Genomic DNA, 72,089 nt, shown 5'->3' with positions numbered 1-72,089 from the left:
CTGGTCAAATTCCTAGCTCACTTGGTAGTTGTTCGAGCCTAGAATACCTTTCTTTGGAGGGAAATTTCTTTCAAGGAACCATCCCTTCATCTTTTAGTTCCTTGAAAGGTTTGCAATATTTAGATCTTTCGCGTAATAACATATCAGGGGAAATTCCTAAAGTTCTACAAGACCTTTTATTTTTAGAATATTTAAATATTTCTTTCAATGAACTTGAGGGTGAGGTACCAGTAAAGGGAGTCTTCAAGAATACAACTGGATTTACATTTGTTGGGAATAGTAAACTCTGTGGAGGCATCCCAGAACTTCAGTTAGCTGCATGCCCCATCAAAAAATATAAGCAAAGAGGAAAATCTCTTGCTTTCAAGGTGTCGATTGGTGTGATTCTATTTTTAATTGTGGTAGCATCTTTTCTGGTGTTTTATTTGAGGAGAAAGCCAAGAATGAAATCTTCTTCGACAATTTTCTTGGGTGATTGGTACAAAAGGGTTTCTTACAATGGACTCCATAGAGCAACAAATGGATTTGCTTCAGCCAACTTGATTGGTGTGGGGGGCTTTGGATCTGTTTATAAAGGAATTCTTCATCAAGATGAGATACCTATCGCGGTGAAGGTACTAAACCTTAATGTACGAGGTGCTTCCAAGAGTTTTATGACAGAGTGTAAAGCTTTAAGAAAAATCCGACATCGGAATCTACTCAAGATCATAACCGCGTGCTCAAGTGTGGACTTTAGAGGTAATGATTTCAAAGCTCTGGTTTTTGAGTACATGCCTAATGGGAGTCTAGAAAATTGGTTGCATCCAAGTTCAGATGAGATAAATCAATCTTGTAATTTGAACCTTCGCCAGAGACTAAGCATAGCAATCGACATTGCTTCCGCCTTGGATTATCTTCATAATCATTGTCCAACACCCATTATTCATTGTGATCTGAAGCCGAGCAATGTTCTTCTTGATGATGACATGACAGCCCATGTGGGTGACTTTGGTCTGGCCAAGATTCTTGCTAGCAACACAAACAATTCTAGCGAAATTGATACCAATTCAATTTTTATAAAAGGATCTATTGGATATATTCCTCCAGGTATGAATTTGATATAAGTTCATGTTGTTTCTTTTTTTCAAATTTTCTAAATAAATATCATTGATAATTCCAATTTGTCCAATAGTTTCTAATAATTGACTAACAATGAACGGATTGCAGAGTACAGTATGGGTGTTGAGGTCTCTACACAAGGGGATGTCTATAGCTACGGAATACTTTTGTTGGAGTTGCTAACGGGAAAGAGGCCGACTGATGAAATTTTTAAGGATGGCTTAAGCCTTCATCAATTTTCCCAAAGGGCCTTGACTGATCAAGTGATGGAAATTGTGGATCCATGTCTGCGCTTAGAAGATCATAGTGAAGCTATCGATGATTTCCAAAACCAAAGATATAATGCAATGGATGAAATTAGAGAATACTTGATTTCCATGTTTAGAATTGGAGTTGTGTGTTCTACAGAGTCATTAGGTGACCGAATGGAAATCAAGGATGTTCTCTTGGAGTTGCATTCGATTGAGAAAATGTTTCTTAAAGACGGAATCCACTAATAGAGATGAAATACTCTCTATTGAGTTTTAGATTTATGTTTCACTTTTGGCTAATTAGTTGTAGCCGTTTTTATGTTTTGGTTTTTTTTTTTTTTTTTTTTTTTAATTTTTCATTTATGGTGTTTGGTTGTGTATGTAGCTTTGTCTAAGCCTATCTTGGTAATCTTGTCTATTGTATTTCTTTACTTGATGAAATAGGAAATTATTTAGTTCAAGACATAATAAATTATTGAATAAGTTTTATTTCATATCTTATCACCCCTATGCTCCAATGAAAAAATTATGCTCTGCAAGTACAATGTTCTTGTTTTCTATTCTTACTTTCAACTATGGATAGTAGTACAATAACTTATGAAAACTATCCTAGAGTTCACCCGTGCCTATGGCACATGCATCCTCTTTAAGGTTGAAGGAGGTAAAAACATAAAAATTATAAAGTTGGAGAGGTATTATTAAAAAAGGGGAGATGAGGAAAAACAATAAAATGGATTGAAGGGGTAAAGAAAGAAAGATAGTAAAGTGAGAGGAGCATTTCTAAAAATAGGGTAAAAGAGGAAATATAGTAAAATTGAAGGGGGTATTATTGAAGGGGGGAAAGGGGGAAGGAGGAGAGGAAAGAAAATAAAGTTAGAGGGGTGAAAGGAAAAAGAATTAAAGTGAATATCGTGGACCCCACCCAGTATAACTGGAGGGGACATTTATCCCCACAAAATTGTAGCAAAGTGGGCTTACAGATGTGTATTATTATTAATATATATATATATATATATATAATTTTAATGTAAGAGATAGTTACAGGAAAATTTCAAGAAGGAGAATGTCATCCCCAAAGTTCAATTATTCATCATATAAAAGTTCTATATTTCATAAAATACATGCTTTTGTTGGTTGAAAACATAAAAAAATACTATTGCCAATTTTGTTTATCAAAACTAAGTAACATGTCACTAAATGTAGAAAATTCTTATCCATCTCATTTCCTATTGAATTTGAATGATTCTGGACTCTATAGAAAGAAGAAGAAGTATATAAGTTGTCAAAAATATCAAATGGATCTAAAGCTACGACTGCATATATAAATTATTTCTTTCTAAACATGAGGTATAAAAATAATTTTGTATAGTGTTGTTAGGTAGTTCCTAAGGTAAAATATGGAATAAATAGTTTCAATATTAAAATGTTATGGGTTGAAATTGTGATAGAAGAAGATTCAAAACCTTTAATTGTGTCAAAATATCCTAATCTGATTCAAAATATAAGTAGGCCAAACCCCTACCAACAGTAATAAAAATACTCTTCTAAAAAAAATTAAAAGAAACACATAATAATCGATTAGATTATAGTTAAGATCTTAAAAACACTACAATAACATCCAAATTCTCCAAACAATATGAAATCTATAAAATAAAAATAAAAGGATTTCGCTTAAGACCCCATACACCCATGTCCAAATGTGCGATAAATGTTAAAGTAATTTACTAAACTTCCATAATGCTCAGTTATGACAATGATGACTAGGAATTCTCCATTACTTCTCTATAATGGTCTCTTTGATTAATGGCTCATGGCACATAATCTTCCATAACCCCCTAAATAAATTGATACTTTATTCTCTTTTTCAAAACCAACAATTCTCATAAATTAGCTCATCAACTTTTTTGTAGCTCCCCAAATCAAAGTCACAAGCCCAAACACATGTCTCTAGAATTTATAATCACTTAGATCTTTGCCTCATGGCTTTCCTAGAAAATCACAAATTATTGACTTCTTCTCTCAACCATATGAGGATGGGTATAAGAATAATCTTTTCAACTTACCTTTTGAGTATTAAATGAAAAGAGAGAGTACTTTCTTTTGTTGTTGCCACCATTCATGGCAAGACTTGAATGGTACCAATTTCTATTTATTCTATCTTAAAACAATCTCATAAATACCTTTATGTCCCTAATTGATAGTCTATTAAAGTCAAAATAACTATAACTTTTACTCTCTTATAAAATTATCCTTTTTTTTTTTTTAAACTCTTTTAAGTTACTCTTAACAAGGCCCACAATCTAATGGATTTGGTCCTTGGCTTGTCTCTGACAAAGAAAAAATATATTTTGTTTGGGGTTCTACAATCTATCCCCCTAAAAGGGAATTTTGACCTTGAAATTGGAAGAATGATTTGGGGTTGTACAACCTATTACCTAAAAGGAAATTTCGACCCTGAAATTCTAAAGATGTACCTTCTTCATTGAATAACTCAAGATATTTGTTGCTAATCTCAAACTTCAGTTCCCATGTAGCTTCTTTTGTACCATGATATTACCACTAAACTTTGATCCTTGGTGTCAATGACTTGCACTAATGTTGTCTCGTAAGTCTCATCCTCATGAATTTGTATGCCTTGACACTAGATGATGGGCAAAGGATTTGGAATATACTTGCGTAGTATCGATACGTGAAATACATTGTGAACTTCATATAATTGTGTTGAAGAATCTTGAAAGGTCTGATGAATCTTGGGGCTAGTTTTCCCTTCTTCCCAAAATGAAGTATACCTTTACGCAGTGTCACTCATAAAAATACATGATCTCCCTCTTGGAATTCTAATGGTCTCCTTCGACAATCTGCGTAGTTTTTAGTGATCAAAAAGTCTCAAATCAAACGAATCTTCTTGATCATCTCTTGAATCAACTTTATCTCGAGAAGGGTGCGCTTTCCAACCTCTGCCCAACAAATAGGTGATCTACAAGAGCTCTCATATAATGCTTCATATGGTGCCATTTTGATACTTGACTAGAAGCTATTGTATGTAAACACTGCTAAGGGACAGTATTCACCCTAATTACCCTTGAAATCTAAGGCATAACAACATGTCCACAAGAAACTAAATCATCCTCTCTGACTGTCCATCGGTCTGTGGAGGTAATATTGTTGTGCTAAGACTGAGATTTTTCCCCAAGGCACTCTATAAATTTTGTCAAACCCATAAAGTGAAATGTGAGTCTTGATCTGATACAATAAATAAGGGTACTCCACATGGTTTTTAAACTCGTCCGAGATAGAGACGTATCGCCCAAGTTAACTCGGTATCAGAGCTGAACAAGACTAACTCACGAAGTATTTTGAGATGACTGCATATCGTGAGATAAGCGAGTCATCTCGTACGATATTTTCTTAGATCTTGGGTGATACAAACAAGACAACACAAAAAATGATTAACTTACGAGTTAAACGGGACGTATTAGACGAGATTTTCAAAATCTCGTCCATGTTAATTGAGACAAACGAGTTAAAGCCTCAACCCTCTATTTTTTCAACCCCAAAATTGATTTTTTTTAATTTAATTTTTTTTTTGTTCATTTTCTAATAGGAATCGTTTCTGATTTTTTCAGAATTTTTTAGATTTTCTAAATGGTCAAATATATTGTCTCAATGTCAAATGAGACGAAATGTATCGTCCGAGTCAACTTGGTATCAGAGCTGAATGAGACGAGACAAGATACCGAGTTTAAAAACCATGGTACTCCATGCTACCTCAAGATCTATCATATGTAGACCATGCTCAACACTTTCTCTAAATTTGAAATCCTCATCGCAAAAAAATGGGTAGACTTGATCAATTGATCCACAATCACCCAACTACTATTTTGTCCCGTCTTTGTCTTTGGTAATCCTAACACAAAGCCCACAGTGATATGCTCCCACTTCCACTCTAATATTGGCAATGGCTGCAATAACCCTACAAGTCTCTGATATTCAACTTTCACCTCTTGATATTAAGCATCTGGACACAAATTCTGCATTATCTTTTCTCATTCTCTTCCACCAAAACTGTCACTTAAAGTCTCAAAACATATTGTTCCCTCTTGGATAGATACTGTACCTTGATCTACGAGCTTTATTAAGTACATCCTTTCTCAATTGTTGGTGTCCTCCACCCCACAAAGTCTATCCAAGAAATGCAAACCACCTTTGGTGCACATAGACCAACCCTCAAGTCCACTTCCATCTGCCATCCTTGATCGGATGCCTTCTAATTCTTTAGTATTAATGACCTCTTAAAAATAGTCGGTTGAGCTACCTAGTGAAATACATATGCCGATCACCTTGCCTTCCCACACAAAGTTCAAAATCCTCAATTATCTCATACATGTGATGACGTCTCAATGACAAACTAGTGATAAAACCCTAAGACTTCATATTCAATGCATCTGCCACCATGTTTGCCATCCCTAGATGATAGTACAAGGTGAAGTCGTACTGTTCAAGAAATTCCATCAATCGTCTCTACCGCAAATTCAATTCTTTTTTAGTGAAGATGTACTTCAAACTCTTATGATAAGAGAAGACTTCGAACTTCTTGCCATATAGGTAGTATATCTATATATATATATATATATATATATATATATATATATATATATATATATATATATATATAAAATATTTTCATATAGGTTGTGTTTTGAGTTGTAGGATTTGTTGGAAAAAATAAAAAATAAACGAGTTTTTAAAATTTTAGAACAAGAGTACATATATAATATTTTCATAAAGTTTTTAAAAATATTTATTTTTCAAAAGAAATTTTGAAAATGTTATTTTTAAGTGTTTTCATTTAAAAATTTTTGTCTACCCTTTGTTGTAGGATTGCAAGTGATGAGACGTGGCCAATCCCTTTAAACTTGAAGAAGACACACATATGTTGACATTATCAAGGAAGCATAATGGTTAGCCGAGCTTCCATTAACGCATCCTTGAGAGGGCATTTGTAGGCTTCAAAATTTAAATGGATCTCCATCGTTTTCTAAACTAACGAAAAGCCGCTAAATCTTAATTGGGCCCATACATCTAAATTGGGGCCCATTGATTGAAACGGGCCTCATATGGTGTGGAATTGGGTTTTCGTAGATAAAGTCAATGATACAACAAATCCAAGTGATCCACATAAAGTATTGGGCCCATAAACTCAACAAATGGATTAGCCCATGGTTAATTCCAAAACCCATTGAGATGGATCGAATCAATGACCAAATACCATTTAAACCAATTATGTAAAATCTGGTTAAGTTGGGGTTACTATTGGAACTATCGTCCTTTCCTGAGTCTATAAATATTAAAGCATAGGCCATTTGGGAGATCCTTGGGTCACTTTCTCTCATAAGACATCAACTCTCTCTCTAGAGAAGAAGAGACTCTCAAACCTTCCTCCAGAGAAAAAATAAGGTTCTTCAAGAGTTACTCAACTTCAAGTGAAAAGAAGATTAAGCCTAAAAGTCATTCTTTGGAAATCAAGAAATCATTCTCAATCAATTAAGCGTAAAGTCTGGAGATAAGAAATCTACAAAAACACTTTACAAACGATCAAACAGCATCAAAGGCAAGAAATCCATCTCAATCAATCAAACGTGAAACTTGGAGATAAGAAAAGCTACATAATTAATATTTTTGTTGTATTTGACTATTAATCAGACAACAATGCGTTAATCGAATGTACTGAGATATGTACCACTTTTCTTCAAAAATTAATAAAAATAACATTTATGATTTTGTTTCACGTATCTCAAGGTAGATCATAAATTTGTTGACGACAAGATGATTAAATTTAGTGTTTACCATAGTAATAATGTTTTAACATAGAATTAATTTTTACAAATACAAACTTGTTGGAATTTAGAGAGTTGAATTAGAAAACCCTTTAATATTCATGTAATTGCAACCATATGGTAAATCAATCTATTAACCATAGGGTATTTAAATCCCATGTTTACTTTTTTACTTTTTACTTTATGCTTTATGCTTTTTACTTTATTGCTTTATGTTTAGTTGAATGTTTTGATTTTGCCTTGAGAAATTTTAGTCCCACATCAACTAGGAGAAGAACTGATTTGCAATTCTTAAGTAGTTGTGCTTCTAATAGCTTTAAATGGATAGAAGTAGTGGGCGGGCTCACGGGGGTCCAAGAGGGTCCAAGAGGAAACCCATGGTTCTAATTGGAATTTGGATCCACCAGTCCGAAAATCTTAATGCGTGTGCGCACGTATGACGTGCACACAGGGAAGGTGCAAATTCTCAGATTTATACCTCACGTGGGTGCCCGCAAAGGCCCGTTTTTACTTTAATTTTCAAGGTCCGTTTTTATATAAAAATTCTAGACGTTTTTTAAATTTAAATTTTGTTTTGAACTAGTGTGTTTATTCTGAACCAGTACAATGTGTCTATTCGGAACCAGTTTGTGACTATTCTAAACAGTCACTTTCTCTTTTATTTATATCAATTGTTTAGTCGATTTAAACCACTTGATATTCTCTGCTATTTTATATTTTCGAATTATCAGTAATTTATTATTCATTGTGATAGCACACAACATCGTCGAGTTCGAAGTTATGTTCCAATTTAGAGTAACCTTTTGGATACGTGGGTTGTTGAATCCTGCAGAACGAACGCCTACAGACTGTGGTACCGTAGCAGGGGCGAATTTCGTTTTAGGACAGTGCTTTGTGCACGCCTCAATCATTTCTTTTTAAGTAATATTTTCTTTTACATTCAATTTCAAAATTAAGAGTTGTTCTAACTTCTTCTCTCTTTGCCATAAGAAATCAGTATTCAGAAATAACAATCTAAAACGAAATTCGTTTTTTTATTAATTTCTATGGAGACAGTCTCTAATTCCGTGCGCAGTGAAAAATCCGATAAATTCGATGGAAAGAATTTTAAATTCTGGCAACAGAAAATATTGTTTTATTTAACAACATTACATTTGACTTATATCATCACTTAAGAACCAGTTTCTTTAGATGATGATGAGGAGGACCAAATCAAAAGAACCGAATATCGAAAATAGGAACATTCCAATTTCATGTGTCGGAATTATATCCTAAATGGGTTAAGTATTGTTCTTTATAAGGTGTATTCCTCTATTGAGTCTGTCACAACATTGTGGGAAATTCTTAAAAAGAAATATACTTTAGAAGATGCCGGCACAAAGAAATTTGTTGTTAGGCGTTTTCTAGATTTTAAGATGGTAGACTCTAAATCAGTTGTATCACAATCCGAAGAGCTCCAAATCCTTATTCATGAGATTCAAGCTGAAGGCATGAGTATAAGTGAAGGATTACAAGTTGGATCGATAATTGAAAAATTACCACTATCTTGGAAAGATTTTAAAAATAATTTGAAGCATAAGAGAAAGGAAATAGGACTCGAGGATCTAGTGATAAGACTTAGAATTGAAAAGGATAACCAAAAGAATGAGAAGAAGAGTGAAACAAACTCTATGATTTCTAAAGAGAATGTAGTGGAAGAAGAACCTTCCAAATTCACTAGAAAATTCAAACCCGGATTCCAGAAAAAATATGTAAAGAAAATTTTGCATGGTCCAAAAGGCAATATCCAGAAGATCAAGGGAAATTACTATTTTTACAATAAACCTGGACATCAGGCTAAGGACTATCGCAAAAGGAAAAATCAGCAACACCATCAGAAACATGAACAAGTCAATGTAACTGAAACTCAGAACCTATCAACGGTTGTTTCATAAGTGAATTTGGTAGAAAATACCAATGATTGGTGGTTGGATACGGGAGCCACCAAATACTCTGAAAGAGGCATGTTTTCCTCTTACAACAATGTTGGAGATGAAAAGTTATTCATGGGAAATGCTTCCACATCCGCTGTGATCAGAAAAAGGAAAAGTGAATGTGAATTTCGGGAGCCACCAAATACTCTGAAAGAGGCATGTTTTTCTCTTACAACAATGTTGGAGATGAAAAGTTATTCATGGGAAATGCTTCCACATCCGCTGTGATCAGAAAAGGAAAAGTGAATGTGAATTTCACATCTAGCAAAGTTCTGACTCTGAATAACGTACTTCATGTTCCAGACATTCGAAGAAATCTGATTTCAGATTTTCTTTTAAGTAAGAGAGTCTTCAAAATAGTGTTTGAGTTTGATAAATGTATAATTACAAAGAATGGAATGTTTGTGGGCAAGGGCTCTCTATGTGATGGGTTATTTAAACTCAATGTAATTTCTGATTCTATTAATAATATTAATTATTTTGCTTATGCTTCTGAGTATTCTAATATTTGGCATGCTAGATTAGGCCATATTAATAATAAATCAGTTATCAAATTAATGAATAGTGGTATGATTCCTAAAATACTTATTGATGTATTTAAAAAATGTGAAATTTGTGTTGAATCAAAATTTACTCAAAAACCTTTTAAAAATATTGAAAGATGTACAAAACCTTTAGAATTAATACATTCTGATTTATGTGATCTCAAATACATTCAATCTAGAGGCGGTAAAAAATATTTCATAATTTTTATTGACGATTGCACTAGATTTTGTATGATATATCTTTTAAGTAGTAAAGATGAAGCATTAGAAATGTTTAAAATTTATAAATTACAAGTTGAAAATCAACTTAAAAATAAAATTAAAATTTTAAGATTTGACCGAGGAGGAGAATATGAATCTAATCCTCTAACTATATTTTGTCAAGAAAATGGAATAATACATCAAACTACTACTCCTTATTCTCCCCAATAAAATGGTATAGCAGAGAGGAAAAATAGAACTTTAAAAGACATGGTAAACTCTTTACTTGTTAGTTCAGGTGTACCTTTAAAGTTATGGACAGAAGCTCTTTTAACATCTTGTTATATTTTAAATAAAATTCTATTAAAGAATTCTGAAAAATCACCTTATGAACTTTGGAAAGGTAGAACACCTACTTTTAAATACATGAAAGTGTGGGGATGTTTAGTCAAAGTGGCTGTCCCTTTACCTAAAAGAACAACATTAAGTCCTAAAACTATAAATTGTATTTTTATTGGATATGCTATTAATAGTAGTGTATACATATTTCTTGTATATAAATGATATTAATCCGAACACTATAATTGAATCCAGGGATGCTGAATTTTTTGAGGATGTGTATCCTTGTAAGGATAAAATTGAAAAATCATTAAGAAGATCTCACATTGAATTATCTAATAATGAATTTAGAGAACAAGAATCTGATATAGAACCTAGGAGAAGTAAAAGAGCTAGAATAGCAACATCATTTGGACCTGATTTTATTAGTTTTTTCTTAGAAGGAGATCCTCAGACTTTTAAAGATGTAATTTCAACACCTGAGGCTCCATTTTGGAAAGAAACTCTAAATAGTGAAATGGATTCAATTATGAGTAATAACACTTAGGATTTAGTTATTCTACCTCCTGGTAATAAAACAATTGGTTGTAAATGGATTTTTAAAAGAAAATTAAAATCTAATGAAACTATAGATAAATATAAAGTCATATTAGTGGCTAAAGGGTACAAGCAAAAAGAAGGCATTGACTTTTTTGACACTTATTCTCTTGTTATTAGGATCACTTCTATTAGAATTCTTATTGTTATAGCTTCCATTTATAAATAAGAAATTTATCAAATGGATGTAAAAACTACATTTTTAAATTGAGAACTTGATGAAGAAATATATATGGATCAACCGGAAGGATTTGTAATTAAAGGACATGAAAATAAAGTTTGTAGATTAATTAAATCCTTATATGGTTTAAAACAAGCTCCAAAACAGTTGCATGAAAAATTTGATATTATAATGATATCAAATGGATTTAGAATTAATGTGTAGACACCCCATTTTTGCATCCGCCTGATTAATCAACTCGTCAACCCGATCACAATGATTCCCAATGATGGATGTGTATTCCATTGCTTTATTTTGTTACCAGATGTGTTTCAGAAATCCAGATGAGGTATCTCAAACTAACAAAACCTTAGAAACCACGCTACGCTAGGAAAATACGACTCCAGAAACATAGAAATCATCATTTTTCAGACAAAAAGAAGCTTCACGATAAAAATCACTAAAAAACTATCAAATTACCAAAATACCCCTAACATCAAAACAACCCTAGAGCCTACCTTACGCTTAGAAAAATCCATTCAAACACATAAAATAATAAATCGAAACCAAATAAATCGTTTAGCCAATTTTCACAGAATTCGATAAAATTACGAAAATGCCCCTCATAAAGTTCACAACCATTTCACATAAAAAATTTCATAAATGACACAAACTAATATTTCCATTGAATTTCTTACGAAAAATCGATTCTAAAACATCCTAGAACATTAAAAACCGACTTAAAATGTGAAAAGTCCTCTCTGGGGAATAGTAATTTCATAATTTTCATAATTAAAAAATTCGAAATTAATAAATAAAATATTAAATGATTAAAGTGAAACATTAATAAAATTAATTTTAAAATGTGAACAAAAAAATCGATCAATCAGGCTTTCAGGCAAAATTGTTGAGGGTTCGTAAGATATTTCTTTAAGGACCTCTCCATTTGGGGGTCCAAAGAATTAAAGATATAATAGATAGGGGTTCTCCAAAATTTTAAAGTCAATCAAGCAAGACTAAAGTCAAGATATTAAAGTCAATCAAATAAGACTAAAGTCAAAATTAAAGTTAATTAAGTAAGACTAAAAGTCAAGTATTAAAGTCAATCTCATAAGACTAAAGTCAAAACCCTAAATCAAAACCTTAATCTCAACTAATCAAGTCAATCTCATAAGACTAAAGTCAAATCTTAAATCAAAACCATAATCTAATCAAGTCAATCTCATAAGACTAAAGTTAAAACCCTAAAAGAAAACCCTAATGACTAAGTCCATCTCATGAGACCAAAGTCTAAACCCTAATTGAAACCCTAAAAAGAAACCCTAATCAAACCCTAATGCTTCTAAAAACTTTATAAATAGGAGCCTCCACACCCTATTTTCGTATCAAATCATAATCCTAGGAGAAGTAGATCTAGAAGCTCCCTTAGCCTCCCATAAACCCTAGTTTTGGAGCCCCAACTCCTTACCTAACATCCCCACTTCAATTTTAGTCTAGAAAACACCTAAAATCCCTCCAAAAACACCCATAAATCTACAATAAACTTGAAGAGTTCAGATTCAGAAACAAGGAGATACCTTGATCTAGGAGATCCGAAGTCAAATCCGGAGACAAAACAAAGCAAGGGAGTACAATACAAGGAGCTCTTTTTGTCAGATCTGAGGAAGCAAAATCCTTGCTATCGGAAAGGTATGAAATTTTTATTTTTGTTTTTATCTAGATTTTTAGCAATGTGATATACTTGGGAAGTTAGTAGAGACCGACTTTGGCCGGGCGGGGTTGGTGCCTAACACCTTCCAACCCCGTAACTTGATCCCCGAATTCAGATTTTTTTATGGTAGATTAGTTCTTCTTATCCATGTTAGAGTCAGTTTGGTTCCTAGACCACAATAACTAGGTGGCGACTCCCAAACCTCAAGGGTCAAAAGTGGATCCGCGCACCCCGTGGATAGAGGGCGCTTTCAGTGGCGACTCCACTGGGGACTAATGAGGATCAAACTTGAAAAACCTCAAGTATGGGAGCATTACCAAGATAACCTAGTTTTTTTATTATTTAGTTGGATTTATTTTATTTATTTTTTCTGTTTATTTATTTTTTTATCTTGATTGTAGATGATTTTGGGTATTACATTTTTTTTTTCCAATTAAGGATCACTTTTTGATGACCCCTAAATAATGAAAGATTCAAATTGACCTATGATAATGATGGAATGATGAAGGTTGGACAGAAATATTAAAACATTTTTAGAGAATATTCTAGTGAGAATTAAGTCTGAGAGCCTATTAATAAAACATAGATCTTGTCGAGTAGATTAATTTAGAATCTGAGTTCACTCAATTTCGTTATCGGAAGCCTTAGATATCATCGATGCAAGTTCAATCTGTAAATCTGGAATTATTTCTGAATGAAAGTTGGGATAGCAATGTTAAAACTTTTTTAGAGAATATTCTAGTGAGAATTAAATCTGGGAGCCTCTTAATAAAACATAGATCTCGTCGAGTAGATTAATTTAGAATCTGAGTTCACTCACTTTCATTATCGGAAGCCTTAGATATCATCGATGCAAGTTTAATCTGTAAATCTGGAATTATTTCTGAATGAAAGTTGGGATAGCAATGTTAAAACTTTTTTACAGAATATTCTAGTGATAATTAAGTCTGGGAACCTTTTAACAAAATGTAGATCTCATCGAATATATTAATTTAGAACTTGAGTTCACTCAATTTCGTTATCGGAAGCCTTAGATATCATCGATGCAAGTTCAATCTATAAATCTGGAATTATTTCTAAATGAAAGTTGGGACAGCAACGTTAAAACGTTTTTACAGAACATTCTGGTGAGAACTAAGTCTGGACACCTATTAATAAAATGTAGATCTCATCGAGTAGATTAATTTAGAACTTAAGTTCACTCGATTTCGTTATCGGGAGCCTTAGATATCATCGATGCAAGTTCAGATTGTATTTTCTTAATTCACAGAAAATCTGAATTTATCTAATGTTGGCACAATTAATGTTCTTGAGAGTGAGCTCATCTCAACCATTGTCATTCTATCATCAATGTAACACCTATTGGAATCTCGATTTATTTTGAATCATCCAAAAGTGTTCATGGATTGGACCTTAAAAATTATGAAAATTATGCCTATTGCAATGTTTGTTTGATCATTATCATATGCCATATTTATTGATTAATTTACCATGATCTTGCTTGAAATACATGATTAATGTTGATCGTAATGTTAATGTGCTTATGTGATGGGAATAATGTGATCTTAATTAAATATTCATATGATTTGAATGATTTTGGTTTTGATTAAATGTATGATTGGTTTGATTGGATCCATGGGCCCATTTGTTTGAAAAAGGTCCCGGGCACACCCCACCCTGTTTTGCACACACCACATGCACGTTTGCTGTTTTACTCACTTACACGTCCCATTTAGCCAACGTGGTACTAGTGCGTGGCCCGGTCTCTTCGGAGATGCGACGTCATTCATGAAACCCACAACTTCAGTCACGTACCTTAGGGTATATCAAACTGGGGGCATCAATACCATCTAATTAGGTGATTCTGAGAAGTATATTGATGCACCCAGGCTGGAGCGACCTGAGCCTTTAACCTATTATAAGCCACACAGTCACATGTCCCGATTGCCAATGTAGTACTAGTACGTGGTCGATCCCCTCATGGGATGCCAAACCATTTATGAAAGCTACAACTCTTGACTCGTACCCATAGGTATATAAAAGATAATCCAAGTATATCAATTGCACTTCTTGGTCAAAACCGGTGCCTAAGCAAGATCTTGCCATGATGTACCCTACTGTACGAGGGGGATAGACTACGTCTATTCTAGACGAGAGGTATTTAAGTGGGCCTTTCCTCAGCATTGTGCGCCACCTCTCAACTGGAGATCAAACTGGCTGTTTTTGGCTTCAAAGAAGTGAGTTGGGGTTTTAGATTATCACTTATACGGTATATCAAACCAAGTCACCACATATCGAGAGGTATATAGGTGTGCTTGGGCAAGGGTGGCTAGATAAAAATGCATTGCACGTAGTAAACCTAGAGTCTAAAAGCCTTCCTATAGGTCACGACCCGAACTGTCTATGGGTGTTCCCGGGTTGCTTTATTCAATCCAACCAACAGGTAGGTAGGCAGACCGATCCAGAATAATCAAACAAAACCCGTAATATCGGTCCTACCCAATCGGTGAAATGTACTGATTAATTTGAACCACTTAAACCAGTTGACCTAATGGACAAATGGATCAAACTGATCAATACCAAATTAGTTGGACTAATTGGTTTCACTTTTAAAGATCCAGACCACTTTATCTAGAAAGATTCAATCTTAAGATCAAATTAATTTATCTGATCAAAGGTTCAATCCCAATCAGGGGTAGACCCGCATCTAACATTTCTCACTTTCTTGGTCACTATAGACTTATGGTGCATTTGGATTCGATTTTCCGTCAGACTTGGACTATTTCATGTCAAAACTTTAATCATGTGGTTAAGAGTCAAACCTTTAGAGTCAATGGTTAACCTTGGTTCACTTCCAATCAGGTGATAATTGGTCCTAAACGTTCTGAACCTCCATCTGTACCACCTTGGGTCCGTGAAAAGAGTCATCTTTCTAGAGTACCATTGTCAAGTAGTCAGTCATTGCCACAAGAAGAAACGAGTACCATAGATGAAGCTGCGCTCCGTCAGATTTTAGAATCTTTTCAAGCCCAGATTATTACCTCTGTCCAAACACAAATTGAATCCCTGAAAATTGAAAAGGGAAAAGATAAAGCTATAGAACCTCAGGATGTGTTTGACCTCGTTGAAAATCAAGAAGATGATCAGTTACACGTCGACCCTGTCCTAGCTCATCGAATAACTCAAGTTGAAACTGCTTTGAAGAACATCAAAGACCCTGATGATCTTACTCTTGGATTAGGGTCAATGACCTTGTTTCCCACGGTCCGTCTACCAGAAAAGTTCACAATGCCTGATATGGAGAAGTTTGACGGTATTGGATGCCCTAGGACTCACTTAAAAGTATATGTCGGCATAATGCAATCTCAGGGTCTAAGTGAAGAACAAATGGCTCAACTTTTTCAAAGAACCCTGACAGGTCCTGCACTACGCTGGTTAATGCCATTGGACTCATCTCGGGTAAGAACATGGGATGAATTGATGAAAGAGTTTATTGGTCGGTACTCATTTAACACAGATATTGAACTTACAAGAAGAGACCTAGAAACTACTAAACAAAAACCCGGAAAAATTTTCACTGAGTTCATTACTCGATGGAGAGCTAAAGTCGCTCAACTGTGGGACCGACCTCAAGAGAAGGAACAAGTCAAGATTATCCTCAGGAATCTTACTCCAAATTATGCCAAGTACTTGATGCCTCAATACTTGCCTACTTTTCAATCCCTCCTTGAGGCTGAAAATCAAGTTGAAGATGCTTACTCTTCGGGACTTTTTGGTAACTCGTCTGAGTCAAAACCCAAACATTTCAAACCTAATGTCAATTCCTTACAAGTAGCCAACACCTCCTTCGCACTATCTCCACAAGCTACTCAGCCTTCACAAGCTAAGCCTAGGAGACAGTTTGCCAATCTTGAAATGTCCCTTAGTGTTGCTTATAAAAAATTGATGAAAAGGGGATTGCTGGTACCTTTACAACCTAAGCCTTTACCTAATCCTCTTCCCCCAAACATGGATAATGGGCAATTCTGTGAATTCCATCAGATGCCTGGTCATATTCTTGACAGGTGTATTACTCTCCGACATGCTATCCAAGACATTATTGAGTAAGGAAAAGTCACCATACCCACTCCTACTACTCCCAATGTTAAGACTAACCCTTTGCCTACCTTTCAAAATCAACCCCCTCCTACTCTAAACCTAATATCAATATCCAAACCCGAATCAGTTGACCCAGTTTCCTTCATTCACCCAATCGGTCTAAACAGTGCATTCGCTCCATGCCAGAATGAACTCAACTACCCTAAGGCAGTGACAGGACTGAAGAATAGAGAAATTATTGAAGCAATGGGTTGTCCCGCATATGACAAGAATATGAAGAGATAGTAAAAATAGGCAAATTCAAGTCATCCATCGAAGATAACTGAAGTGGCATAGACTCTAGAATTGTGTCTCTCCATTCATAATGATGTCATCTTAGTTTTTTTTAGTTTTAGTTGCGTCAGTCTTTGAATTCGGTTAGTCATCTTTATTTTTAGGTTTTAATAAGGTTTATTAGTCTATGTTCTTTTCAATTCCAATAAATAAAGAAGCTTTTGATTATCTTGTGTGCAATAATGATGTGAACATAAAATCTAAAATGAGAAATGACTTAAAGCTCACTAACTGAATTTAATAAATATTGGAATTAAAGAGTACACTCAAGAAGTGCAAATTGGTGATACATTATCCTCAAAAGAACATGAGAGAATTGTAAACTTACTTGAGAAATTCAACAATATTTCTTGCATGATCTCATAAGGATATATGGATGAATTACACAAAAACATAGATCAAGTCAAGAGTGATTTCAAAGTCAAAGATTATCGATCAAAGATGATATAGCTGAAAGCATCAACAAAGATGCTAAGACTTACAAGTGGATCTACCATGTTTTTCACTCAAGTGAAGAAAGTTCTCATTCACAAAAGAATATGATATTTTTTTTGAAGTTTGAAAATAGTTGAACGAGTCAATGTCAAATACAAAGAACTCAGTCTCACTCAACTCCGTAAAATAAGACTGAAGATTACTCTTTCTCAGAAGAAGATTGAAGAATATTCATTCTCCAAAAGAAAATCTTAGTTGACAGAGTAATCCAGATATCGAATTCCTAAAACTTTGATCGAGTTAAGCAGCATTCACAAAAGGAAGCCTCATTTGATCGAATCATTTTCCTATCTTACCAAAAAAAAATATATATAACCTTCTTTAGCCCCTCGCAGTTTTTTTTTTTTAAAAAAAAAAATCAATAATCTTTTCTTTCTAAACCACGCCGACCAACCTTGGGAAGGAATCTTAGTATGAACTACGTTTTGACCTAATCCCAAAAGGAAAAAAAGAAATATTTGGAGTACGTAGGCAACCTGAGAAGTTACTTCAGGCCCGGTCATTAAAAGAAAAATGTATTCTCTTAAGGAAAGTGTCATCCAAAAGAAAAATCTACTTTTGAAATGTTCAAAAGAAAAGAATGCCAAACTAAAGGCATTAGAAAAAAGAATCAAAAGAATTGATAAAAAGAAAAGAATGCCAAACTAGGGGCATTTAGAAAAAAAAATCAAAATAATTGATAGAAAAGAGAGAATATCAAACTAGGGGCATTTTGGAAAGTTGAGTCTTATATCTTTTTTTTCTAAACCATATCCTAAGCCCACCTATTAAGTCCTCCTAAAGGCTAATTGACTCGGTTAAGGTGCAGGGAACTGAGAAGTTGTCGAATTGGTTATACAAGATCATCAAGAAAAAAAAGAGAAGCCCGCTAAGTTGAAAACCTGAAAAGATGGCTTAGGCAAAATTTAGGGCATAACCATAAAAAAGAAAGTCTGCTAGGTTGAAAACCTGAAAAGGCGACCTAGGCAAAAATCAAGGCATCATCAGAAAAAGAAAAACAAAGTCCGCTAGATTGAAAACCTAAAGAGACGATCTAGGCAAAAATTAGGGCATCATCAAATGGGAGGAAAGGTCCTGTCAAGAAGAAAAATTCAGAAGGAAGCTTGTGCAGAAACTGCAAAACCATTCAAGCCACGATATTTGTCTTTTAGCCAAGAGCTCACATCCGACAAAGACAATATTGAAGTCGAAAAAATCAGAAGTCATCTTGAACATTGTAGGATCTTCAAAAGTATGTTTACTTGTTTAAGTGTTCGCTAATGGAAGATGTAGAATCATCAACCACTTTGAAGAGGAAGATCTTTTATTCTAATATTTATCAAGATTTTTTAAGTCCAGCTCAAGCATTTTTCAAAAGAAATTCGAAAGAAAATGATCAATTCTTTATTGCACATATGATAATCTTAAGAGTCTTAAATTTAAGAGAATGGCAGTTCTTCTATCTATCATACATCAGAGTCCATATTTTTCAAGCGTAATCCATTCCATCAGTCTCGTAGTCAAGTCCCAGTTAAAGCCAATCTTGAAACTAGGGGCATTTTTGAAGGTCATTTAATTCCAAAGTTTTTGTTCTTAATCACATGATAAAAAGAAAATCATACAAAAGTTTAAAAGTCCGGCGAAGTCCAATGATAATTACGAATCCAGATACATGATAAGCTAATAAAGGCCTGATCTTTCAAACTTTGAGCTCGATTTTGAATCATAGAATGAATTAATAGGATTGTTTAAGTTCCTATAAATCTAAGCTCAAGAAACGTGGCTTAGTAAGTTCGAGTCTGAGAAGCGAGATTCCAACTTTTTGAATCATAGAATGAATAGGCTTTTTGAAGTGCCTACAAACCTAAGTGCTAGTCTGAGAAACGAGACTCCAACTTTTTGAATCATAGAATGAATAGACTTTTTGAAGTGCCTACAAACCTAAGTGCGAGTCCGAGAAACGAGACTCCAACTTTTTGAATCATATAATGAAATAGGCTTTTTGAAGTGCCTACAAACCTAAGTTCGAGTCCGAGAAACGAGACTCCAACTTTTTGAATCATAGGATGAATAGGATTTTTGAAGTGCCTATAAACCTAAGTGCGAGTCCGAGAAACGAGACTCCAACTTTTTGAATCATAGAATTAATAGGCTTTTTGAAGCGCCTACAAATTTAAGTTCGAGTTCGAGAAACGAGACTCCAACTTTTTGAATCATAGGCTTTTTGAAGTGCCTATAAACTTGAGTTCGAGTCCGAGAAACGAGACTCCAACTTTTTGAATCATAGAATTAATAGGCTTTTTGAAGCGCCTACAAATTTAAGTTCGAGTTCGAGAAACGAGACTCCAACTTTTTGAATCATAGGCTTTTTGAAGTGCCTATAAACTTGAGTTCGAGTCCAAGAAACGAGACTCCAACTTTTTGAATCATAGAATGAACAGGCTTTTTGAAGTGCCTACAAACTTAAGTTCGAGTCCGAGAAATGAGACTCCAACTTTTTGAATCATATAATATATAGGCTTTTTGAAGTGCCTATAAACCTAAGTTCGAGTTCGAGAAACGAGACTCCAACGTTTTGAATCATAGGCTTTTTGAAGTGCTTGCAAACCTTAGCTCGAGTCAGAGAAACGAGACTCCATATTTAATAGGATTGTTTAAAGTTCCTATATACCTTAGATAGAGTCCGAGAAACGAGACTCCAGCTTTGTCTGAATCATAAAATGAATTTAACAGGATTGTTAGCGTGGCTACAATAGGTTCGAGTCTGATAAACGAGACTCAAATTTTTTTCGAACTCTAAAAAAGAATTTCAAATAGGATTTAATGAAGTTCCTACAATGTTATGACTCAAATTACTTTATTGTTCAACCTTACCAATGATTGCTTTCGTTGCATAAGCACATTTCAATTTTGAATCATTATTGTCAGTGAGAGAAAATCTCTGGGACCTGACACATTTTTACTCAATTTCACACAGTACACACACTCACACTTGCACCTTTTAGTCAAGGAGAATTCTTCAAAATTCAAGGATCTGACACTGTCAGTGAAAGCTCACGCTTGAGGACCTGACAACATTTTTGTTCGGGGAGAGTTTTACGCTCAAGGATCCGAACGCCCTGACGAATTGCTAAATCAGGCTGCAAAATGAACTGTCACTAGCTTTGGCATTCAGATATCGCACTATCTACCAAAATAGATTTGCTATCTAGTTTGCTTCAACCCTCTACCAAAGAGGGGCATCTGTAAACACCCCATTTTTGCATCCGCCTAATTAATCAACTCGTCAACCCGATCGCAATGATTCCCAATGATGGATGTGTATTCCATTGCTTTATTTTGTTACCAGATGTGTTTCAGAAATCCGGATGAGGTATCTCAAACTAACAAAACCTTAGAAACCACGCTACGCTAGGAAAATACGACTCCAGAAACATAGAAATCATCATTTTTCAGACAAAAAGAAGCTTCACGATAAAAATCACTAAAAAACTATCAAATTACCAAAATACCCCTAACATCAAAACAACCCTAGAGCCTACCTTACGCTTAGGAAAACTCATTCAAACACATAAAATAATAAATCGAAACCAAATAAATCATTTAGCCAATTTTCACAAAATTCGACAAAATTACGAAAATACCCCTCATAAAGTTCACAACCATTTCACACAAAAAATTTCATAAATGACACAAACTAATATTTCCATAGAATTTCTTACGAAAAATCGATTCTAAAACATCCTAGAACATTAAAAACAGACTTAAAACGTGAAAAGTCCTCTCCGGGGGTAAAATAGTAATTTCATAATTTTCATAATTAAAATTTTTGAAATTAATAAATAAAATATTAAATGATTAAAGTGAAACATTAATAAAATTAATTTTAAAATGTGAACAAAAAAATCGATCAATCAGGCTTTCAGGCAAAATTGTTGAGGGTTCGTAAGATATTTCTTTAAGGACCTCTCCATTTGGGGGTCCAAAGAATTAAATATATAATAGAGAGGGGTTCTACAAAAATTTAAAGTCAATCAAGAAAGACTAAAGTCAAGATATTAAAGTCAATCAAATAAGACTAAAGTCAAAATTAAAGTTAATTAAGTAAGACTAAAAGTCAAGTATTAAAGTCAATCTCATAAGACTAAAGTCAAAACCCTAAATCAAAACCTTAATCTCAACTAATCAAGTCAATCTCATAAGACTAAAGTCAAATCCTAAATCAAAACCCTAATCTAATCAAGTCAATCTCATAAGACTAAAGTCAAAACCCTAATGACTAAGTCCATCTCATGAGACCAAAGTCTAAACCCTAATTGAAACCTTAAAAAGAAACCCTAATCAAACCCTAATGCTTCTAAAAACTTTATAAATTGGAGCCTCCACACCCTATTTTCGTATTAAATCATAAACCCTAGGAGAAGTAGGTCTAGAAGCTCCCTTAGCCTCCCATAAATCCTAGTTTTGGAGCCCCAACTCCTTACCTAACATCCCCACTTCAATTTTAGTCTTGAAAACACCTAAAATCCCTCCAAAAACACTTATAAATCTACAATAAACTTGAAGAGTTCAGGTTCAGAAACAAGGAGATACCTTGATCTAGGAGATTCGAAGTCAAATCCGGAGACAAAACAAAGCAAGGGAGTACAATACAAGGAGCTCTTTTTGTCAGATCTGAGGGAGCAAAATCCTTGCTATCGGAAAGGTATGAAATTTTTATTTTTATTTTTATCTAGGTTTTTAGCAATGTGATATACTTGGGAAGTTAGTAGAGACCGACTTTGGCCGAGCGGGGTTGGTGCCTAACACCTTCCAATCCCGTAACTTGATCCCCGAATTCAGATTTTTTTATGGTAGATTAGTTCTTCTTATCCATGTTAGAGTCAGTTTGGTTCCTAAACCACAATAACTAGGTGGCGACTCCCAAACCTCAAGGGTCAAAAGCGGATTCGCGTACCCTGCGGATCGAGGGCGCTTTCATAATGAAGCTGATAAGTGTGTTTATTATAAAACTATCTTTGATTCTTATGTGATTATTTGCCTATATGTAGATGACATGCTAATTTTTGGATCTAATATAAATGTTATAAATCAAACTAAGAAATTATTGTCTAGAAATTTTGACATGAAAGACTTAGGTCCTGCTGATGTAATTCTTGAAGTAAAAATTTTTAAAAATAATAATGGATTTGGTTTATCACAATCTCACTATATTGAAAATGTTCTAAAACGTTTTAATCAGTTTGATTGTATTCCTACAAAAACACATTTTGATTCAAATTGTAAGTTAATGAAAAATATTGGTAAAGGTGTTTCTCAATTAGAATATTCTCAAGTTATTGATTGTTTAATGTATATTATGAACTGTACTAGGCCTGATATTGCATATTCAATAAATAGATTAAGCAGATAGACTAACAACCCAGGACATGATCACTAGGAAGCTTTGGTGAGGATTATGAGATACTTAAAGTATACCATGAGTTACAGGCTGCATTATAATAAGTATCCTACTATATTAAAATGATACAGTGATGCCAATTGGATATCAGACTCGGAAGAGTCGAAATCCACTAGTGGTTATATTTTTACACTTGGAGGTACAACAATCTCATGGAAATCCACCAAGCAAACGTGTGTAGCTCATTCTACCATGAAATCTGAGTTTGTTGCCATGGACAAGACTGGTGAAGAAGCTGAGTGGCTAAGGAATTTTCTTGTTAACATTCATATTTGGCCTAAACCAGTATTTGCAATATCTATTCACTGTGACAACCAAGCTGTCATTGCAAGAGTAAAAAATAATGTATATAATGGCAAGTCAAGGCATATTAAACGGAGACACAACTCTATAAAACAACTACTCTCTAATGGAATTATTTCCATTGACTTGGTAAAGTCTAAAGAAAATTTAGCGGATCCTCTAACAAAAGGATTATCTAGAGAGTTAGTTGCAACGACTTCGAGGGGAATGGGCCTAAAGCCTACTGAATAAAAATTATTTCAATGGAAACCCAACCTAATTGATTGGAGATCCCAAAAAATAGGTTCAATGGGAAAACCAGTTGAATGTAATTTAAAAAGAAAATACTAATGGAACAGAGTGTTTCAAGTCCATTCCTATGAAGTGTTTAGTATTGCCTGTAAAACAGAGAGGTTGAATTATAATTCTTAATGTTGCCTATACTTGTAAAAGTGGAGTATATCAGGGTACTTCTCATAAGCACACCTAAATGAGTGTAGAATTGGGCCGATTCTATGAGAGTTAAGGTTAAGCTCTCTAAAGCACTCATGATACCAGGATATGTTCAGGGCCAAAATGAACACCATCGATAGAACTTGATAAATCAATGCAATTATATGGTAAATCAATCTATTAACCATAGGGTATTTAAATCCCATGTTTGCTTTTTTACTTTTTACTTTATGCTTTATGCTTTTTACTTTATTGCTTTATGTTTAATTGAATGTTTTAATTTTGCCTTAAGAAATTTTAGTCCCACATCGACTAAGAGAAGAATTGATTTGCAATTCTTAAGTAGTTGTGCTTCTAATAGCTTTAAAGTGGATAGACGTAGTAGGCGGGCTGGTCCAAGAGGGAAATCCATGGTTCTAATTGGAATTTGGATCCACCGGTCCGAAAATCTTAATGCGTGTGCGCACATACGACGTGCGCGCAGGGGGGTGCAAATTCTCGGATTTACACCTCACGTGGGTGCCCGCAAAGGCCCGTTTTTGCTTTAATTTTTAAGGTCTATTTTTATTTAAAAATTCTAGACGTTTTTTAAATTTAAATTTTGTTTTGAACTAGTGTGTTTATTCTGAACCAGCACAATGTGTCTGTTCGGAACCAGTTTGTGACTGCTTTAAACAGTCACTTTCTCTTTTATTTATATCAATTGTTTAGTCGATCTAAACCACTTGATATTCTCTGTTATTTTATATTTTCGAATTATCAGTAATTTATTATTCGTTGTGATAGCACACAACATCGTCGAGTTCGAAGTTATGTTCCAATTTAGAGTACCCTTTTGGATACGTGGGTTGTTGAATCCTGCAGAACGAACGCCTACAGACTGTGGTACCGTAGCTGAGGCGAATTTCGTTTTAGGACAGTGCTTTGTGCACGCCTCAACCATTTCTTTTTAGGTAATATTTTCTTTTACATTCAATTTCGAAATTAAGATTTGTTCTAACTTCTTCTCTCTTTGCCATAAGAAATCAGTATTCAGAAATAACACTGTCAATTAAACATCCCTATGGAGTAAATATTATAGGTATAGAATGCAAAAAAAAAAAAAAAGAATTCATTTGGATAAATGCTCATTTATATCAATTTTGGTTGAACCCAACTTACTTTTGTTACTTAAAAACCTGACTCAACTCCAATGTGTATCTAGTGGAGTCAAGTAGAAAACATGTTTAGTTGAGTCAAATAAAAATATTCTAAATTTTTAAATATCTTAAAATAAAAAGAAGTATTTAATTTTTCCTACACCAAAACATTATATATAACCAAAAAACTTGATCAAGTTATCAATCAAAAATTAAAACTTAGTCCAATTTTTTATCCCACTTGGTCCATTTTCAAGTTGGATTCTTGGTCATGTTATTCTGCAAAAGCATAACTATGGAACAAAACACAATGAACCTAGAGGGGTTGGTCTAGTGGCAAGTCGAGCCTTAATAAGCTTCTCGGAAAGGGTAGGTCAAGTGTTGATCTGATACAATAGATAGGGGTACTCCATGTTACCTCAAGATCTATCGTATGTAGAGTATGCTACATACTTTCAAAAAATTTGAAATCATCATCGCAAAACATATGGCAGACTTTATCAATCGATTAGTATTTTGTCCCATCTTTGTCTTTGGTAATCCTATAACAAAGCCCAAAGTGATATGCTCCCACTTCCACTCTGATATTGGCAATGGCTCCAATTACCTTACAAGTCTCTGATATTCGACTTTCACCTCTTGATGTTAAGCATCTAGATACAAATTCTGCAATATCTTTTTTCATTCTCCTTTGCCAAAACTATCACTTTAAGTCTCAATTCATTTGCTCCCTCCTGGATAGATAGTATACCTTGATCTACGAACTTTATTAAGCACATCCTCTCTCAATTGTTGGTCCTTGAGCACAAAAAGTCTATCCAAGAAATGCAAACTACCTTCAGTGTGCATAGACCATCCCCCAAGTCCACGTCCATCTGCTATCCTTGATCAGATGCCTTCTAACTCTTGAGCATCGATGACCCTCTGAAAAAGAGTCGGTTGAGCTACTAAGTGAAATACATTGGCATGATCACTTTTCCTTCCCACGCGAAGTTCAAAATCCTTAATTATCTCATACATGTGATGACGCCTCATTGAAAAACTAGTTATAAAACAATGAAACTTCATATTCCACGCATCTGCCACAATGTTCGCCTTCCCCGAATGATAGTACAAGGTGAAGTCGTATTGTTCAAGAAATTTCATCCATCGTCTCACTATGTGAAAATCCCAAATTTGTATTAAAAAAAATTTGTTGGGCTTGGCCCGTCGAATTTTAAAATCCAAAACTCCGCGGCCTGTGGACCACGTTTTCATCTATCGGTCGATCAGATGATCGCTCTCACTGTCTCTCTACATCTCTCTCTCTCACTATTTCTCTTTTTCTCTGCCTCTCTCTCACTATTTCTTTCTCTGTCTCTCTCTCAGTCGACCTCGCCCTTTATCTCTTTCTCTCTCTCTCGATCGACCTCTCCATCGATCGATTGACTTCCATTTCTCTCTCACAATCTCTTTCTTTATTGATCTCTCTTTCGATCTGTCTCCCTCGATAGATCTCATCTCCCACTCCATTTGATTGATCGATCTCGATCTAGATCTAATCCTCGTTCTCTCTGTATCTCATCTATATCTATATCTCAATTCTACTTGTCTCTGATAGCTATAGATCACGCTACCTGTCCGAAGTGATCAGATTGATCACAAAGGCATTCTCACCTACTGCATCACCTCATGCGACAAGCCAGGAATCATTGCGACTTTAGGCTAGGTACTCTCTCTAATCCCTCTTTTCTTTATATAGAATGTATTAATATTTTTTATCCGATATATTTAGATTTGGATTGAAGATTTAGGTTTTTTATCTGATATATTTCGTATCAATCTCGATACCAATAGATTCTTATATTTTAAAGCATGTAATTTGATGCTTCTAGATAATGTCTGAATGTGGAGAAGAGTAAATTACAAAAAGACTTCTAGATAATGTCTGAATGTGGACAATTAATTGAGACTAATTATGAAAAGGCTTCTAGATAATGTCTGAATGTGGAGAAAATTAAATTTTTTTTACTTCTAGATAAAGAACTTATGCAATTGTAAAGGAAATTACAATGTCATTGTCTTTTGTATTTATAGTCTGTTTCCAAGAGGGTTTCAAACGAATGGGTACCTTGAACAGCTCTTTGTATGAGCAATTAGTTGTTTTATTGTTGATGGATGACTATATAACATCTGATGGGCCTTTGTTAGAGCTTCTTTATCTTTTGACGACTCTGGTTGGTATTTTGAGCATCTCTGTTAGTGTTTTTGGCTCTTTATATATGTGTATATCTAGCCGTGTTACCATTGATTGTCGTTGTAGTGGGTTTATGTTTATTTAATTGGTTTAAAATATTGGTAACTAGTCCAATTGTTGTCCCCAAGCAGTTCGGATGTGCAGTTTATCTCTTTTTGGTTTTAACTTTACTTGAGCAAGGTAGATGGAAAGACTTGAAAAAGATTATTCATTGAAAATACCTGCGAAGGTTTTGAGCCTTCCATGACCTTTGTAATGCATATCTGTTAGAGGTTTTCAGATGATATATTCCTACTTCTTCTACTTTGTCTACAAGTAACGCACTGCCCTCATTATCCTTGTCATTGTCATCGTTATAATTGTCTCATATCATCATCTATATTATCTTATCTAAGAGATTGAAAATGACTAATTTTCGAAAGAAAATTCAAATTTTTTAAAAAGAAAATCTAAGATTTCATTTAGTGATTTTTAATTAATCTATGATAAAAGACAAAGACTAAGTCCATGTTATAAATTTGAAAAGATAAGATATCTCAAATATTCATCAAAACTTTGATGGCCTCATGTCAAAGACATGGACACACATTTACTTATATTCAACCATTACAAGAAGAATCAAAATCTTTTGACCTCCATCAAGGATTTTACATTGGGGTCAACGATACTACGCTTTACTTACATATTAAATTGGCACCTACTCAATATAACTTTATCATAAAGTGAAGGGTTAAATAATACATTTTCATGTTTACAGAATCCAACAGTATAGGTCCTTTAAATTGATGCTCGTTTGACGACTTATGATTGCTGGATTCTAACAAATTGAACACATTACCCTTACATATACAAAAACTATGAAATGACATTTTTTGACATGAGGATCAAAATATTCAAATAATATTAATTAATTATAAAAAAATTAATAAAAAATTAATATAAAATCAATACTTAAGATAAACATCTAAACATCATATTACCATTTACATTAACATTCAAACAAACACTTAGCAGTAGTCTACTTACACCAATTATTCATCCAACTATCTAACAATACCCTAATAACCTAATAAAATTTGGTGATAAAGCAAACATATTTCTATAATAAATAAATAATTAATTAAAATAAGAATAACCCACAATCAGAGAAAATTTTTGAGAAAGAAATTGTGAGATTGAGATTTCGATCTAGATATTATAATAATAGAACATAAACTATTTCGAATGCATTTCAAGTTTAAATTGACAAAAATCAAGTTTAAAACTACATTCTAATCGAATGCATTTCACTTTTATAAGTGAAATGCATTTCACATATTAGTTTTTTTGTGGTGGGTTAATTATAAAAGCACCTCACAAATTAAAAGCACGCCACGAAATAGAAGCATTCCACGAATTATAAAAGCAATCCATACCATAGCCAATTTCTTTTTCATCTTATATGAGCTAAAAGTTTTAAAATGAGCTGATTTTTAGTGATGATGATCTGTATGATGAGGAGATCATTCTCACCAAAAATCAGCCCATTTCGAAACTTCTAATCCAATCAAAAGTAGTTTACAAGAAATAATTAATGATTTACGGTTCTTGAACGTGTTTTGATGGGGTTAGAAATTTAGCAATGAGCAGATTTTTGGTGAAGATGATCTCCTCATCATAGAGATCATCCTCACCAAAACTTAGCTCATTCTGAAACTTTTAATCCATATAAGTCAAAAACAAATAACTACAAATTATTGGTGGAATATCGTTTGAAGATGAAGGGTAATTAGGTCATTTTAGGTGAAACCCTTTCCAGTCTTTGGCTTCACGCAAAAACAAATTCGCAGAGCACCTCTAAGGCTGCTTCAATTTGAAGCCCCATTAGCTGTAGAAGCCTAAACGAACATCCTCCAACGGGCTTTTTTAACTTTCATGGCCTAAGTCTTAGTAAGTGTCTCTAAAGAAAGAAGCGTAAAAAAAATAATAATAAATAAATGCATTTTTTAAATTTTAGGACAAGAGTATATATATAATATTTTCATAAAGTTTTTGAAAATATTTATTTTTAAAAAGAAATTTTGAAAATGTTATTTTTAAGTATTTTCATTTTTAAAAAAAATATGTTTATCTACCCTTTGTTGCAGGATTGCAAATGATGACACATGGCCAATCCCTTTAAACTTGAAGAAGACACAAATATGTTGATATTATCAAGGGTGCATAATGATCAGTTAAGCTTCCATTAATGCATCCTTGAGAGGGCATTTGTAGGTTTCAAAATTTAAACGGATCCGGATTATTTTCTAAACTAACGAAAAGCCACTAAATCTAAATTAGGTCCATACACCTAAATTGGGGCCCATGGATTGGAACGAGTCTCATATGGTTTGGATTTGGATTTTCGCAGATAAATTCAATGATACAACAAATCCAAGTAACCCACATAAAGTACTGGGCCCATAAACTCAACAAATGGATTAGCCCATAGTTAATTCCAAAACCCACTGAAATGGGCCAAATCAATAATATAATACCATTTAAACTAATTATGTCAAATTTGGTTAAGTTGGGTTACTATTGGAAATATCCTCCTTCCCTGAGTCTATTAATATTAAAGCCTAGGTCATTTGGGAAATCCTTGGATGACTTTCTCTCATAAGACATAAACTCTCATTTTAGAGAAGAAGAAACTCTCAAGCCTTCCTTCAGAGACAAAACAAGGTTCTTCAAGACATACTCAACTCTAATTAAAGAGAAGATCAAGCTTAAAAGTCCTTCTCTAGAAATCAAGAAATCATTTTCAATCTTAAGTGTGAAGCCTAGAGAGAAGAAATCTACACAAGGACTCTAGAGATGATCAAACATTTTCAAAGCCAAGAAATCCATCTTAGCCAATCAAACACGAAATCCAGAGATAAGAAAAGCTACATAATTATTATTTTTGTTGTATTTGACTATTAATCAGAGGAGCACACTCTGTTAATTGAAAATACTGAGATATGTACCACTTTTCGTCAAAAATCAATAAAAATATCATTTACAATCTTATTTTACCTATCTCGAGATAGATCATGAAATTTGTTGTTGACAAGATGATTGTGTTTAGTGTTTATCATAGTAATAATGTTTAACATAGAATTAATTTTTACAAATAAAAAGCTCTATCAATTAAACATCCCTTTAGAGTAAATAATATAGGTATAGAATGCAACCATAAAAGAAAAAACAAGAGTACATTTGGATAAATACTCATTTATATTAATTCAGGTTGAACCCAACTTAGTTTTGTTACTTAAAAACTCGACTCAACACCAATGTGCTTCTAGTAGAGTCGAGCAGAAAACATGTTCAGTTGGCTTGACTGAGTCAAATAAAAATATTCTAAATTTGTAAATATCTTAATATAAAAAAGAAGTATTTAATTTTTCCTTCATCAAAATATTATATATAACCAAAAAACTTGATCGAGTTATCAACAAAAAATAAGACTTCATTCAATTTTTTATCCCACTTGGTCCACTTTCAAGTTGGATTCTTGGAGCAGTCATTCGGCAAAAGTATGGCCATGGAACAAAACACAATGAACCCAGAGGGGTTGGTCTAGTGGCAAGTCGAGCCTTGATAAACTTCTCAGAAAGGGTAAGTCAACTGTTCGAAATCCCCAAAAAACAATAAATTCCTTAAAGTCACTTTTTGAAGTCTGATTGACCCACGACTCAACCAGTTGTATATAGGACTTTCCAAGGGGATGATGTTGTGTGACTGTGGAATCAGTCTCAACCAAAAGGTGGGGATACCAATGATAAGTGAAAAAATAAATAAATAAATATGGAATCAAACACAGTCCGATTGGCAAAAATCTTAAATTTAGGGGGACAAGGGTTTATACAACAGTTACATGCCATCAATTTTAGAACGATCCAACCGCGATGATATTATAATAAATAATATTGTAAAAAACATTGAATCAAAATGTTGTCCCCCGATCCCAACCCATTAGACAGCTAGGCACTAAAGATGAAATTGGGGATTTTCCCAAGTATCATTGACACCCATTTTTTAAAAAGTAATTAATGAGACAAGGCATCTATTATTTAATTAAAATTGATGGATAATATCAAATCAGTCACTAAAACCTAGGTACCATGATGTTGCCTCCCATAGGATTTAACCTATAAAACATTGACACGTGGCACATTTACAATCATCATCACTCAATCAATGTGAAACGGTATAAACGGCCATTTCTAACTCCAAAAGGGAGGCTCTCAATGCGATGAGTCCAACGATCAGAGCCCAGATGGTGGGACCCCCTTAGCCTGCATTTGACAATTACAAAACTAAAAATTGGGATCCAAGTGGGTCACCTAAACATAGTATAGGAAGATAAAGTGGGGCTACTAAGCATCTTTTCTCAGACTTCTCCTCTTATATCTTCATTTCTTACTAGAGTTTTCTTTGTTTCAAGTTTGGTTCATTGGGTCTCTAATCTAATAATCTTCTCTAGTTTCTTTCGTTGTTTGTGTTGAATTTGATTCATATTTCACCATTTGTTTTGGGTTTTTGATCTTGGTCTCTTTTTGTTTGTTTGGTCATCAAAGTTGATTTTTTTTTTGTTTCAATTTCTTCTAGCAGTAAAATTGCAATTATTTGGTGTTTCAATTAGTGGGTATATCTTATTTTGCTCTTCTGTTACTGGGTTTAATCAGTTTTGGGTTTTCTTCAATTTTTTTATTTATTTTTTATTCAAATTCTGAGCTTGTCCTGTAGGTTTAAATTATTGGGTTTTTCAAATTCTGAGTTTTCCTTGCTGGGTTTTTTTTATTTCTTCTTTGTGTGTTTTAAAATTTGAGTTTTTTTTTATTTTTCCCCATTTGGGTTTTGGATATCTTATTGTTTTCTTTGCTGGATTTTTTTATTCCATGGGAATCTGTCAAGGGAAACACTCTCACAACCCTCAAAACCAATCAAAAAACCCTGTAATTCCCTGCCATGTCAAGTCCAAAGTGAATTCTGAGACCATTAAAGATTCATCTTTCTCCTTCTGCACCCCCAGCCCACTTCCAAGCACCTTTAAGAACTCACCTACTAATTCGAGTGTGACTTCGACCCCAACACGCATAAAAAAGCGCTCATTTCCCCCTCCTTCGCCTGCTAAGCACATCAAATCATTGCTTGCACGTAGGCACGGCATTGTTAAGCCAAACGAAGCTTCAATTCCTGAAGTAAAGGAATGTGAAGTGGTATTGGATACGAATTTCGGGTTCTCGAAACAATTGGCCTCCAATTATGAGCTTGGAGAAGAAGTGGGGCGCGGGCAATTTGGGTATACTTGTTCTGCGAAAGTTAATAAAGGGACCTTGAAGGGGCAAGAGGTGGCAGTTAAGGTTATTCCTAAATCAGAGGTTCGATTTGCTTCCTTTGTCCTACTGACCTTTACTTTGTAATTCTAATATAATTGTTTGTTCTACTGATCTTTCCTTTGTAGTTCTAATATATTTTTCAATGTAAATTATCATTAACTTGTTATAATTTTCCATGAAATGATGTGGGGTGTTTGTTTTTTTTTTTTTCAAGGTATTGAATTTTCTACAAACATGCTTGAATGGATGAACAATATTCGTTCAGCCAACCCTGGTTTTTGGGACAAGGCTTTGATGATGATGACAATGAATTAATTGTTCGATTTCGACAATATTTTGGCTGAGTTATTCTAAATAGCTAAAGGATCTGTTTTTTACTTGAATTAATTGCTTTTGTTTAGAATCTTTTCTCCTTCGCCGTAAAAGTTTTTTTTTTTTTTTTTTGTGTGCATGGGTTTTGTTCTGATTTCTATTATATCTTGATAAAGGAACCTTTTCCACCACTATTGTTTCTTTGTTAGGTATCTGCCTCTAGTGTGTGTTTATGTCAAATTTTGAAATATGTTGTAAGGTTTATGATAGTACTTTTTGGAGATGATTTCCACTTTAAATTCTTTCTTTTGACATTTATAAGGGAAAATTTATTTATTTTACCTTCTCACTTACGTTTCTAATAAGTTTTCGGTCACTTTTTCTGGAAATAGTTTGTTAGCTAAATAAGAAAACCGAGCAATGCAATTCTTTGAGGAACATGTATGTTGCCCTGCATTCCCCTAGTTAATGTAACAATTATTAATAATATAAGGGAATATACTCTTTTTTTTTTTTTTTAACTTGTAAACAATGGTGTAATTCATTTAATTGGATGTTAATGCTTGGTCGATGCTAATAATGTCCCTAGACACGTGTAACACAAGTCACACTGATCCGGGATAATTCTTGCATAATATGTCATATAATGACACCCTTTATCCTCTTATGTTGCAAAACGAGGACACTGTAATCCATGGGAAGTTGTGTTAATTGGTTTCAACTTCTTATTTCTTTTAAATTATTTGCAATTCTAGTAAATGTTAATAGGGGAGAAACCCTCGTCAAATGTCTTTGATTTGTTCTCATAAAAAGGTAAATGTTTTTACAGATGACAACAGCCATTGCTATCGAGGACGTAAAAAGAGAAGTGAAAATACTTCATGCTCTAACCAAACATAAAAACCTAGTCCAGTTCTATGATGTCTTCGAAGACGATGACAATGTGTACATAGTAATGGAGTAAGTTTTAGATGGCTTTGATTGTTCATTTTATTAAGATTATTGTGTTTCACTTAACGCCGTTGACATTAAGTTTCCCTCAATTGATATCGGAAATTTAAGGTACCTATTAGTTTTGGAGCTTACAATCTATTATTTATTGTATTCTTAAGGTTATGCAAAGGAGGTGAACTTCTAGATAGGATAATCTCAAGGTACTTCTACTTCATTACATTTTTGACCTTTTTGTGGTTTCTCTATCCATTAAGACACCAACTAATTGTGTGTGTAATTGGTTCATGTTTTTAGGGGTGGAAAATACTCAGAAGAAGACGCCAAGGCTATCATGGTCCAAATTATAAGTGTTGTAGCCTCTTGTCATATCCAAGGCGTGGTTCACCGTGACCTCAAACCCGAGGTAATTGACTCATAAAAGTCGAATCCCCCAACCAAAATTTTCATTTTTGTACAAAAAATGATGATGCTTAAGCTTGGTTTAATCTTTTTTTTTTTTTTTTTACTGATGCATTGCTGTGCTTAGATTTTGATTAGTGCTATAAACTCATTACAATCATAACTTTGAAGATTCATTGCCCATTTATCCTTTTAGAACATTTTTTTTTTTTTTGCTTCGGAGCCAAATGTTCTAATCTCGTACACAATTATAATATATTGTCTCAATGTTATAGCTCAGTATGGTTGCAACCATTGCTAATAATAGTCTTCCCGATTCTATAACCAACTTTGTTTTTCTCGTGGTTTGGGCGATCTCTTCGATGGGCTATAACTTGGAAGTAACAGAGCGACCAATCTCAACCGTTTGATTAGTTAATCTTTTTGTAGAATATGTAATTACTTTTGACTACCCGAAAGTAATCAAATGATTGGAATCATAGGAAAATAAAATTGGTTATGAAAATTGTTGGAAAAAATCTTGATGTTTTATTTTATTTTATTTTTTTCTTTCAGAATTTTCTTTTTTGTACGAAAAATGACGAGTCCCCATTGAAGGTCATTGATTTCGGATTATCTGATTTCGTGAAGCCAGGTAAGATATAGACTTCAAGTTCGCAAGCTTTATTTACCCATTTTGGATATTTAGAAACTTATGAACTAAAATCTTGTGCAGATGAAAAGCTGAATGACATTGTAGGAAGCGCGTATTATGTAGCACCAGAAATTTTGCATAGGTCATATGGCACCGAAGCAGACATGTGGAGTGTCGGTGTGATTGCATATATTCTTCTTGGTGGAAGTCGACCATTTTGGGCCCGAACGGAATCTGGAATCTTTCAAGCTGTCCTAAAGACAGAACCGAGCTTCGAAGAAGCCACTTGGCTTACTTTGTCTTCTGATGCAAGAGATTTCGTCAAGAGATTGTTAAACAAGGATTATCGTAAGAGACTGACCGCTGCTCAGGCTCTCAGTAAGTTATTTAACCCGTCAATATGATTGTTACATAATCATGTCAAGATTAGTAAATTTGAATTCTTGCAACCCAATCTCTGTTCTTAGGTCATCCATGGCTGTCCAATTATCAAGATATCAAGATCCCTTTGGATATGCTAGTATACAAGCTTGTAAAAGCTTACATATGCTCATCTTCTCTTCGGAAATTGGCTTTGGGGGTATGTTTCTTGGCCTTTACAAATAAATACGTTTTTTGATTACTTTGGATTTGTAAAAGCTATAGAGTTTATGCAAAATATAGTGGCACAAGGAATTAGGAAAACTTGATGAACCCTACCCTAAACTGTGCAACATTTCTGAATTTTTTTTTTTTTTTTTCTATTTTTCTTTTATGCGCTATTGAATAGAACTAATTTCTTACTATTATTTAAGATTGTATAATTTTTTTAAAAGAAATTGTGTCATACATCGTGAAAATAGAACTACAAATTTGTGAACGTGACAGCCTACAAATTATCTTGGAATCAATTAACAAATTGAGAAAGTTGTGTTATTTTGACAGGCCCTTGCAAAGACATTGACAGTAGCGCACCTAGCTTATTTACGGGAGCAATTTACATTATTAGGGCCAAACAAAAGCGGATTTATCTCTGTAAAAAATTTTAAGACGGTCAGTCCTATTTTGGTCCTTTTCTTTGAGCATTTGTTTCTCTACATAAACCATGCTAAATTAAACTGGAATTGGCAGGCTTGGATGAAGAATGCTAATGATGCAACAAGGGATTCATGGGTCCTTGATTACGTTAACACGGTAGTGATCCCACGGACCTTTTTGTTCCTCTTTTGGTTTATTGCGAGGCTATTGCTTCGAAATACTAATATAGAAACTTAATTGAATGTCACATGTATTTTGCAGGTGAGCTCTCTTCAATACAGAACGTTAGATTTTGAAGAATTTTGTGCAGCCGCAATGAGTGTACATCAGATGGAAGGATTGGAGACTTGGGAACAACAGGCACATTGTGCATATGAGCTTTTTGAGAAAGAAGGGAACAGACCGATCGCGGTTGAAAAACTTGCCTTGGTATGTTTTTTTAATTTTTTCTTTATGTGTTTTGTGTGATTTTATGAAATATTATTTAAGATTCGCTTATTACTTCCTTAAAATAGAGATAACATAATGGAAGAAGGTAAAAGAAAAAAAAATTAAAATAAGATCTGCAAATTGTTTGATATGAAACAAAATTATACTAAAATCTCCGAGGGCTTATTGGAAAGAGTGTTTCTATTGACATACCAATTTTTACTAACATCGCACCAACTATGTGCAATTTTTTGGTGATTTATGTAGGAATGGTGTGTCATTATTAAAAATTGGTGTGGTAATAGTAGCTCTCTATTGGAAAACCTACTTGAGGAAAAGTTGAAAGTTAAACCATGCATGTCAACACCCAACATAGAAAGAAATTAAAGGAAAATTTATCGGTTGAGCGTAGTATAGACGAGAACGCTGAGATGGATGAGTGGAAAGACTAAAAAAGATAGAATTAGAAATAAAGGCATTAGAGAAAACATAACAGCCTCAATAGTTAATAAAATAAGGAAAAGTCAATTAAGATGGTTTTATCATGAGCAACAAAGACCGATAAAAATCCCAATTTGAAAGAACGTGCAAGATAAAGGTTTTAAAACGGGGAGAGGAAGACCAAAAGTACATGGATTGAGGTAGTGAGATTGGATATGAGCACACTTGAATGTACAGAAGATATAACATTTCTTTGTTTTTTGAATCAAAATTTTTTCCAGGAACTTCGGCTTAGCTCATCAATCCCTTCTGATGTAATTCTTCAAGATTGGACAAGACCCTCAGATGGCAAGCTCAATTTTTTAGGATTTGTGAGACTTCTACACGGTGTGTCTTCACGTGCATTGCAGAAAACTTGATACAAGACTCCATTTCTATAAAGTGGTTCGGCATTCTATCCTCGTCACTCCCCTTGAGTTAGAAGTCCAAAAATGGGATACAAAACCAACTAGTTTTGAAGGAAACCAAATAGATTCAAAGAGGGTTCAACCACATATTCATATTTGCAGTTTATATTTTCTATTGAATCTCATGTTGAGTATTGAAGTTGTAAGAGGATTCTATAGATTAGTGGGTATCTTAGGTTTAGAAGAATTTAATTGGTTTTGATTTTTTGTGGGCTTATTCCTTTGTGTACCCATCTAACTGTTTTCTAATAAATTCCATTTTTTTCCCTACAAATTATGTATCAAGAGAGAAACAAACAGCTTAATGTCAAAAGCCTAATATTTTCCTCAAAAGAGACAACTTTTTTCCAGAATCTTCTAGAGAATTCTAGATAACAATCCATACATGTTGATAAATTTCTGATTAGCTAAAAACCCAGATAAATTGATTCTGGTGTGAGTTTCTTACAAAACTAGTCGATGCTCGTGCCTACAGCGACACGTGCACGTTTTAGGTTTTTTTTTTTTTTTTGATTGGGAAACAATATCCACCTTAGGATCTTCTCAAATAGAAAAGTCTGATTTGTATAATAGATAAAGAAGTGGATTCAGGTGATTATATTAACTACCCTAACTATATCGACATGATCCATCCGGTGCATCTCAATACACTTTAATAAAATACAACCTAACTATACGATTCTATGCTTCTCAATACATCTTAATAAATTGTAATATAAATTATATTCTATGTTCCTCCCAATTTAACTCAGTAGAACTCACAATTTGAGGTGGAGATGAAGAAGATGGACTTCTGTGTTATAAAGTGAGAATTTACAAGACTGATGGTACCTGGTTGGGGAACTCCAATCCCTCCATTTAGACTCAAATGAGGTTCACTTAACTTGGTAAAACTTAATGCAATAATGGAGAAAATTTACGCAACATTGTTAGAGGCAATTTTGTCTGTGTCAGAGTTCCTTGAATAAAATAAGAGTGATTCTATCACCACACCAACTTTTGCTAATGCCACCCCAATTTATATGTAAATCACCATAGAATTAGTGCGCATCTTGGCATGGCATTAGCAAAAGTTGGTGTGGCAATAGAAGCTCTCTAAAATAAAAGAAACGCATACTTCTTTTTTTAATTTCAACATTTTGGGCTGCTTATTTTTTGAGAGATTCTATTGACACACCAACATTTACTTACAACACACCAATCCTTATGAAATAATTTGAGAACTTCTATTGCCATGCCAACTTTTACTAACAGTACCCCAAGATGTATGTTAATTTTTTTCGTGATTTACATATGAATTGGGGTGCTGTTAACAAAAGTTGGTGTGGCAATAGAATCTCTCAATAAAATCATTCTCTACATATAGATTGGTGTGCTATAAGTAAATTTGCTGTGGTAATAGAAGCTCTCTATTTTTTGGCATCTGTTGCTTAGTTAATCTCTATGAATCTATAGGAAGATGTATCAAAAGATTTTATATCTTATAGAAATACATATCACATGATCAATCATATAAAGGATCATTACCATTCATCGTAAATCTCTCTCCCTAATCAGATGTGGGGCCTGTTGTTCCTTCAACACCTCATCAACAATTTTGGGTTAGTTGCAGCAGAAAACATTGTTTAATATTGAGTAGAACTAGCCTGACTAGCTTAGTAAGGAAAAAAGGCCTTACTGAGAGTCATCCACCATTAAAACAAACCTCGAAGATTTATAACAAATCTCAAAGTTTGTTTTTGCAGTGGATGAACGTTAGTAAGGCCTTTTTTCACTTACTAAGTTAGTCCGGAAAGTGTGTGGCTAATATCTTATTAGCAGTTTAATTTCCTTAGAACACTACATGAGATGATACTCCAAAACACTACAAACCCTTTTATTATCAATTTAGTTTCCTTAGAACACTAAATGAGATGAAACTGCAAAACACTACAAACCCAAGTATCCATCTACACGTGTGTGCTTTTATATGGTATTTGCTTTATTTTCAATAGTGGAGTCAAAAGTCCAACTCCAACAGAGGCAAACACTTTGGTCTTGTCTATAGTTTATTAGCAAAATTCCAAGGTTTGTTTGGTAGAAAATATAATTTTAATCCAATTTTTTTTTTCTTTTGCCCAAATTTGGGCGTAGTCCATACGATAATACTCTTAATAATTAATAAAAGAACATGTGAAATGTCGATATCATGTTAATGCTGATTTGGCAGAGTTTCGATCATTGATCGTGACGACAAGACAAAACGGAATGATACTCTTTTTAAGAGAGAATTTATTAATTAGGCTTTGAAGATTAGTTTAGAAGCAAAAGGTGCCCCACCAAAAACATATATAAAGGAGGCTTTCTCCTTGGTTTTGGATCAAAAGTTGGTTCACTCTTGTTCAACCCATTGTTCTCATCAATCTCTCTTTGCAAGTTCAATATCTCTATCAATGGAATTAGTTACAACCAACGCCTCTTCTAGTCCTACTAGGCTTAGTTTCAATAGCCCAGCTATTGGACTAACTAATGTTCCATTGGTTTTGGAATCGAAGCAAGAAGAACCGAGAACGAGTTCACGAAACAGCTCTGATACTGATTTCGAATTCGAAACTACTCCTAAGTTTGAGAAGCAAGAACAAAAATGGCCTCAACATGGACAAATTCTTCCTCTAATGTCCTTTGCAGATGAACTCTTTTGTAACGGTCAAGTCCGCCCATTGAAATTGCCACCCCGCCTTCAATGTGTTAGTGTTGATGGGAGGTTAAATAAACAAAACTTGATCTCTTCTTCTCCTACATCCCCAAGTTCGGTACTAAAAGGACCATTTCGGCATTGGAGCTTCAAGAACAATGACTTCGACGATCTTGATCCATTCATGGTTGCTCTCGAGAACGTTAGGAAGGATGTTAGGCCAAGGGGGAGGGATATAGAGACCCACCATAGGCGGGCTCGGTCTCTCTCACCATTGAGAACCAACACTCCCCAATGGTCAAACTCTAATGACTCAACAGAAGTGCAACACTATAACAAAGAAGTGAGTCCTCACAGCCTCAAGAACCTAGTAGGAGTGCAAGGCCGGCCGAGCCCGAAGAATCAGTCACTGCAAGGCCAATCCAATGGATGAGATCGAACAGTGGAAGACCAATCAAGCCAACACTCACAACACTTCCTGGGCCCACAGTTCAAAGAAGTGAGTCCCTTAGCAAGTGTGCTAATGGACACCTTAACAAAGAGGTGGGTTCTCAGCATCCTCAACAACCTAGTAGGAGTGCAGGGCTGGCTGAGCCCGAAGGATCGGTTACTGCAAAGCCAATCCGACGGAAGAGATCGAACAGTGGAAGAACAATCAAGCCAACACTCGCAACACTTCCTGGGCCCACAGTCCAAAGAAGTCAGTCCCTTAGCAAGTGTGGCAAGGGAGACCATAACATAGAGGTGGGTCCTCAACATCCTCAACAACCTAATAGGAATGCAGGGCTAGCCGATCACAAAGGATCAGTAGCTGCAAGGCCAATCCGACAGATGAGATCAAACAGTGGAAGGCCAATCAAGCCAACACTCACAACATTACCTGGGCCCACAGTTAAAAGGAGTAAGTCCCTTAGCAATTGTGATTCAAATAGTGATGGGCCCACTCAAAAGGGGTGCAGTGGAAGACTGAGTCTAAAGGAGTTTTTGTTCAGAAGTGCATCTGAGGGGAGAGCAGACTCTAAGGATAAGCTAAGATCTCACACTGAAGCTGTAAGAAAGGATCATGTTTTGAGGAACTTAAGTTTCAAATCTATGCATGAAACTCATTATCATCAAAAGAAAGAAATGAATGAGGAGATGAGGAAGAAAACTTTAATTCCTTATAAGGCACCATGTTTTCTTGTTTGCTTGGGTTTTGGTCCTAGAGGTCTGAGGAACTTGAGCTGAATGTATTGTTTCTAGAAGGTTGTATTTATGTTGTACAATCTGTATGGTAGTAATGGTTTGTTTTTTTTTTTTTTTTTTTTTGAAATTCACATTGAACTCATTGCTCTCTTTGTATAAACAGTTAAATTAAAAAAAATTTAATGTTCAGTTCATCTACATATTCTACTAAATGAATAATGATCTTTATCGAAATACATACAAAAGAAAATTGAGTATTAAACTTTCTGCCAAGTCTCTAGAAAATTGAAATATTTCAATATATTTTAAATAAATATATCGAAATTTAACTCTAAGATTACAAACATGACCTATCCAAATTCCAAAATCACACCTCTGAACAGCCTCTATGTGTGATGATGCAACTATTCAAGGCTCTCTTCACTTGGAGATGAGCAAGTTGAGTACAGGGAAGCAATTGTAGACTCATCTAAGAATTTCATTAGTCTATGTGATAATAATCTTGAAAGAAACCAGAAACAGTAAAGGTACCATGAGCTCCATGATAGGTTCCTGAGAACAGATCCGTCTGGGTCTTTGTGGGACAGATATCCCCATAAAATCGGTTGCCTTTAAATTTCAGACAAGCCCTCCCCTCTTTTTTCTTTTTTTCTACAAAATCTGTAAGGGGTTCGATTTAGTAGGACTGTGCTGCAAGGAGTATGTTTGTAGCCACGTTAATGTCGTTTCTGGCCTGCATGAGTGCTTGCCTTGCAGAATTTCTGTCAAAGCCCATCGACACAAGTGTAGCAATGGAGTCCGCATGTGGTTCTATAGTAGAAGCAAGAGGAGCAGTAGAAGGATAATTTGCCTGAACTCAAAGCAAGGAAATTAAGTTATTGCATGTTTGAAAACAAGGATAGAAAGCATTAGTACATGGGTTAGTAATTCCTCTTTGTTTTTTTTTTTTTTTTTTTGATAGGTGTTGGGTTAGTGGTTAGCAACTGAAGTTGGGTTCAAGAGGGTTTGAACCTAGGACGTGGGCTCAACACTCCACGCGTCTTACCACTTAGCTGAAGTTGGCACTTCAGTGAGTTAGTAATTCTTATTTTTTATTTTTATTTTTTAAATAAGTGTAGAATTTTATTGAGTGAATTTCATAAGTCTGTATTTTTAGAATCTTCGGTCTAAACTTGATACTTGCATAGTGTACTTGAAAAACTATAAAATTTTAAAGTCTCAGCGTTAAGATTCTTCATACATTGCATTTTCAAAATTTCAAGGAATACTAAAAGATGGTTGGAAACCATACAGGCAAAGGTCCCATAAAAATTCTTGTTTTTATTCAGTTTGTGGCGCTCGGGACGATCCTAATGTTAGATCAACTTATTCGTAGAGGTTTCTATGGAGAAAACTTCAGCACGATGTGCACATGTGAAGAGGAGGCGATCAATCATGTTATTTTCATTGCAAAGTGGCATCTTAGATTGGGGCATACTTCATGCGGTCGTACAGGGTGTGCGGTTACTTTCCCCTATCAGGTAAGAGCACTGATCAAGTCCTGGCTGTTGATTGGCTTCGCTTTTTCGAATTCTAAGAGGTTACTCTGGAGTCTTAATCCCCTTTGGTGTTTGTTGGGGGATTTAGAGAGAGAAATAATTAAGTTTTCTAAGGAAAATATCTTCTTGAGCAAGACATTATCATCTCCATTTTAGGCTTTTTACTCTATTGGTGTAAGGTATTCAAGGGAGTTTTCTTTGAGGCATTGAAGGAAGGTGAGATTGGATTTGTTGTATTGATGGTTCGTAGTCATTGATGTTTTAGGTTGTATCTTGTTTGGTAATCTCAACTGGCTTGCTCTTTTCTTTTAATAAAATTTTATTTATTTGTCAAAAAAAAAAACATACGGGCATGGATTAAAATAAGGCAGGGCCAGTCTATATGATAAAGCAGTTCTCACGATAAAATTAAGTTGTGCACATGTCGTGAGATATACATGATCTGAGACTGTAATTAGTTGTGCAAAATATAAACATTTATTTACAACACTTGCCTCCACTTCACGACTCCTGTAAGAAGGTGCATTGCCTATAATATTCCCACTCGATGCCGTAGATGATGAACCTCCCGCAGAAGGCCAATGCAGCCGCGAAAAGAGTGAGGTGACAAACTCTGGGAACTGCAGTTATTATATGCACAATCACAAATTGTCAAGGAAAATAATACTTTGATCTAGCAAATTGTAAAGTACACATCTAGTTGTAAAAGAATGTTAGAGAACTATTCTGCGTGAAAACAACTTATCAACACATCAACCACACTTTGAACCGAGCAAATAACAACTAATCATACTTGAGCTTTAGTTTACACTGGTTTCATAGAATAATCATTTTAATGACACCACATTGAAAATGCTATATTGCACACTCCTTATGGGTCCACTTGGTGGGCCTACGCACTAAAAACTAACATGATTGATTAACCATTTGATTTTGAATATTTTCATCATGGGCCATGCCCATGGCAAAACATTGGGTTTCACATCCAATAAATGGACAGACACAAACTTCCACTAAACTCCCAAATTTAATATTAAAATTCAACGGTGAAAAATAACTTTTTAAAAAAATATATATATACCAGAGTTCTTAGAATTTTGTCCTCTACAACCCTGTAGCATTGGATCACGTTTTTAGTAAGGCCAATCTTACCAATTGGTTAATTAGGATCCAAAAGAGGATAACTGTAACATTCCCTTGAAATGTTCCCACCATAATTCATCATACAATAGCTCATGGATCTTTTTTTCATGAAAAATACTCCATGGGGAAAAAAGATTACAAAGTTGTGATGCTAACTTGAAACATGCATGCTCAAAAAGGAAAGAAGAATCAGGAAGTAACCTTCATCCTTCGGATGCCAAAAACATTCATGCGATATAGTGAACCAGCGAGACCACCACAAATGCCTGGAAGGATTGATCTTTTCCAGGATGATAGAAGAAGCTGCAAGATAGAAACACGAGTTAGATTATCAAATAAACAAATTATTCTGTTAATGCCTGATCTTTCAAATTTTCACTTTTGTTCTTCCTGTGCAGGTCTCTTTGACCTCCTTGGTTTATATATTTTACATAATTTGACTTTTCTCTTTTAATTATACTGTCACCAAAAACAAAAAAAACAAAAAAATAGAATCTACGAAAAAACACAAGAGAAATCATGAACTAGTTCTAGAATTAGAAGTTACCTGAAGACCGGCTATATATATGAAGGACTTATCAGAGAAGCGAATGCCAAATATGCGAAACCTTGTTGAAACTGGAATGTCAAAGTAGAAAGGTACAAATGAAGAAAATATAAGACCATAAGGTCCAGATGCTAGTACATTTAAGGTGGGATCTGCATAAACAAAATGAATCTTGATTACCATCATAGCCACCGAAAACCTTCAAAATATGTAGGGATGCAAATTACACAAACTAGGAATTTATAAATAAATTATTTTGATTCAGAAAATAATAATAATAAGCAAGAGCTACCAAGAATTTATTGAAGGTGCCACCTTGTTGAGGTGGTAAAGTCGGTATGGTAATACCACAGACCTGGGGATCAAAAGCCCCCTTCACACTTAAGTTATTGGGAAAAAAAAACAGAACAAAGAAACCATAGCAAAATAAATCATTAGACATGCAACTACGAGAGAAAAGAAAACGTAGTCATGTAAATCTTGTAGATTTTGATGAAAAGCTAGTCATGGAATCAAATTTTCACATATTCTTACAATTATTTTGAAATATTTCCATTTCCATTGGACGATACAAGATATTCAACTGTTACTTTCTTCCTTTTTATATGTGTTTATGGGGAAATTACTATTTATTTCATGAAATGTTGTGCAACTTCCTAAAAGAAGACATAGTTTACCACCTACAAATAAATTTCCTACACGCGTTCCCCTTATCAGTGGCTTTCCTGTATAGAAGCCTCTGTGTTTTCTAAATTTTTAGATGTTAACCTTCATCCTTCAAGTAGTTAACAGTCTGTTCTAAATAAAATCTACGGAACATAGACAATGCATGGGGGCCTTGATTACTGGTTTTAAATTAATATCCATATCATATATTATAATTAAATTCCAAAGCTTAGATCATTGCCTCAGTTAGGCTACCCTTCACATGCACCAAAGGGCATGAAGGGTAATCAACTAGAGACCTTGAATCCTTTATTGATGCTATAAACAACCAACTTAGTCCCAAATAAATGGAGTCATACAACAATGGTTGACTGAAATTACAAAATCTGATCCCAAGCCACCCACAAATCTATTTCTGACTGGTCCCAATTTACTAATAAAGAAACCCTCTTGGTCTTCAAGTAGATCAATCCCCAAAACTTCATTTGCTAGCCACTAACCCTATACCATCAGAAAAAAAAAAAAAAAAAAAAAAAGGTATAGAAAACCATTTGCCAATTGATTCCGGGTCCACATTAAGGATTTTAACACTTTTTACAACCAAAAAACTGTATAGTATCAAAGAGACAGGAACTTATCAACAGAGAGAGAGAGAGAGAATGTCTTTAAGTAGTGTTAAGCAGATTAAAGTAAGTGCATCCAGAAGAAATTATAAGGGCATCACTTGAAATTATAATAGAAAAATGTATACCTTTAAGGAGAGCCAAAGCAAGGACCTCTAACAATGATGAAATGATCATAGAGAACAAGATAAAGACCTGAACAATCAAAAAGAGGGGTGTAAAGTTAAGAACCATGGCAAGGACTAGTACGGCCAAACATTATAAGAATAAGTACGGTTTCAAATCATCAAAACATCATGGAGACATGGATTTTTATTTTTTTTCCCCCTCAATAGATAAATGTTAGTAATGAAAATTTTCTGTTATTAACTAATTATAGTAAGATAACACAATTAAGAGGTGGTCCTTGAAGGTACCAACAAAAAAAGTCTAAAGTGGTGGAAGAAATATAACAAGCACCTTGAGCTGCAAAATTCAAGTATTGGCACAACAAAAATCCCTCGTCTATCCATAAGATTGTTGGTAAGGGCATATGGTCCTAGCCACAGTATTAAATTTTGATAAATCGCAAAATAAATTATTCAATTTAACCAACAGTTTCCTTTTGTATTTATTTTGACGAAAATCACCAATTCATTATGTGAAATATTTCAGTTAATACTGAAATTTCAACCGAAATCATCAAATTTTAGGTATAAAAGGCAAGGTTTCAGTGGAAATATTTCAGTCAAAGCAAACTTCGACAAAAATATTCCTTTTCAAAAACAATATTCTAAATAAAGAAATGTATATATAAAATGAAAGTTATAAATTGCATGTAGGAAGGACTTATAGATTACACATAATCATCATCATCATGATCATCATCATCATCATCATCATCATCTTCAACATCATCATAATCATAATCATAATAGTGATAGATCTGACAAGAAAGATCCAAGACCGATCTTCAAGAAGTTTGCAAAATCAGGACAAAGAAAAACGGGTTTTATATTTACCGACCACCGAAGTAAAGAAAAGGATCCTAAAATCTTCTTGTCTACTTCGAACCTCTACTCAGTAAAGTCTGAGGCTTATTCATGATAGTATGAACCGAGAACCTAAGGAAGTACAAGCATAGCGAAAAACCGTTGAATGAGAACAGTTAGCACAAGGACAGTAACGACAGAGAGTAAAGGTCAGTAAACCCTCACCTAGGTATGATAAACAACTTTGTATGAGAGACCCAGCATAATAAGACAGAGAATTTATTGTGAACTATACACTCTAGGTATCAAATCCATGGCATTAATTAAGATATCTCCAAATGCGTATCAATTCAAAGCTGGAGGTGACATTCCCTGACTCACCCACCCCCCAAACAATGAATTATACCAACTCAGTATTTAATGCACTGAAACACTACTAATCCAACTCGAATATTAACATTAATGAGGAGAGGGCACGAAACTCAAGAGTAAAGTCAGCAGCCCCCAGTCAGCTCATATCCTACCTGGTACTATACCAGATCAATTATGTGGTGATACATGTCTTTTTGTTTCAATTATAAAAGACCCTCTCAAAGACCTAAAGAGTTTTGAGAAATTTCAGACTAAGGATACACACTCAACTTTACTATCTACAAATATGTTATTCATCATCTTCCCCAATCTTTCATTACTTATTTCCTCAAATCCTAATTTAATCTTTATAGGACTTTTGGCAAGCACCACACCGTGGCCTCATCCTTCTCACATTCTATCCTTCTACCGACCTAGGAGCTGCAAAGGAACAAAGGAGAACTAGATCATCATAGACAGAAGGAAGAGACTGTTAGATCAAGACCAAGCTCATCCTCAAGAGATGGATCACATCTTGAAGAGTGGAAGCCCGAAAATCTCTACACAATAATCATAATCATTCAACAACAACATGATCATGATCATAATGATAATCATACAACAACATAATCGTAATCATAATCATAATCATAATCATAATCATACAACAACAATAATAATAATGACTAATAAAAAATTGTATAAAATATTTATCCATTAGTATAAATGAATTTTGATAATCTATATTAACTTATTTTGACTTATTCCAAGAATGTTACAACGTTCGTATAAACACACACAATCATCCCTAGTTTAGTTAGTTGAATATATTTAGTAAATTATTCATACATATTTAGAAAATAAAAATATAATGATGTGTGAATGTAGCACTAAATATCGTCATCATTAAGTAAGTATTTTACATATTAAGATGTGGGTTATTAGCGTTACATTATAATTCTCATTTTCATCTAGAATATCGTTGTTTTTCATAGTTGGGCTCTTAAATACTTGTGTGTATATGTAGTAGAACGTTGTTGATCTTCATTTCCATACTCCATGTGGTTGTTTATTTTTATTTTTATTTTATCAATAAAAATGCTTTTATTAACGAGGGAGGTCAAGGAGACCTAAAACCCCAAAGGTAAACAAAGAGAACCAAAGGCAATTAAATTTAAAAAAAAAAAAAAAAAAACAGCAAAACCAACACCTCCACAAGGCTATCGGCTACCTATACAATTACAAACCCAGTCCCACCTCCCCAAGAAGAAATGAACCCTTCTCACTTCAACGTACACCAAGCTCCAATGAAAGAAGAGGCCCAGGATTTCAATATTCATGTTGTGGACTGCACTCTTATTCTCGAAAACTCTATTATTTCTTTCACGCCACAAGCTCCAACAAATGGCAAAAGGAAGAAGGAACCGTAGCTTCCTCTTGAAGACTTGAAAGCCTAAATCCCAATGAGACTAGCCTTGAAAAACACCCCAAGGGAACTTGGGCATGCACCACATCGCACCGATTAGAAAAAAGAAGTGGGACCAAACCCTATGAGCATACTTGCAGTGGAGAAAGATATGATTCACCGATTCCCCATCCGACTTACATAAGCTGCAAAAGTTTACCGAGATGATCCCCCTTTTCATAAGATTGTCCACGGTTAGTAACTTGCCTTGAACTCCCACCCAGACAAAGAAAGCTATCCTAGACGGAATATAAAGTCTCCAAACCTCTCTATACGGAAAGGTTCCAATCAGATTTAGTAACATAGAGTAGAAAGATTTAACCAAGAACACGTTTTTATTTTCTAGTCTCCAAACACTAACATCCTCCCCACCACAAATCTACCACGCAACTCACCAAGGTCTCTCAGAAGACTAAGGAAATCCTCAATCTCCCAATCATTAAGCAATCTTCTAAAACCCAAGTCCCAACATGAACCATCCACGGAGCGGTCCAAAAAATCAACCACGTGCCTCTCTTTCTTCAAAGAGATAGAGAACAAACTTGGAAACTGAACTTTAAAACTATTTGGACCACACCACACATCCTCCCAAAAACGAACTGAGGAGTCATCCCCTACCTTGAAGGAAATGTTACCTTGGAATGAAGGAAGGACCTTTTGTACCCCTTTCCAGACTCCAGAGCCATAAGCTATAGACACCCTACCACACTCCCAGCCAAAAGATTTCTCACCAAACTTTGCCGCAATCACCTTTCTCCAAAGACTATTCTTCTCTTGCTCAAACCTCCATAACCATTTCCCAAGAAGCGGCTTATTCATAAATTTCAGGTTTTTAATCCCTAGACCCCCATGCTTCTTGGGCCGACATATACCACTCCAACTAACCAAATGAAACTTCTTCTAGCCCGTCGTATCATGCCACAAGAAATCCCTGACCAATTTGTTTAACTTGAGCTCCCCACTAGCAAGCATATTAAAAAGAAAAAATATAATGGGATACTAGATAAAGTGCTCTTGATCAAAGTAAGCTTACACCCTTTCGACAAGTAACGAGCTTTCCACGAAGAAAACCTCCTGCCCATTTTTTCCAAGACTAGTTCCCACAAAGATTTGCAATTGTAAGAAACCCCCAAGGGTAAACCCCAGTAAAACGAAGGGAAAGCCCCCGCCTCACACCCCAAATTAGCTTCGAGATAGTCTAGGTCCTCTACATCTCCGACAGCAAAAATATTGTTTTTTCTAGAATCAACGGAATTCCATAAAAAGCCTCAAAACACACCAAAATATCACTCAACGCCCGAATTTGTTGAATGGGAGCATCCAACAAAAACACAGAATCATCTACAAATTGAAGAAACGGTACCATCGAACTATCTTCCGACACCCTAAACCCCAATATATCCCTATTATCCATTGCTTTAATGACCATCCGACCCAAAGCTTCGATCACAATGATGAAAAAGAAAGGAGACAAAGGAAGTTTATTCAATATTTACATCCTTTTCACAACATTTTCATCATGAAAATCGTATTTTCCACATTGATAAAAATATTTTCATTTCCAGACCAATCAAAATTGACACTAAAATCCAAATTGAATACCTTGGTCCTACTTGGAAATGAATATGCACTTCCAACTTCTTATTTGGGAGAATTATACTTTCTTTATGCAAGAGTAATGGGGAATCAGTAAATCATCTTCTTTACTCTTTGATTTCCTATGAAATTCGGGCTCATTTCCTGTCTCTTCTAAACATCTCATGTTTTTCAAATTCCATTTATGTTTTATTTTATGGATGACATCATTTAGGTTTCTCCTTTGTGTCTTCGAAAAGGATCATGCGGGTCATAAACCCCTTCGTCATGTATTGGGGCATCTAGAGGGAGAGGAATGGTCCGGTATTTCAAAAGTGTCAACATAGTTCAGAAGACAATCATTTTTTATTATGGGCTTCTCTTTCACTTTTGGAGAAAATTTTTCAAGGAGTTGTCTTTGAATGTTTCCTTTCGAGATGGGATTTTACACGTAATATTAGATATCCTAATTAATGTCGGTCTCTTTTTCCTTGATATATCATTTTTCTGATTTTGTTTGTTGTATTTTCCTTTTGTTTTTGGATTGCTCATCTCAGCCCTTTTTGTTTTAATAATATTCAATTTATAGAAAAGCTTTCCACCCCTTGTTGAATAAGATTGTTGCTCCAAATATCATTCTAGTACCGAAGGTGAAACATAATTTCTTGCTGGTAAACTCAATTTCTATTGAAATGCATTAACATGGGATATATGTTTCTGTATTAAGGAGTGTCGAAATGATATCGTGCCCTTTTTTTTATACCTTCTCATTTAGTGAATATCTTAGTGATATGCATAGCATAAATCAATACAGTCCAATACATTATATAGTATATCATCCTATTTACAACCAAAGGCTTTAAATGCCTCATAGGTGACTTTAGTAATGGCCATAAGTTTATTCTAAGTAGACTACCACTTGGGACAAGATCACTTGTTGTTTAGCCACGCCCTAAACTTGCCTTAAGTCATCCATTAAAAATGATGCCCCTAAAATGATACAAGATTCTTGTGTATTCATCAAACACATATTCCCTCTTTTTTTATCTATGTCATCAAACACTCTTTTATTGAGCCTTTAGTAGAGCCTCAGGCACTTGGAGAATTGTGCTTGATTGAACAAACTGTGAGCAGAGAAACCTGCAGTTGAAAACAAAATTTAATTCAACTATTTTAGGAAACAAACCAGATGCGAGATTCCAAAGCAGGTGAGGAACCGGGAGTAGTAGCTAAGAAGGATCCAGCAACTAAAGACTCACCATTATTATAAAATGCATTCGTAATATCAGAAAATACTCTAGTTGTGCTCTAATATTTGTGATGTAGGACAAACTAGGTTTAACAATTCTAATGTTGCTCTACTTTGGACATGGTAGTGGAAAGGCTAATTAGGTAGTGAAAAAGAAAAAAAAACATTATAGAAAAGGGTTTCAAGAAAAGGTTTTGGACTGAAAAAGTTTTTATTGGGCATTATAAAGGTTTCACTAGGGCCAATTGGATATGTAAATACAAAGTTTCGCAATTACGATACTTTGCAGTAAGTTGTTGTAATTAGGTTTAGGGATATAAAATAGGGTTAGGTTCGCTAGAGCGAAGGTTTGAAGGTTGTAGATTGGGGTATAGATTTCAAATCTTAGATTTGGAAGAGTTTCAATAGGTTTTAGATGAACTAGGATAAGTTTGGGAGATTTATTGTGGACTAAGAAGGGTTTGGATGGATTAATCTTTCACAAAAAAAAATATCATAAAAGATTGATTGAGAAGAAGATAGAGGTCAAAAAAAGGATTAAAGAGAAAAAGATGATAAATTTACCTTGGAATCACACCAAGGGGTTCTTGGTATCACACCAAGACGGCCTCACACCATATCCAATCACAGGAGAAACCTCAAAAAGAGAGCTGTAAAAAAAATATATTCCAAAACCTGTTAAAAATCAATTACAATAGTCATATATATAAACTCTCATATATTAGACTCAAAACCCTAATCCTAACAAGACAAAAATATTATCGCTTTTGATCTTGAGAAGCCAATACCGTGTAAAACCGATATGAATAATTTGGCCATAACTTTCTCAAACTCATCAAAATTGCAAAATCTTAGACTCATTGGATAGGTAACCGAATAAACTTTCAAATGACACAAGAAACAACCTAATATGACAAGTTTTGACCCCTCACAATAAGGCCTAAAGAAAAATGATGTAAATAGTACTTAGACTCTAACCAAACTCCTAAAATAATCAAAAGACAACCCAAAACTCAAAACAATTAATCTAAAACTAATGCCAACACAATAAAAAGTGATAAAAAAAATAACTATGGACTCAAACAAGTGGCAACATAAATAATTATAAAAGTTCCACTGGAAACCGTGATTGTTGGCTTGATTTGCGTTCCGCATTATTTTGCCAATGATACTATGAACCATTTCTTTTTTTCTTTTATGTTGGAAAAGGAAGTGTTTCCACTAACCTTTCTACATACAGATTGTTTTCACTAAACAGATGCCCTTTAACAAAATTCTCGTCGTTGCAAGTGAAGAAAAGGCGGTTGGTCTAGAGGTCCGCCTTGGTCAGAATCATTAGAATGCCGTCCTTTAGAACTTTTGCAATCTGTGAAAAGGTTATTTAATATAAAGGCTTCTAGTATATTAAGGGATTATTTAGAGTGGATCCTAATGAAATCAGTAACCTTTCACAGATCCTAATGAAGTGTTTCCACTAACCTTTCTACATACAGATTGTTTTCACTAAACAGATGCCCTTTAACAAAATTCTCGTCGTTGCAAGTGAAGAAAACGCGGTTGGTCTAGAATGCCGTCCTTTAGAACTTTTGCAATCTGTGAAAAGGTTATTTAATATAAAGGCTTCAAGTATATTAAGGGGTTATTTAGAGTGGATCCTAATGAAATCAGTATTAACCTATTCTTGGATACCCTTCTTGACTTTGTCAAGTGTTATGGTTTGTCAAGCAATAGTCTCAACATGTATTAACTTCGTCCTTTTGTTACTCCATTCTTGTTAATTTCATTTAAGATGAAATCATACATTTATTCAGCATTAAAGATAGATTAAAAAAAAGACATTCAAAGCTACAGGACCACAAATAATACAGCAAAATGAAAATGGGTGGAAACATAAACTTTTGAGTTCATCATCACAAGATGTTCAAGCATAAATCTAATCTTTTAACTAGTCAAAGGGAGAAGTTTAATATTGTTTGATTGCTTACTGAATATTTATTGGATCCTATTTGTCTCTCAAATACCCTGAAGTAGTAGAGTAAATATAGTCCAAACATCAGTTCTGGTGTAGATGAAAAGGCAAACAGTGATGCAATTAACCTCCAAAGGTTAAGGCTCTTGAAAATATCCTGCCATAACAAAGAAAAAGATTTGTTTGAATCATTCAATCTAATTATAATTTAAAGATTTCAACAAAAAAAAAAAAAAGATCTAGGAATCTATCATGGAAATTTTTCACCATATTTGACTTCAAAATGACCAAGATTAGCGTGGGGTTTCGTAACTTGCCCTACAAGAGTTCCAATGCAACCAACTAATAAAATAGTCATAGCATATTATGGTACCATGCTCCAGCCATCAGTATCCACAAAGCAAGATTTCCACTCTATGATGTATCAGTTGAAATAAATTGAGGACATGGATTATTTTTGTGAAAAAATTATTGAGTGCATGGTATTAAATATCAACACAACTAAAAGAATACTGAAAAAAATTCCATTTCATAAGGGCCCAGAAAAAAAAAATTCATCATTAGAATATGTCATTCCTACAAATTGTTTACGAATCTCTCGTGAAAAATTGTCCACCATCTTTGACTTTTTTCCTTTTTCGATAGGACACCATATTTGATTTAAAACTGCCAAGATTAGCATGGTTTTTATTACCTTGTCCGACAAGAGCTTCAATGGAACCAAGTAATAAAATAGTCGTAGCAAATTATTGTAAAATATGCTCCAACCTCCAGCCATAGGTATGAACAAGGCCAGATTTCCCTTATAGTGTCTCAAATGAAATAAATTGAGGAAGTGGATTGATCTTTGAAAACAAAATATTCTGTGCAAGGTATTAAATATTAACATTATCAATATATATATATATATTGGGACGGTTCATAGGACAATGATTGTGACAACATCTATGACAAAGGTTTTTTTCTTATATGGGTTAGAAATTTCGGAATGGGCTGAGTTTTGGTGAGGGTGATCTCCTCGCCATAGATATCATCCTCACCAAAAATCAGCTCTTTCCGAAACTTCTAACCCCATCAAAAGTGGTTTACAAAAAAATTGACGGTCCACGATTCTTCAACTTGTAACTTGTGAGGATAATCTCCTCACCAAAAATCAGTCCATTCCGAAACTTCTAATCCCATCAAAAGTGATTTACAAAAAATCATTGCCATAGATTTGGTCACAATTATTGTCCCATGAACCACCCCCTATATATATATGGGAGCCGTTCAGCATCAGTCAAAAAAATAGACGTTTTACCCTACGAAATGGAGCCGTTCGATCAGAAGCAATCCAACGGACGAGATGGTTTAAAATAAAAAAAACGTGCTCAATCTAACGATTGAGATATATTTTACGTTTAAGTTAAAAATTATCACATGTTTTACAAAGCCATCTTTTCAGTTTTATATATTTAGTGCTACCTCCCTCACAACTTAAAACCCAAAAGAGTGAACAGAAAGTTCTGTTCTCTCTTCTCCTTATCTCTAGTTTGGCTCAAAGAACCCTAACAAAAGCTCTCTTCTCTCTGCGTGATTTTTCTCTGTAAACCCTAAGGAAAGCTCAACGGCAGGTAAGCTCTCTTCTCTCTGCGTGATTTTTCTCTGTAAACCCTAAGGAAAGCTCAACGGCAGGTAAGCTCTCTTCTCTCTCTCTCAATTTTCTCTCTTCTTCTTCTTCTTTTTTTTGGCTTAAAGAACTCTAAAAACAGCAATGGAGCCATTCGATCGGACGCAATCCAATGGACGAGATGAAGCTCAACGGCAAGTAAGCTCTCTTCTCTCTCTCTCTCTCTCTCTCTCTCTCTCTCTCGATTTTCTCTCTTCTCCTCTTTTTTGGCTCAAAGAACTCTAACAATGGCAATGGAGCCGTTTGATCAGACACAATCCTACGGATGAGATGGTTTAAAATATAAAAAATAAGTGTTTCACTTAGGATTCACATAGAAAAATCACGAAGAGAGAAGAGAGCTTTCATTAAGGTTCTTTGAGCCAAACTAGAGAGAAGGAGAAGAGAGAACAGAACTCTCTATTCACTCTTTTGGGTTTTAAGTTGCGAGGGAGGTGGTACTAAATATATAAAACTTAAAGGACGGCATTGTAAAACGTGTGATAATTTTTAACTTAAACGTAAAATAGATCGAGCACGTTTTTTATTTTAAACCATCTCATCCGTTGGATTGCGTATGATTGAACGGCTCCATTTCATAGGGTAAAACGTCTGTTTTTTTTACTGATGCCGAACGGCTCCCTATATATATATGAGAAGCGTTCGGAGGCCCCAAAGAGAACCAAACATTGTGCCAAACATTTTTCAAAATATGGGTTAGAAGTTTTGGAATGGGCTGATTTTTTGGGAGGATGATCTCACAAATAATCAGCCTAATCCGAATCTTCTAACCCATATTTTGAAAAAATGTTTGGCTCTCTTTAGGGTCTCCGAACGCTCCCCTATATATATACTGAAAAAAATCCATTTTCCATTTCATCAAGGCCCAAAAAAATACCATTAGAATATTTCTATTCTCACAAAATGTTTTTAATTTTATGTTAGAAAATAATATGTAAATAATAGTTATGACTGAAGTATAAATCTCAATAAATTGGGTATAGATAAGATATGTAATGGGAATACATACAAATTTCAATAATTACTGTATATGACTCCAATAAGTACAATCTAGTTTTGTAATTAAACAAAATTGTGCAGTTATACTACACTATCATTACCCTTAAATACAGTGTTACTCTTAAAGTCTAATGAGCAGAAACTTGTCAGAATTTAGCCAACTTGATCTTGTGTTTCCAGCTTCTAAGTTATGAGTGTGCTTTATGCTTATTTAATCATTTTTTTTTTTTTAAATTTAATGTATGTCTCCTATTCTTTTTTCAATTATTTATGTACTATTTTCTGAACATTGAGGACCATGTCTTCAGAACCACTAAACTCAGAGACCCTCATTGTTAAAAACCTGATCGTTCCTCTCTCTCCAGATCTCCCAAATAAAAAGAAAGGGCGGAGACACCATAATAAGTTACCTTGTTCGAGAAAATTTTAGTACAGGAACTACTCTAAGAAGCTTTTAACCTTCACCCTAACATCCAAAATAAAGAGGACAATAGCCCCCACAAAAGGACAACGAAGGAGTTAGTCCACAATATTTACCACTACTTTACACATGAAGAACATGCTAGCTATCTTGAAGTCTTCATTAATGATGTCACCATAAGGAGTTTATCTAAAATGGCAATCTAGGCAAAGAATGCAAAGCTTAGAGGGAATGAGGGAGCCCTACAGCCACAATTCCAAATGCTTCTTTTAGGAGTTCGGATTAAGGAAAGGAAACCCTTTCCTCCCTTCAGCTTTATCTTGTTGGTAAAAAAATTGACAAGACTCACAGCGGCAATTTTATTAAGGGGGTCAATCTAAGGCAATGTGAGATTAAATATTAAAGAGAATGGAGAAATGATTTGTATTTTTGTGGAAAGGGTAGATTTTTTTTGGAGGGGGGGGGGGGGGGGGGATAATTTTACTTAGTAGCTTGCAAAAATCCTAAGTACCAACTTATTTCTTTTCCATAATTGAATGTTCCAAACTCCAACTTATATTACTCACTATGTCGAAAGGATAAAAAGGGAATTTTATGGAAAGGACTAGTGGTCTAGGAATTAGACGTAAAGGAAAGGGTACTTTTTAAATGAAGTAAATTCACTATGATTGTCAATACTCTTTTGAGACTACAAAACCCAACATATTATGTTCATATTCATTGTTCAACCTCTATTGCTAACCATATCGAAAAGGATAGTAAGGGTGATTTTATGGAGGTCTAGGAGTTATACTTCTAAAGGTAATGAATAAAGCTATATTAGGTGGATGGCTTTGGAGGTTGAGGAAGCAGGGAATCTTTTGTGAAGGTTTATGGAAATCAAATTTGGAAATTTCAGCAAGTAAAGTGATGAAGGGGTCTCCTCTTGTGGGTTTGGTGTTAAGTTGGGAATTTCTGAAGTCTTTTGAGGGCTTATAGAAAAATATCTAGTTCCAACATAGAATCAACAATAATGATTGGAAAGTAGTGCATCTTCCCAATCTATTTGATAAAAAATGATAGAGAAAAGACCACAAAGCTAATTCTAAGTTTTGTCTTTCTTTGCAGCACCATACCATTTTATGCCTTGATTTGGAAAAATCCTATTCATTTGTCACAGTATTAATAGGCTCAAAATTGTTTCTAATATGTGTTTAATGTCAAGGAGAGTAAGAAACCAATCACTTGTTTCTTCATCGTAACTTCTCTAGCAGTATGAAACATGAGTTCTTCAGAAATTTTTTAATGCAATGGGTGGGTTACGTTCAAGTGCATCATAAGAATCCTTCAAAACTGGTCTATTGTGGAGCAATCAGAAATCAGTTAACCTTCGGATCCCTCAACATATTTGGGATTGGGACTCGTTTGTTTTTTATAAGCAAGCAAGTTAGTGGTTTGTTACTAATTTCATATCCTTGAAAAGGCCGAGATAGAGTTCAAATTGGGGGAACAAAACCAATTATAATTATCCCATAAGGAACAAATCAACCAACAAATAAAGTACAATACACCTCAATAGATCCACAAACCAACTAGGAAATCAGGAAAAAAGCTAAATTATCTGATTCAACCAATACCCACTTGACCAAAAACAAAGTAAGTTCCAATTACACATCAAGAAACAGAAACAATCAACATCTTGAAGAAACTTCAAAGAGTTCCAATCTCCATTAAAGTTATCCACACATCAATATAGAAAAAATCCCACTTTAGATTCATGTAATATATGATAAATATTGCATCTAAAATCATTTTTAAAAAAGATAAAATCAGAAAAATCTTTAGAAAGGAAAAGGAAATCAACTGCACCTGATAGGATAAACCAAGTGTGGAAGAACGGCCTTGAATCCCAACGAAGATCGTGAGTAGGGCACTCGCAATAACAAATGTTCTTGTGACAGGAGCATTGTCTGTGAGTACAAAATGGAATAATTAATAAAATTTGATGAAAAAAAGTCTACAATAATGGGTTTTTTCTAATTGTTTATGGGGAAATACGTACGGAAACCAGATGGGCCACCGTTCATCTTCAAGTGGTGAAGGAAGCTATTATCAACCTCCTTCGCCTCCTTTGAAAAATCACACACACACACACACAGCGAGAGAGAGCGAGAGACTTCTTTCCAAGACTACAGGTTGAAATGGGAGAAGTATAAATTGTAGAGAGATTTACATTTACCACAATCTGTTACAATTTTATCACAAAAGACTCCCTTACTTTATCAAGTTTATGACTCTAACAAGCCTTACTTACGAATCAGGCTAGCGTGACAAATTTCGTAAGATTTCAAATCTTACTAAGGGCTAAGGTTGTTGGGTCCACGTGGATTATGAAATGGATAATTCGACACCGCAGATTTCTATATTTCATAGAAAAAATCATATTAAAATAATAATTATAAAAAATAAAAATAAAAATTTCCCGACAAACCTAATTGTTGAATTTTTATTATAAAAATACCTTTCAAATTCTGATAATCCCAAGGGAACCTTGAAACCTCACTTTATCAAGTTCTATACCTAACAAATCCTGGAGTGGAATCCACATCATAAATTTTTAATTTTTTTGCATTTAATTTGTTACTTAACCTATCTTGAAGTAAATTCTAACCACATTAATTTGTGGCATTCAAAAACATAATCTGCCGTACAACATTATAAAGGACAAAATTCTAAAAATTTAAAAAAAAATTAATTTTCACCATTAAATTTTAATTTTAAATTTGAGACTTTAATATCAATCCATTTTCAACATTCACTATCAAGATCAAACATATTTTTTTTTCTTTTAATTTTTTCAGTGGACTCTAAGTTTTTACACACAATCTAGAAGTCTATGTCGTTAGATTATTAATTTGATTGTCCATGCTGGCCCACTAATTCTTAGTAAGATTTGAAATCTTATTAAATTAGTCATGATAGCATGATTCATAAAATAATGTTTCTGCATGTTGCAAACTTGATAAAGTAGGAGAGTTTTTGTAATAAAACTACAACAAATAGGTCTGCCCAATAAATCTCACTCAAAAAAAAAAATACATTTTGAAATTGTTAAAAATGGAGAGCCACGGAACTCTCGAAAATTTAAAACTTAAATTCAAAAGTGAAGATTAATCTTTTTTAGAAAGTTATTTTTCAAAGTTTTTATACTTTTTTCAAAGAAAGGTTCCCTTATAGTTGGAGTTGTCAGAACTCCAAGGGAGTTTTTCAATTAAAATTGCAACAGTTGGGAGCCCTCCTTGATTCAATATATATGGCATTTTGAATTTATTTCACATCCCTGCATTTTTATTAAAATTTGAAATACCTCTTTAAAAATGCCACGTGTAATTCAATAGAGAGGGTTCGTTCAAAATTTTGAAGTGGATTGCCGTTTCAAAAATTTTCATAATAAATCTATTGGAGTACATATTTTCGTGAGTCTAACATTTTGTGCAATTTGATATTTTTTTTTTCAAAGGAAATAAAGTATAAATGATTTTAAAAATATATTACGAAAAATTATTTAATGGACTGTACTTCTTTTTTTTATATCGGTAAAGACAATTATTTTAGAAAAAGATGGGCCAAAGGACACACTAGCGGAAATACAAGAACAAAGCAAGTCACCACAATCCCATCTTGCAATAAGTCATAAATAAAATAAAAAATAGAAGTCATGTTAGAGTGACTCTGTTATGTGCCTTTTGATACTTTTGCTTCAAATAAAGATGTTAGTGGCTGTTGGGATACGTGGGTTAGGTTGTTTAGCCTAATCCATTAGGATAGTTGTTATCTAGTTCGTTGCTATTTTGTAGGAAGTAGTTTGTTATCTAAAAACTCTCCTATTTCTTTGTGATTTTAACATTGTAAAGAGTTCTATAGATATGTAAGTCAAGAATGGAATAAATCAATCAGAAGTTTGTTCTCATTATAATTCTGGAGGAAGGTTTTTCCTTGAAGCAAACCAATTTTACTATAATTTTCTTACTCCCTTAACTCAACTTAATCACTAAATTCTTTCTTTTTTTCTTCCAACTTGGCCAAGATAGGCCGACGGAGCAAAAGAGGGAGAGGCAGGGGACGAGGTGAACCATCAGACCAAGTTGCACACAACAACTTGGTATCAGAGCCATTGATGGAGGATCAACGCATTAGTCGGCTTGAAGCTAAAGTTGGATCCTTGGCCTCTACACAAGAGAAGGTGTTCAAAGAAATGCATGAGCTGTTTCTAATCATGAACTCTCATTTTGACCAACTTATGGTGAGTCATGTCCATGACCAAGGCGAGAGCTCCACCACCAGAAACGAGGCTGGCCGAGTCAATGGTAACATGGGGGTGGGTCGGGTTGGATCGACTAATTCAGCTGTACTTAAGCTTGCTAAGCTAGATTTTCCTCGCTTCAATGGAAATGAAGACCCAACGAGTTGGATATGTCGGGTTGAGTAATTTTTTGAATTCCAACAAACACCTAAGGAGGAATGGGTGTCGTTGGCTACTTACCACTTGAAAGGTGAAGCCCAACTATGGTACCAATTGTTGAAGGAAGAAGAAGGCTTTATTACTTGGGAGGTGCTTAAGGAGGGTCTACATGCAAGGTTTGGACCCACCCAATATGAAGATTTCTTTGAGGATCTCACCAAGCTTAAATAGACTGGTTCAGTTCGGGAATATCAAAGTCAGTTCGAGAGGTTGCTTAGACGTTCGGGAAAGATGTCACCTTCACAACAAGTGGGCAACTTTGTTAGTGGCCTCAAGGAGAGCATTCGGGCTACTGTCCAAGCATCTCAGCCCGCAAATCTTTCAGTAACCATTGGGCTGGCCCGTCTTTATGAAGCTAAATATCATCTTCAACGCCGAACAGTTCATCCAGAGGCAAAGAAGGCACCTTTAGCTCCATCTTCGAACCTCCCACGATCTAATACACCTATCATTAAAAGACTCACACCTGCAGAGTTAAAAGATAGACATGATAGGGGATTGTGTTTTAATTGTGACGAGAAATTCGGACCAGGCCATAGATGCAAGAAACTCTTCCTTCTTGAAGGGTCTTGGCCCGATGATAACGAAGGTGAAGTTGATATAGGTAGCGTGGCAGTAGAGCGCAAGGAGAACCTTGTGAAGAAACTCCTGAAATTTCATTGCATGCCATCTCTGGGGCCCAAGCTCCCCAAACAATGCGAGTGAAGGGCACTATAGGGCGTCAACTTATTACCCTTTTGGTTGACTCAGGAAGCACTCACAATTTCTTAAGCGATAAAATAGCTAAAAAAGTGGGGCTGCAACCTATAGGTGAAGGACTATTTGAAGTAATCGTGGCTAGTGGTGAAAAGTTAACTAGTGCAAGCAAGTGCAAAGGTGTAACTATGAAACTCCAAGGTTTCCCCATAACTGTGGATCTCTACCTTTTACCCTTAGAAGGATGTGATGCTATCCTTGGTGCACAATGGTTGAGGACACTTGGTCCAATCATGTGGGACTTCTCAAAGTTGCAAATGAGGTTCCATGCTAAAGACAAAGAGGTTGGATTGCAAGGAATGTCTACACCTGATGATAAGTTAGTGAGAGATGTTAACATCAACCGTGAAGCCAAAAAGACAAGGCAAGCAGTCCTTTTGCAGTTGTACTCTCTCACCAAAGGGGGCCCACAACTTCAAACCTCCACTTCCCTCGGTCGTGCAGATTTAAAGCTCATCTTGACTTCTTACAATGACATCTTCGCTGAACAAAAAGGGCTGCCACCACCTAGGTCTCATGACCATAAAATTCCTTTGGTCCAAGGCAATGGGCCAATCTGTGTAAGATCATATCGTTACCCTCATTTTCAAAAGATCGAGATCAAACGGTTGGTTTCTAACATGCTCACATCGGGGATAATTCGACCAAGCAACAGCCCCTATTCATCACCAGTTTTACTTGTCAAGAAGCATGATGGATCGTGGAAATTATGCATTGATTATAGGGCCCTAAACAAAATCATCATCAAAGATAAATTTCCCATTCCAATAATTGACGAGTTACTCGATGAGTTGTATAGAGCTCATTTCTTCTCCAAATTAGACCTGCAATCTAGATATCATCAAATTCGCATACACCCATATGATGTTTCAAAGATGGCATTTCGAACCCACCAAGGGCATTATGAGTTCCTCGCGATGCCATTTGGCTTCACAAATGCTCCTTCAACCTTCCAATCACTCATGAATGAAGTCTTCAAAGAACATTTACGTAAGTTTATTTTAGTCTTCTTTGACGACATTCTAATCTATAGTAAAAGTTGGGAAGATCATTTGTAACATGTGAAAATCGTTTTATCTATTTTGAGAACTCACAAGTTATTTGTGAAGATGGAAAAATGTGAGTTTGGTCAGACTCAAATTAAGTATCTTGGCCATGTCATCTCCAAAGAAGGGGTAACTATGGATCCCGATAAAGTAGTAGCAATGGTAGAATGGCCTAAGCCCACTACTCTCAAAGCTCTTCATGGGTTTCTTGGATTGACGGGGTATTATCGAAAATTTATTCAAGGGTATGGGAAGATAGCAGGGCCACTAACTTCTATGTTGAAGAGGGATTCTTTTTCATGGAACTCCAATGCTGAGAAGGCTTTTGAGCTGCTGAAACAAGCAATGACACAATCCCCAATCTTAGCTCTCCCGGATTTTTCCAAACCTTTCATTGTGGAATGTGATGCGTCGGGTTTGAGAATTGGAGCTGTATTAATGCAAGACCAACGACCTATTGCATTTTTTAGTCAAGCCTTGCAAGGAAAGAATTTAGCTTTATCTATCTACAAAAAGGATATGTTAGCCTTGGTCTTGGCGATACAAAAATGGACACCTTATCTTTTAGGTCATCAATTTATTGTTCGAACCGATCAACGGAGCTTGAAGTATCTTCGGGAGCAACGAATAACCACGGTGGCACAACAACGCTGGCTTACTAAATTAATGGTGTATGACTTCATTATAGAGTACAAGCATGGGAATGAGAATAAGGTTGCCAATGCTTTATCTAGAAGAAATGAAAAGAGTGAGATTGCATCTATTTCACAACCTGTACCAAGATGGCTGGAGCCAATTAAAGAAGATACTCAAACACATTCTCAATTGCAATAACTAGCCAGGTTGTGTCAAGAAGGAGAAGCAGTTGGACCTTGGGAGTACCGTGAAGGAGTCATCTTCTTCAAAAATCGCATCTACTTGAGAGATGACTCCCCACTCATTGCAACAATTATCAAAGAGATCCATTCCAGTACACATGAGGGCTACCATAAAACATTGCATCGGGTTTGCTTTATTTTCTATTGGAAGGGAATGAGGCATCAGATCAAAGAATTTATTAAGCAATGTGATACTTGTCAGCGCCACATGATAGAGAATGTATCCCCAGCTGGGTTGCTACAGCCATTTACAATACCCACTCAAATTTGGTCTGACATATCCATGGACTTCATAGAGGGGCTGCCAACATCCAAGGGGAAGTCAGTCATCTATGTTGTAGTCGATAGGCTATCCAAGTATGCACACTTCATTCCCCTTTCTCACCCACATACGGCTGTTAGTGTAACACAAGTATTTTTTGATCAAATATTTCGATTGCATGGTATGCCACAATCAATTGAGTGTGATCGTGATACTACATTTACAAGTGTATTTTGGAAAGAGATATTCCAATTAAACGGGACTGATTTCAATTTTAGCTCATCATACTATCCCCAAACTGATGGACAAACGGAGGTAGTCAATTGTATGGTAGAAATGTATTTACGATGCTTCACAAGTTCTAAACCCAAAGAATGGGTGAGATGGATGGGCTGAGTTTTGCTATAATACAAGTTTACACTCTTCAACAAAGAAGACTCCATTCCAGATTGTTTATGGGCGGGCCCCACCCACCTTGCTATCATACATTCCAGGAACAACTAAATTAGAAACTGTGGATAAGGAGCTTAAAGAAAAGGACCAAGTTCTTAAGGAGTTACGTGAACAACTAAGGGAGTCGCAATCTCGCATGAAGAAGGTATTTGATCAGCATCATGTGGATAGAGAATTTGAGGTAGGTGATTGGGTCTACCTAAGACTCCAACCATATCGACAATCTTCTCTTTCTCTCCGAAAGAATCTCAAGTTATCTCCAAGGTTCTATGGACCATTCAAAATAACTCAAAAGATAGGCAGGGTTGCCTACAAGCTTGACCTACCAGCTGAGTCATGCATCCACCCGATTTTCCATGTATCTTTTCTCAAAAAGAAGATTGGAGTAAATACTATGGCTCAATCTTCTCTTCCAACTGTGCATATTGAAAATGACTCTCTTGTCCCATCTCCTCAAGCTATCTTGGATCATCGGAAGAGTAAGAACTGCCTTGAGGTTTTGGTCCATTGGCAAGGCCTGTCTCCTACAGATGCAACTTGGGAAGATTTAGAAGAAATTAAACTAAGGTTCCCAGCAGTAGCCCTTGAGGACAAGGGCGAATTTAGAGGGGGAGAAATGTTATGTGCCTTTTGATAGGTTGTGGGTTCCATGTATCTTTTGCTTCAAATAAAGATGTTAGTGGCTGCTGAGATATGTGGGTATAGGTTGTTTAGCCTAATCCATTAGGATAGTTGTTATCTAGTTTGTTGCTATTTTGTAGGAAGTAGTTTGTTATCTAAAAACTCTCTTATTTCTTTGTGATTTTAACGTTGTAAAGAATCCTATTTGTATGTAAGTCAAGAATGGAATAAATCAATCAGAAGTTTGTTCTCATTATAATTCTGGAGGAAGGGTTTTCCCTCGAAGCAAACCAATTTTACTCTAATTTTCTTACTCCCTTAACTCAGTTTAATTACTAAATTCTTTCTTTTTCTCTTCCAACTTGGCCAAGATAGGCCGACGGAGCAAAAGAGGGAGAGGCAGGGGACGAGGTGAACCATCAGAACAAGTTACACACAACAGACTTCACAATTCATTGCCTATCACAATGAGCAAACATGGAGGTGGGCACAGAAACATATATGTTTTTCATTTGTATCTCAATAAAAAGCATATATAGTTCTTTACACACATCCATGTTAATACTGAGTTATGAGCTCTACTCTTCTATGGATTTCTCACCTCGACGAGTGACCATGGCCATAAGCAACGAGTGACCAACTCTGGCTAGCCATCTTCTCCGACGACTCTAGTTAAGTCCCACACACACTCTCTCTCTCTCTCTCTCGCTCTCATCTCAGCTTTAAGCCAAAAACCCTTGTTTTTCTCTCATATATCCATCATCTTCATCTATATCCCTTAAACCCTTGAGGATTTTTCCCCAAATCCCTACCCAAGACACAAATCCTTGATTTTACTCCCCAATTCCCCCATAAAGATAGGAAAACTCTTGACTTGCTCTCCTAAACCCTTTATTTTGCTTTCTAAGAGCCTTTTTCAACTTAATCTGACATTTTCAACCTCAATCTAAAATCATAGTGTCTTATCTCCAACTATATCTAGCTAGTGTCAAAGGCTCAAGGGATTTTGGGACCACTTCTAAGCCTTTCCTGGTCCCTACCCAGATTTCACATCTACCTAACCTATTGTAATTATTGCAAAGGTAAACATGAAAGGTCCTACACCTATAGGACCCATGGAGGCACACAATATCTCTCACATGGGTAACTCTAAGTCTAACAACAAGAGAGGAGACAAAATAGGCTCTAATGGCAACCCCATTAACAATAGTTATTTGAGCAAAAAGGTTCCAAATCCCAAAAAGGGGACTAATGCTATTAGGAAAACCACTAGAAGGGACACTCACAGGCCTTGGGCCAAGCTGTTCAGCTCTAGTGCTTCAGCTAAAAGCTTAAACCAAATGCAATTCTTTGAGCCTACTAAGGAGGGTAAGAAGGTGATTGTTGATTGTCCTGAAGATGTCCTGGAAAAAGGCATTTTCAAGTGGGAAAACTGCCTTGTGGAGCATTTCTTCAATGCCAAGCTCCCATACCACCTAGTGAAGTATGTTGTTAACTCAATTTGGAAAGTGAAAGGGGCCCTGGAGATTTTCTCAGATGACAACAAACTATATTTTTTCAAGTTTGGGGAAGAAGAAGATCTACTGGGAGTAATTGAGGGAGGTCTTTCGTTTGTGGGAGGGAAACTAATGGTAGTTAAATAATGGGATCCTCTAGTGGAATCAGAGAAAAGGGAAGCTATTGTTGTCCTAATTTGGATTAAGCTTTTTAATCTTCCCAAGCACTTCTAAACCCCCAGAGGCTTAGGATATGTTGCGAGTAGAGTGGGCAAACCCCTTTATATGGATAATGAAACGGACAAAGGCAATAGATTGTCCTTTGCCAGGGTGTGTGTGGAGGTCAAGACTGACTCTAAGCTGTCCAAAATTTTCAAAGTTAGGATCCACAAGGATGTGAAAATAGATGTGAGGGTGGAATATGATTAGCACCCCTCCAGGTGTAGCACATACGCAATGTTTAGACACTTGGATAACAAATGCCCTCTCCTAAGGTCAACCAAGAGGGCTGATGGTGAGGGGGTTGCTGCTACTGTGGATCATCCTTTTGGGCAAGGCTGTTGTTTAGGCCTCTGGTTTAGTTAAGAAAAAGATTGTTACATAGACGATTGTTAGGAACTAGAAGAAGCACTCTACGCCTAACCTATGCATCTTTATCTCAGAGGCTAATACCCACACTGCACAGTCAGCCCCAACAGGTGGTTTAGAACGTAATGAGGAGGAAAATGAAGATGAAGCTATGGCGTAGATGATTGGTGTAGAGGAGGGGAAATACTCCATTCCACCAACCCATAGTTTTGATGTTTTAGAAGCCAAAAAATCCCCTAATTCTACTCTTTCCAAAGCCTCCCCTGTAGGGGCTCAACAGGAGGTAGAGAAAGCTCAGGCCCTCTCAAGAAAAGGAATAAGAAGATCAAGAATAGCCCCAATGCCAACAGATTTTAGGCTTTAGGTGATGCCAATTCTGGAGGCGAGATAAATATTACCCCACATCCTAAATTGTCTAAAATTTATAAGGCCAAGGGGAAATCCAACCACTCAACTTCAAAGATCTCCACCAACAAATCATCCCCTAGCCATAAGGTAGATACCATCTTTGTTGGACAAGAGAAGACTATAGGTGATGCTAACAACAACCCTCTTGTTGGTGATAGTTCAGGGAGTGCTTGTGGGGGAAGGGGGGATACCTTACCCGGTTCCCAATGATCCTAGCATCTTGGAATGTAAGGGGTCTCAATGACCCTGCAAAACATAATGAAGTTAGGAAACCTCATTAGGGATAACAAGTTGGCCATCATTGGCTTTATTGAAACCAAAGTCAGCAACCAGTTGAGAGGATTATGAGGAGAATCCGCCCCTCTTAGTGTAGGATCGACAACTATGATAAAGCGTTGAATGGTAGGATTTGGATTTTTTGGCACCCAGCCGTTGTCAATATTCTTCTAGTGAGCAAGTCTGATTAAAGGATCTATGTCCTTGTCAACTCTTTGGGCATCAAGGACTTTTTCTTGTCTGTTATCTATGGAGATAATAAAAGGATTGAGAGGAGAAGGCTTTGGGAGGGAATCTATGCTACTTCTCAAGTTATGCGAATGCCATGATTTTTGATGGGTGACTTCAATTGTGTTCTAAACTAATTGGAGAAGGTGGGAGGAAGGTTGATTAACTTGGTAACTTCGGCTGAGTTTGTTGAATGCCTCAATAATAGTTGCATCATGGACATCAAATCCTTTGGAGCTAAGTTTACTTGGAACAAAAAGCAAGAATCTGGGAGGATTTTGTCTAAGCTTGATATAATTTTGGTTAATGTAGATTAGGTGGATCAACTCAATAAGTCTGATCGTACGTTTCTCCCTAGTGGTCTTTCTGACCACGACCCTTGCCTTGTGAATAATTCCAAGCTTATGACTAGGGAAAAAGAAACCTTTTAGGTTCTTCAATTGTTGGACTGAAGACAAAGATTTGCTCAAAGTAGTCAAGGAAACTTGGGATATGAGAGTCCCGGGGAATCATTTTTATAGGTTCACTATCAAACTTAAAATAGTCAAAGATCATTTGAAAGCTTGGAGCAAGGTTAAAAGTGAAGGTAGACACAAGGATCAGAGAGAAGCCCAGAGTAGGTTATCCGTAGTTCAAGTTACTTCGCAAGCCAACCCTCTTATGGCCATTCTTATCCAAGAAGAGAAAGGCTTTCGAAAGCCTATGCACATGCTCTTAGGGTCCATGAATTTGAGTTGCAACAGAAAGCTAGAGTTAACTAGTTAAAGCTTGGTGACCATAATAGCGCCTTCTTCCATCAGTCTATTAAAGCCATGAGAGCCAGGAATAAAATCTCTACTATTATTGGTAGGGATGGAAATCTTATCACTGAGGAAGATGAGCTTGAAGTGGAAGTTGTCAACCACTTTAAGTCATTCATGGGAGTTACCAATTCGATTAGCAGCCATGCTCTTAGGGAGAACCTAGCTTTCCAAAATCATCCCCATCAAGTTAATCGAGACTTTTTGGCAGTCGAGGTTCAAGACACAAAGATTCATAGGGCCCTCTTCAGCATGGATGGCTTCAAGGCTTCTAGCTTTGATAGATTTAATGCTTGCTTTTACCAAAAAGATTGGGACATCATTAAACTCGACCTGCTTAAGGCGATCAAGAGTTTCTTCAGGAATTGAAAAATGCTTAAAGAGACTAATGCGACTTCCATATCATTAATTCCTAAAATTGATTTACCTAGAGTGTTTTTCGATTATAGACCTATTTCTTGTTGTAATGTCTTATATAAAATTATTTCTAAAGTGCTAACTAATAGGATCAATCAAGTGACTCACAAGCTTGTAGGTCTGAACCAGTCTGCTTTCATCATAGGCCAGAACATCTTCTAGTTTACGAGCTTATCCGTAACTACCACAGGCAAAAAACTAAGTCTAGAGGAGCAGTCAAAGTAGATCTAAAGAAAGCTTATGATACTATTGACTAGGAAGCCGTGAGAGCCACCCTTAAAGCCTTCCACTTCTATGTTCTTTTTATTGACTGGGTGATGAAATGTATCTCGATTGTTTCCTATACTATATCTTTCAATGGCTCTTTCACAGGGTAGTTTGAAGGTAAAAGAGGCATGAGGTGAGGGGACCCCCTATCTCCTTACCTATTTGTGCTAGTTATGGAAGTTTTAAACCCCCAATTCCAAATGAGGGTAAAAAATAAGTAGATCGAATACCATCCTAGATGCAAAAAGCTTGAGATCACCCACATCTGTTTTGTTGATGATCTCATCCTCTTATTTAAGGGCAACATGAAGAGTACCAAGGCTATCCATTCCACTCTTATTGAATTCAGTGGCATCACTAGTCTTAAGGTCAATATCGACAAGAGTGCCTTGCTCTTAGTAGGGGACCACAAAGTTTGGCAACTGACATAGTAAGAGTTCTTAAGGTCATGAAAGGGTCCCTCCTAGTTAGATACCTGGGGCTCCATTTGCTCTCTTCTATACCAACCCTTAGAGATTGCCAACATTTGATTAAGAAGATGTGTGTGAGAGTTAAGTCTTGGAAAGGTAGATTCCTCTCTTATGCAGGTAGGTTGGAGCTTGTGAAATCTATCATTCTCAGCATCAAAGTCTTTTGGTGCAATTGCTTCATCCTCCCTGCCAAGGTCTTCAAAGAAATGGAAAAAATCTGAGCTAAGTTCCTTTGGTCTGGGCCTAATAGTCAGAGAGGTAGTAGGGTTGTGGGTTGGAGTGATGTTTGCAAACCTCTAACCAAAGGTGGGCTTGGTATTGTTAGTATTGCTACTTGGAACAAGGCAGCCATTTCTCGATATGTTTGGATGATTAGTTCGAACCAGGATTCCCTTTGGCTTAGATGGACCAACCACCATCTTCTTTAAGGTAGGAACTTCTGGACTTTGAAAATTCCCAAGGAGGCCTCTTGGAGCTGGAGGAAGATTCTCAAGGCTAAGGAGCTTGCCTTAAATAATATCTCACATCTTATAGGTAATGGCAGATCTACTCAGCTTTGGGACGACCCTTGGCACCCCTTTGGCATTTTGAATTCATATTTCAGAGAGGAGCTTGCATTTGACTCTAGAATCGGGCCAAGGGCTAAAGTCTCGTCTATTATTCAAAATGGACAGTGCTGCATCCCAGCTGGCAGAGAAGGTCATCTCCTTGAGATATCTCAATTAGTTAATTAGGTTCCTATCCACATTGGTGAACTGGACATGGTGGTTTGGAAAGGCAATGCAAATGGGAAATTCTCTATTAGCTCAGCAGTGTAAGCTTCTTTGCTCCCTTCTGCCAGATCAAGTTGGACTCACTTGGTTTGGAACAAGGCCAATATTCCTAAACATAATTTCAGTACTTGGCTTGCCTTGAAAGGTAGGCTCAAGACCCTAAAAAAGCTTAAGGAGTGGGGGATAAGGGATGATGCTACTTGCAGTCTATTTAGAGAACATATAGAGGACACGAACCACCTATTCAACCAATTCTCTTTTTCGAAGGGTATCTAGGTTGACATTATGCATAGATGCCTCTTACACAGGATCCCGGGTACTTGGGATAAAGAAGTAGCTTGGGTTGCCAATAATTTTAAAGGCTAACAAGTTGCTTTATGTACTTTCATATACCATGTTAGGAGAGAAAAGTGCAATCAACTTTACCAAAACAACCACAAGAACCTAGGCTTGGTATTTCGTAATATTTGAGAAGATATTTGGATCAGATTCGAGGATATTATCAACTTCATTGAAGACTCGAACTACAACTAATCTTTTATGAATGCTTGGGGGTTATAAGCTTCCTTTTCCCATTCTAGACGAGTTTATTATTTTTGGACAAAACTACCAGTGGGTATGATCACCATCAATACTGATGGGGCTTTCTCTACTCTAAGAGAAGGCTATGAAGCCATCATTCGTGACTTTGAGGGTAATGTGATGGCTACATTGGCGGGTTGCGATACTCCTAGATCTATTTTACATCATGAGTTACAGGGTATCATCAAGGGCATCTGGCTTGTTGAACCTCCAACACCTTGAGAATCATTATTCAACCCGATTCCTTAGTAGCGGTGAACATCCTCAATGACACTTGGAGCTGTCATTGGCATGTTCACCACTTGATCCTCTTGATTAGGAGCCTTTTCCCAAGATTCCAAGAGGCCTCCCTCCCCCATATTTTTAGAGAAGCTAACAGGGCTGCTGATATGCTAGCTTTGATAAATGATAGTCTAGGTTGCATTTTTTTGGATTGTAATTCACTCTGTAGTGCTCTTTTACCTATTCTTGTTCAGGATAAGAGGGGGATGTGTTATGTGAGGTTGTAGTTGGTTTGGGTCTGCCTTAACCCAGATAATCTTTAAAAAAAAATGTTAGTATTGAGTTATAGATAGGGGTGCACACTGGACCAGGTAAATTCGATAACTGAAAAAATCCGAAGTCTTTTGGATTGGTTTGGATTGATCTTGATTTGGTTCGAGTATGAATTGTTAAAAAAAAACCCAATTGATTTGGTTTGATTTCAAATTAGGGGTATAATAGAATCAAACCAATCCGAGAACTAAACCAATTTTTTATATTTATTATAATATCAATATATATATACATATATATATGAAAAAGCAACATTTTGATTCAGGTTTTTTATATTAGTTTTAAGAATAACTTTGATCTTCAATCATCTCTTACAAGGTAAGTGTTAAAATTAGTTTCATTGCTTTGTTTTCTAATTTTTTCATGATTTTTATTTTTAATGTGTTATGCGTGATGCTTTGTTTATGTTGAAATAATAAGTATGATGATGCTTTGTTTATACGTGTTGTGTGTTATGCATGATGCTTTGCTTAATATTTAT

General features: G+C 35.3%; 4 protein-coding genes across 5 annotated transcripts in view; 3 read left to right on the top strand and 1 right to left on the bottom strand.

Annotated features, from left to right (window-relative positions):
* LOC147384320 (uncharacterized) overlaps window positions 1-1,724 on the top strand; it is a 3,398-nt gene extending 1,674 nt beyond the window's left edge. The window contains exons 1-2 of the mRNA XM_086426678.1: window positions 1-1,086; window positions 1,207-1,724. The exon at window positions 1-1,086 is cut by the window's left edge and continues 1,674 nt beyond it. Coding sequence (XP_086282804.1) covers window positions 1-1,086; window positions 1,207-1,595 — 1,475 coding nt within the window. The 3' untranslated portion in view covers window positions 1,596-1,724. The remainder of the gene's footprint in view (window positions 1,087-1,206) is intronic.
* Window positions 1,725-31,544: 29,820 nt separating this feature from the next.
* Window positions 31,545-37,485, top strand: LOC147384319 (CDPK-related kinase 1-like). The gene is given in 12 exon segments (XM_086426904.1): window positions 31,545-32,575; window positions 33,675-33,805; window positions 33,958-33,999; window positions 34,094-34,202; window positions 34,754-34,832; window positions 34,914-35,210; window positions 35,300-35,412; window positions 35,757-35,864; window positions 35,943-36,005; window positions 36,111-36,278; window positions 37,001-37,134; window positions 37,136-37,485. Coding segments are annotated over 12 exon segments (1,980 nt in total). The 5' UTR covers window positions 31,545-32,092; the 3' UTR covers window positions 37,389-37,485.
* Window positions 37,486-39,566: 2,081 nt separating this feature from the next.
* Window positions 39,567-41,105, top strand: LOC147384318 (uncharacterized). The gene is made up of 2 exons (XM_086424908.1): window positions 39,567-40,276; window positions 40,351-41,105. The coding sequence occupies exons 1-2, from the start codon at window positions 39,619-39,621 to the stop codon at window positions 41,085-41,087; spliced, it is 1,395 nt and encodes a 464-aa protein (XP_086281034.1). The 5' UTR covers window positions 39,567-39,618; the 3' UTR covers window positions 41,088-41,105.
* Window positions 41,106-41,323: 218 nt separating this feature from the next.
* LOC147384317 (rhomboid-like protein 20) lies at window positions 41,324-58,630 on the bottom strand. Of its 2 annotated transcripts, none has more exons than XM_086426906.1 (8): window positions 58,273-58,630; window positions 58,080-58,180; window positions 53,159-53,299; window positions 45,691-45,757; window positions 44,274-44,344; window positions 43,928-44,029; window positions 43,078-43,203; window positions 41,324-41,895 (listed from the first exon to the last, which is right to left on the bottom strand). In XM_086426906.1, the coding sequence occupies exons 1-8, from the start codon at window positions 58,295-58,297 to the stop codon at window positions 41,722-41,724; spliced, it is 807 nt and encodes a 268-aa protein (XP_086283032.1). In that variant the 5' UTR covers window positions 58,298-58,630; the 3' UTR covers window positions 41,324-41,721. The 2 variants fall into 2 exon arrangements, with proteins under 2 accessions (XP_086283032.1, XP_086283031.1); XM_086426905.1 differs by having other exon boundaries at window positions 44,274-44,425; window positions 58,273-58,621.
* Window positions 58,631-72,089: the final 13,459 nt, after the last annotated feature.

Source organism: Akebia trifoliata, chromosome 15 (genome assembly GCF_017979445.1).
Source record: "Akebia trifoliata isolate Shusen 1 chromosome 15, ASM1797944v1, whole genome shotgun sequence".
Lineage (NCBI taxonomy): Eukaryota > Viridiplantae > Streptophyta > Magnoliopsida > Ranunculales > Lardizabalaceae > Akebia > Akebia trifoliata.
Note: the sequence above shows the minus strand (reverse complement) of the source record. Positions and strands in the feature narration are given on the sequence as shown.

Excerpts from the sequence above, each read along its gene's own strand:
- LOC147384317 (XM_086426905.1), bottom strand. The coding sequence starts at position 58,297 with ATGAACGGTGGCCCATCTGGTTTCC. Across the intron at positions 53,300-58,079 it reads CACTTGGTTTATCCTATCAG|GATATTTTCAAGAGCCTTAA; the intron begins GTGCAGTTGATT and ends TTGTTATGGCAG. Across the intron at positions 44,426-45,690 it reads TGCTTTGGCTCTCCTTAAAG|ATCCCACCTTAAATGTACTA; the intron begins GTATACATTTTT and ends TTGTTTATGCAG.
- LOC147384318 (XM_086424908.1), top strand. The coding sequence starts at position 39,619 with ATGGAATTAGTTACAACCAACGCCTCTTCTAGTCCTACTAGGCTTAGT. Across the intron at positions 40,277-40,350 it reads GAAGAATCAGTCACTGCAAG|TTCAAAGAAGTGAGTCCCTT; the intron begins GCCAATCCAATG and ends CTGGGCCCACAG.